Source organism: Lampetra planeri, chromosome 4 (assembly GCF_965212315.1).
Source record: "Lampetra planeri chromosome 4, kcLamPlan1.2.h2, whole genome shotgun sequence".
Lineage (NCBI taxonomy): Eukaryota > Metazoa > Chordata > Hyperoartia > Petromyzontiformes > Petromyzontidae > Lampetra > Lampetra planeri.
Genome location: NC_136110.1, coordinates 15,401,422 through 15,471,289, shown reverse-complemented (window position 1 = coordinate 15,471,289; position 69,868 = coordinate 15,401,422). Strand labels below are relative to the sequence as shown.

The 69,868-nt window shown below is 53.4% G+C and overlaps 1 protein-coding gene across 2 annotated transcripts; it reads right to left on the bottom strand.

Moving 5' to 3' along the window:
* Positions 1 to 39,567: 39,567 nt before the first annotated feature.
* Positions 39,568 to 53,373, bottom strand: LOC144717748 (C-X-C chemokine receptor type 3-like). 2 transcript variants are annotated; one of them, XM_078593370.1, is made up of 2 exons: positions 52,983 to 53,373; positions 39,568 to 41,593 (listed from the first exon to the last, which is right to left on the bottom strand). In XM_078593370.1, the coding sequence occupies exon 2, from the start codon at positions 41,583 to 41,585 to the stop codon at positions 40,305 to 40,307; it is 1,281 nt and encodes a 426-aa protein (XP_078449496.1). In that variant the 5' UTR covers positions 41,586 to 41,593; positions 52,983 to 53,373; the 3' UTR covers positions 39,568 to 40,304. The 2 variants fall into 2 exon arrangements, with proteins under 2 accessions (XP_078449496.1, XP_078449497.1); XM_078593371.1 differs by having other exon boundaries at positions 39,568 to 41,588.
* Positions 53,374 to 69,868: the final 16,495 nt, after the last annotated feature.

Genomic DNA, 69,868 nt, shown 5'->3' with positions numbered 1-69,868 from the left:
GATGAGTGGGCATGTTTACCCTTCCCCCCCACCCCCCCCGACATCGTCAACCAATCGCGGCGTTGCTCGGTGTTCGGTGTGCTGGGGTTTGCATGAGTGGGCATGTTTACACCCCACCTCTACCAATGGCGGCCCCGTTCGGTGGTCGGTGGGGGAGGTGCATGGGTGGGCTGCATTCCGATGCACGACAGACAAATAATCACTGGTGGGCAGTGTGGAAACTGTCGTTCCTACCTGTATAAAAGATAACTTGACTTGAGGTAGCCAGGCAGCCAGCCAGGTAGCCAGCCCCCTTAACTATCGGGCCCTCCCCCTCCCTCAGGCCCCTCCGCTGACCCCCCCTCCCTTAGGCCCCTCCCCTGACCACCACCCCCCCATATCCTTAGGCCCCTCCCCTGACCCCCCTTCCCTTAGACCCTCCCCTGACCACCCCCCCCCCCCCATATCCTTAGGAACCTCCCATGACCACCCCCCATATCCTTAGGCCCCTTCCCTGACCCCCTTCCCTGAGGCCTCTCCCCTGACCACCCCCCCATATCCTCAGGCCCCTCTCCTGACTCCCCCCTTCCTTAGGCCCCTCCCCTGACCCTCCTCTCTTAGGCACCTCCCCTCTCCGTACCCGGTAGTAGGTCTCCACCAATCAAAGAGCTGTAAATATTATATATATATTTATGCACGACAGACAGTCAGACAGACAAAACACGTTCCTTCGGAGTGGGCAGGTCGGAACTTGGTTGGACAGCGCGGCGTTAGGGGGGGGGGGCAGTTGGATGAGTGGGCATGTTTACCCTTCCCCCCCACCCTCCCCGACATCGTCAACCAATCTCGGCATAGCTCGGTGTTCGGTGGGGAGGTGCATGGGTGGGCGGAATTCCGTGTATGCATGACAGACAAACAGACAAATAATCCCTGGTGGGCAGTGTGGAACCTGTTGTTCCTACCTGTATAAAAGATAACTTGACTTGAGGTAGCCAGGCAGCCAGCCAGGTAGCCATCCCCCTAAACTATCGGCCCATCCCCCTTGCTTAGGCACTTGCCCTTACCCCCCCCTCCCTTAGGCCCCTCCCGTGACCCCCCCCCCTCCCTCAGGCCCCTCCGTGAGCGTGAGTGGTGAGGGAGTGGGGTGAGTCGTGAGGGTAAGTGGTGAGGGAGAGGGGTGAGTGGTGAAGGTGAGTGGTGAGGGTGAGTGGTGAGCGTGAGTGGTGAGGATGAGTGGTGAGTGGTGAGGGAGAGGGGTGAGGGAGAGGGTTGAGTGGTGAGGGTGAGTGTTGAGAGTGAGTGGTGAGGGTGAGTGTGAGTGGTGAGTAGTGAGGATGATTGGTGAGGGTGAGTGGTGAGCGTGAGTAGTGGGGGAGAGGGGTGAGTTGTGAGGGTAAGTGGTGAGGGAGAGGGGTGAGTGGTGAGTGGTGAGGGTGAGTGGTGAATGGTGAGGGAGAGGGGTGAGGGGTGAGTGGTGAGGGTGAGTGGTGAGAGTGAGTGGTGAGGGTGAGTGTGAGTGGTGAGTAGTGAGGATGATTGGTGAGGGTGAGTGGTGAGCGTGAGTGGTGGGGGAGAGGGGTGAGTGGTGAGGGTAAGTGGTGAGGGAGAGGGGTGATTGGTGAGTGTGAGTGGTGAGCGGTAAGGGTGAGTGGTGAGTGGTGAGGGAGAGGGGTGAGTGGTGCGTGATGAGTGGTGAGGGTGAGTGGTGAGAGTGAGTGGTGAGGGTGAGTGTGAGTGGTGAGGGGTCTGTGGTGAGTGTGAGTGGTGAAGGGTCTGTGGTGAGTGTGAGTGGTGAGTGATGAGTGATGAATGGTGAGGTGGTGAGTGGTGAGGTGGTGAGTGTGAGTGGTGAGTGTGAGTGGTGAGTGTGAGTGGTGAGGGTGAGTGGTGAGTAGTTAGGATGATTGGTGAGGGTGAGTGGTGAGCGTGAGTGGTGAGGGAGAGGGGTGAGTGGTGAGGGAGAGGGGTGAGTGGTGAGTGGTGAGTGTGAGTGGTGAGCATGAGTGGTGAGGGTGAGTGGTGAGGGGTCTGTGGTGAGTGTGAGTGATGAGGTGGTGAGTGGTGAGGTGGGGTGAGTGGTGAGTGGTCAGTATGAGTGGTGAGTGTGAGTGGTGAGGGTGAGTGGTGAGGGTGAGTGGTGAGCGGTGAGAGTGAGTGGTGAGAGGTCAGTGGGAGGGTGAGTGGTGAGGGTGAGTGTTGAGGGTAAGTGAGTGGTGAGGGTGAGTGGTGAGTGGTGAGGGTGAGTGGTGAGGGTGAGTGTGAGTAGTGAGGATGATTGGTGAGGGTGAGTGGTGAGCGTGAGTGGTGAGGGAGAGGGGCGAGTGGTGAGGGAAAGTGGTGAGTGGTGAGGGTGAGTGGTGAGTGGTGAGGGTGAGTGGTGAGGGGTCTGTGGTGAGTGTGAGTGGTGAGGGGTCTGTGGTGAGTGTGAGTGATGAGTGGTGAGGTGGTGAGTGTGAGTGGTGAGTGTGAGTGGTGAGGGTGAGTGGTGAGGGTCAGTGGTGAGCGGTGAGAGTGAGTGGTGAGAGGTGAGTGGTGAGGGTGAGTGGTGAGGGTGAGTGTTGAGGGTGAGTGAGTGGTGAGGTTGAGTGGTGAGCGTGAGTGGTGAGGGAGAGGGGTGAGTGGTGCATGGTGAGTGGTGAGGGTGAGTGGTGCAGGGGTCTGTCGTGAGTGTGAGTGGTGAGTGATGAGTGGTGAGGTGGTGAGTGGTGAGGTGGTGTGAGTGGTGAGTATTGAGTGTGAGTGGTGAGTGTGAGTGGTGAGGGTGAGTGGTTAGAAGTGAGAGTGACTGGTGAGGGTGAGTGGTGAGGGTGAGTGGTCAGGTTCAGTGGTGAGCGGTGAGAGTGAGTGGTGAGGGGTGAGTGGTGAGGGTGAGTGGTGAGGGTGAGTGTTGAGGGTGAGTGAGTGAGTGAGTGGTGAGCGGTGAGTGGTGAGGGTGAGTGGTGAGGGTGAGTGGTGAGTAGTGAGGATGATTGGTGAGGGTGAGTGGTGAGCGTGAGTGGTGAGGGAGAGGGGCGAGTAGTGATTGAAAGTGGTCAGGGACAGGGGTGAGTGGTGAGTGGTGAGGTTGAGTGGTGAGCGTGAGTGGTGAGGGTGAGTGGTGAGTGGTGAGGGAGAGGGGTGAGTGGTGAGTAGTGAGTGGTGAGGGAGAGGGGTAAGTGGTGAAGGTAAGTGGTGAGGGAGAGGGGTGAGTGGTGAGTGGTGAGGGTGAGTGGTGAGAGTGACTGGTGAGTGCTGAGGGTGAGTGAGAGTGGTGAGGGGTCTGTGGTGAGTGTGAGTGGTGAGGGGTCTGTGGTGAGTGTGAGTGGTGAGAGTGAGTGGTGAGAGTTGAGTGGTGGGGGTGAGTAGTAAGGGTGAGTGTTGAGGGTGAGTGAGTGGTGAGGGTGAGTGGTGAGCGTGAGTGGTGAAGGTGAGTGGTGAGGGTGAGTGGTGAGTAGTGAGGATGATTGGTGGGGGTGAGTGGTGAGGGTAAGTGGTGAGGGTGTGTGGTCAGTGGTGAGGGTGAGTGGTGAGGGTGAGTGGTGAAGGTGAGTGGTGAGCGTGAGTGGTGAGGGAAAGTTGTTAGTGGTGAGGGTGAGTGGTGAGGGAGAGGGGTGAGTGGTGAGTGGTGAGCGTGAGTGGTGAGAGTGAGTGGTGAGGGTGAGTGGTGAGTGGTGAGTAGTGAGGATGATTGGTGAGGGTGAGTGGTGAGCGTGAGTGGTGGGGGAGAGGGGTGAGTGATGAGGGTCAGTGGTGAAGGAGAGGGGTGAGTGGTGAGTGGTGAGTGTGAGTGGTGAGCGGTGAGGGTGAGTGGTGAGGGAGAGGGGTGAGTGGTGAGTGGTGAGTGTGAGTGGTGAGCGGTGAGGGTGAGTGGTGAGGGAGAGGGGTGAGTGGTGCGTGGTGAGTGGTCCGGGTGAGTTGTGAGAGTGAGTGGTGAGGGTGAGTGTGAGTGGTGAGGGGTCTGTGGTGAGTGTGAGTGGTGAGTGGTGCGTGGTGAGTGGTGAGGGTGAGTGGTGAATGGTCTGTGGTGAGTGTGATTGGTGAGTGATGGGTGATGAGTGGTGAGGTGGTGAGTTGTGAGGTGGTGTGAGTGGTGAGGGACAGGGGTGAGTGGTGAGTGGTGAGGGTGAGTGGTGATCGTGAGTGGTGAGGGTGAGTGGTGAGGGAGAGTGGTGAGTGGTGAGGGTGAGTGGTGAGTGGTGAGTGGTGAGGGTGAGTGGTGAGGGGTCTGTGGTGAGTGTGAGTGATGAGTGGTGAGGGTCAGTTGTGAGCAGTGAGAGTGAGTGGTGAGAGGTGAGTGGGAGGGTGAGTGGTGAGGGTGATTGTTGAGGGTGAGTTGTGAGTGGTGAGCGGTGAGTGGTGAGGGTGAGTGGTGAGGGTGAGTGGTGTGTGGTGAGTGTGAGTGGTGAGTGGTGATGGGTCTGTGGTGAGTGTGAGTGATGAGTGGTGAGGGTGAGTGGTGAGGGTCAGTTGTGAGCAGTGAGAGTGAGTGGTGAGAGGTGAGTGGGAGGGTGAGTGGTGAGGGTGATTGTTGAGGGTGAGTTGTGAGTGGTGAGCGGTGAGTGGTGAGGGTGAGTGGTGAGGGTGAGTGGTGAGTATTGAGGATGATTGGTGAGGGTGAGTGGTGAGCTTGAGTGGTGAGGGAGAGGGGCGAATGGTGAGGGAAAGTGGTGAGGGACAGGGGTGAGTGGTGAGTGGTGAGGGTGAGTGGTGAGCGTGAGTGGTGAGGGTGAGTGGTGAGGGAGAGTGGTGAGTGGTGAGGGTGAGTGGTGAGAGTGAGTGGTGAGGGTGAGTGGTGAGAGGTCTGTGGTGAGTGTAAGTGGTGAGTGGTGAGGGCTCTGTGGTGAGTGTGTGATGAGTGGTGAGGTGGTGAGTGGTGAGGTGGTGAGTGTGAGTGGTGAGTGTGAGTGGTGAGGGTGAGTGGTGAGGGTGAGTGGTGAGCGGTGAGAGTGAGTGGTGAGAGTGAGTGGTGAGGGTGAGTGGTGAGGGTGAGTGTTGAGGGTGAGTGAGTGGTGAGGGTGAGTGGTGAGCGTGAGTGGTGAGGGAGAGGGGTGAGTGGTGCATGGTGAGTGGTGAGGGTGAGTGGTGAGGGGTCTGTGGTGAGTGTGAGTGGTGAGTGATGAGTGGTGAGTGATGAGTGGTGAGGTGGTGAGTGGTGAGGTGGTGTGAGTGGTGAGTGGTGAGTGTGAGTGGTGAGTGTGAGTGGTGAGGGTGAGTGGTGAGCGGTGAGGGTGAGTGGTGAGGGTGAGTGGTGAGGGTGAGTGGTGAGGGTCAGTGGTGAGTGTGAGTGGTGAGTGTGAGTGGTGAGGGTGAGCGGTGAGAGTGAGTGGTGAGGGTGGGTGGTGAGAGGTGAGCGGTGAGGGTGAGTGGTGAGGGTGAGTGTTGAGGGTGTGTGAGTGGTGAGGGTGAGTGGTGAGTGGTGAGCGGTGAGTGGTGAGGGTGAGTGGTGAGCGTGAGTGGTGAGGAAGAGGGGGGAATGGTGAGGGAAAGTGGTGAGGGACAGGGGTGAGTGGTGAGTGGTGAGGGTGAGTGGTGAGCGTGAGTGGTGAGGGTGAGTGGTGAGGGTGAGTGTTGAGGGTGAGTGAATGGTGAGGGTCAGTGGTGAGCGTGAGTGGTGAGGGTGAGTGGTGAGGGAGAGGGGTGAGTGGTGCGTGGTGAGTGGTGAGGGTGAGTGGTGAGGGGTCTGTGGTGAGTGTGAGTGGTGAGTGATGAGTGGTGAGTGATGAGTGGTGAGGTGGTGAGTGGTGAGGTGGTGTGAGTGTGAGTGGTGAGTGTGAGTGGTGAGGGTGAGTGGTGAGCTGTGAGGGTGAGTGGTGAGGGTGATTGGTGAGGGTGAGTGGTGAGGGTCAGTGGTGAGTGTGAGTGGTGAGTGTGAGTGTTGAGGGTGAGCGGTGAGAGTGAGTGGTGAGGGTGGGTGGTGAGAGGTGAGCGGTGAGGGTGAGTGGTGAGGGTGAGTGTTGAGGGTGTGTGAGTGGTGAGGGTGAGTGGTGAGTGGTGAGCGGTGAGTGGTGAGGGTGAGTGGTGAGCGTGAGTGGTGAGGAAGAGGGGCGAATGGTGAGGGAAAGTGGTGAGGGACAGGGGTGAGTGGTGAGTGGTGAGGGTGAGTGGTGAGCGTGAGTGGTGAGGGTGAGTGGTGAGGGAGAGTGGTGAGTGGTGAGGGTGAGTGGTGAGTGGTGAGGGTGAGTGGTGAGGGGTCTGTGGTGAGTGTGAGTGGTGAGTGGTGAAGGGTCTGTGGTGAGTGTGAGTGATGAGTGGTGAGGTTGTGAGTGGTGAGGTGGTGACTGTGAGTGGTGAGTGTGAGTGGTGAGGGTGAGTGGTCAGGGTCAGTTGTGAGCAGTGTGAGTGAGTGGTGAGAGGTGAGTGGTGAGGGTGAGTGGTGAGGGTGAGTGTTGAGGGTGAGTGAGTGGTGAGGGTGAGTGGTGAGCGGTGAGAGTGAGTCGTGAGTGGTGAGGGTGAGTGGTGAGGGTGAGTGTTGAGGGTGAGTGAGTGGTGAGGGTGAGTGGTGAGCGTGAGTGGTGAGGGAGAGGGGTGAGTGGTGCGTGGTGAGTGGTGAGGGTGAGTGGTGAGGGGTCTGTGGTGAGTGTGAGTGGTGAGTGATGAGTGGTGAGTGATGAGTGGTGAGGTGGTGAGTGGTGAGGTGGTGTGAGTGGTGAGTGGTGAGTGTGAGTGGTGAGTGTGAGTGGTGAGGGTGAGTGGTGAGCGGTGAGAGTGAGTGGTGAGGGTGAGTGGTGAGGGTGAGTGGTGAGGGTCAGTGGTGAGTGTGAGTGGTGAGTGTGAGTGGTGAGGGTGAGCGGTGAGAGTGAGTGGTGAGGGTGGGTGGTGAGAGGTGAGCGGTGAGGGTGAGTGGTGAGTGGTGAGCGGTGAGTGGTGAGGGTGAGTGGTGAGCGTGAGTGGTGAGGAAGAGGGGCGAATGGTGAGGGAAAGTGGTGAGGGACAGGGGTGAGTGGTGAGTGGTGAGGGTGAGTGGTGATCGTGAGTGGTGAGGGTGAGTGGTGAGTGGTGAGGGTGAGTGGTGAGTGGTGAGGGTGAGAGGTGAGGGGTCTGTGGTGAGTGTGAGTGGTGATGGGTCTGTGGTGAGTGTGAGTGATGAGTGATGAGTGGTGAGGTTGTGAGTGGTGAGGTGGTGACTGTGAGTGGTGAGTGTGAGTGGTGAGGGTGAGTGGTGAGGGTCAGTTGTGAGCAGTGAGAGTGAGTGGTGAGAGGTGAGTGGTGAGGGTGAGTGGTGAGGGTGAGTGTTGAGGGTGAGTGAGTGGTGAGGGTGAGTGGTGAGCGTGAGTGGTGAGGGAGAGGGGTGAGTGGTGCGTGGTGAGTGGTGAGGGTGAGTGGTGAGGGGTCTGTAGTGAGTGTGAGTGGTGAGTGATGAGTGGTGAGGTGGTGAGTGGTGAGGTGGTGTGAGTGTTGAGTGGTGAGTGTGAGTGGTGAGGGTGAGTGGTGAGGGTGAGTGGTGAGGGTCATTGGTGAGTGTGAGTGGTGAGTGTGATTGGTGAGGGTGAGTGGTGAGCGGTGAGTGGTGAGGGTGAGTGGTGAGGGTGAGTGGTGAGGGTGAGTGGTGAGGGTCAGTGGTGAGTGTGAGTGGTGAGTGTGATTGGTGAGGGTGAGTGGTGAGCGGTGAGTGGTGAGGGTGAGTGGTGAGGGTGAGTGGTGAGTAGTGAGGATGATTGGTGAGGGTGAGTGGTGAGCGTGAGTGGTGAGGGAGAGGGTCGAGTAGTGAGGGAAAGTGGTGAGGGACAGGGGTGAGTGGTGAGGGTGAGTGGTGAGCGTGAGTGGTGAGTGTGAGTGTTGAGGGAGAGGGGTGAGTGGTGAGTGGTGAGGGTGAGTGGTGAGAGTGAGTGGTGAGTGCTAAGGGTGAGTGTGAGTGGTGAGGGGTCTGTGGTTAGTGTGAATGGTGAGGGGTCTGTGGTGAGTGTGAGTGATGAGTGGTGAGGTGGTGAGGTGGTGAGTGGTGAGGTGGTGAGTGTGAGTGGTGAGTGTGAGTGGTGAGGGTGAGTGGTGAGGGTCAGTGTTGAGGGTGAGTGGTGAGGATGAGTGGTGAGTAGTGAGGATGTTTGGTGAGGGTGAGTGGTGAGTAGTGAGTGGTGAGGGAGAGGGGTAAGTGGTGAAGGTAAGTGGTAAGGGAGAGGGGTGAGTGGTGAGTGGTGAGAGTGAGTGGTGAGAGTGAGTGGTGAGGGTGAGTGTGAATGGAGAAGGGTCTGTGGTGAGTGTGAGTGGTGAGTGGTGAGGGGTCTGTGGTGAGGTGGTGAGTGTGAGTGGTGAGAGGTGAGTGGTGAGGGTGAGTGTTGAGGGTGAGTGAGTGGTGAGGGTGAGTGGTGAGGGGTCTGTGGTGAGTGTGAGTGGTGAGTAGTGAGGGGTCTGTGGTGAGTGTGAGTGATGAGGTGGTGAGTGGTGAGGTGGTGAGTGTGAGTGGGGAGTGTGAGTGGTGAGGGTGAGTGGTGAGGGTCAGTGGTGAGAGTGAGTGGTGAGTGGTGCGGGTGAGTGGTGAGGGTGAGTGGTGAGTAGTGAGGATGATTGGTGAGGGTGAGTGGTGAGTGTGAGTGGTGAGGGAGAGGGGCGATTAGTGAGGAAAAGTGGTGAGGGACAGCGGTGAGTGGTGAGTGGTGAGGGTGAGTGGTGAGGTGGTGAGTGTGAGTGGTGAGTGTGAGTGGTGACTGTGAGTGGTGAGGGTGAGTGGTGAGGGTCAGTGGTGAGCGGTGAGAGTGAATGGTGAGATGTGAATGGTGAGGGTGAGTGGTGAGGGTGAGTGTTGAGGGTGAGTGAGTGGTGAGGGTGAGTGGTGAGCGTGAGTGGTGAGGGTGAGTGGTGAGGGTCAGTGGTGAGCGGTGAGAGTGAGTGGTGAGGGTGAGTGGTGAGCGTGAGTGGTGAGAGTGAGTGGTGAGGGTGAGTGGTGAGTAGTGAGGATGATTGGTGAGGGTGAGTGGTGAGGGGTCTGTGGTGAGTGTGAGTGGTGAGTGGTGAGGGGTCTGTGGTGAGTGTGAGTGATGAGTGATGAGTGGTAAGGTGGTGAGTGGTGAGGGTGAGTGGTGAGCGGTGAGAGTGAGTCGTGAGTGGTGAGGGTGAGTGGTGAGGGTGAGTGTTGAGGGTGAGTGAGTGGTGAGGGTGAGTGGTGAGCGTGAGTGGTGAGGGAGAGGGGTGAGTGGTGCGTGGTGAGTGGTGAGGGTGAGTGGTGAGGGGTCTGTGGTGAGTGTGAGTGGTGAGTGATGAGTGGTGAGTGATGAGTGGTGAGGTGGTGAGTGGTGAGGTGGTGTGAGTGGTGAGTGGTGAGTGTGAGTGGTGAGTGTGAGTGGTGAGGGTGAGTGGTGAGCGGTGAGAGTGAGTGGTGAGGGTGAGTGGTGAGGGTGAGTGGTGAGGGTCAGTGGTGAGTGTGAGTGGTGAGTGTGAGTGGTGAGGGTGAGCGGTGAGAGTGAGTGGTGAGGGTGGGTGGTGAGAGGTGAGCGGTGAGGGTGAGTGGTGAGGGTGAGTGTTGAGGGTGTGTGAGTGGTGAGGGTGAGTGGTGAGTGGTGAGCGGTGAGTGGTGAGGGTGAGTGGTGAGCGTGAGTGGTGAGGAAGAGGGGCGAATGGTGAGGGAAAGTGGTGAGGGACAGGGGTGAGTGGTGAGTGGTGAGGGTGAGTGGTGATCGTGAGTGGTGAGGGTGAGTGGTGAGGGAGAGTGGTGAGTGGTGAGGGTGAGTGGTGAGTGGTGAGTGGTGAGGGTGAGTGGTGAGGGGTCTGTGGTGAGTGTGAGTGGTGAGTGGTGATGGGTCTGTGGTGAGTGTGAGTGATGAGTGATGAGTGGTGAGGTTGTGAGTGGTGAGGTGGTGACTGTGAGTGGTGAGTGTGAGTGGTGAGGGTGAGTGGTGAGGGTCAGTTGTGAGCAGTGAGAGTGAGTGGTGAGAGGTGAGTGGTGAGGGTGAGTGGTGAGGGTGAGTGTTGAGGGTGAGTGAGTGGTGAGGGTGAGTGGTGAGCGTGAGTGGTGAGGGAGAGGGGTGAGTGGTGCGTGGTGAGTGGTGAGGGTGAGTGGTGAGGGGTCTGTAGTGAGTGTGAGTGGTGAGTGTGATTGGTGAGGGTGAGTGGTGAGCGGTGAGTGGTGAGGGTGAGTGGTGAGGGTGAGTGGTGAGGGTCAGTGGTGAGTGTGAGTGGTGAGTGTGATTGGTGAGGGTGAGTGGTGAGCGGTGAGTGGTGAGGGTGAGTGGTGAGGGTGAGTGGTGAGTAGTGAGGATGATTGGTGAGGGTGAGTGGTGAGCGTGAGTGGTGAGGGAGAGGGTCGAGTAGTGAGGGAAAGTGGTGAGGGACAGGGGTGAGTGGTGAGGGTGAGTGGTGAGCGTGAGTGGTGAGTGTGAGTGGTGAGGGAGAGGGGTGAGTGGTGAGTGGTGAGGGTGAGTGGTGAGAGTGAGTGGTGAGTGCTAAGGGTGAGTGTGAGTGGTGAGGGGTCTGTGGTTAGTGTGAGTGTTGAGGGGTCTGTGGTGAGTGTGAGTGATGAGTGGTGAGGTGGTGAGGTGGTGAGTGGTGAGGTGGTGAGTGTGAGTGGTGAGTGTGAGTGGTGAGGGTGAGTGGTGAGGGTCAGTGTTGAGGGTGAGTGGTGAGGATGAGTGGTGAGTAGTGAGGATGTTTGGTGAGGGTGAGTGGTGAGTAGTGAGTGGTGAGGGAGAGTGGTAAGTGGTGAAGGTAAGTGGTAAGGGAGAGGGGTGAGTGGTGAGTGGTGAGAGTGAGTGGTGAGAGTGAGTGGTGAGGGTGAGTGTGAATGGAGAAGGGTCTGTGGTGAGTGTGAGTGGTGAGTGGTGAGGGGTCTGTGGTGAGGTGGTGAGTGTGAGTGGTGAGAGGTGAGTGGTGAGGGTGAGTGTTGAGGGTGAGTGAGTGGTGAGGGTGAGTGGTGAGCGTGAGTGGCGAAAGTGAGTGGTGAGTAGTGAGGATGATTGGTGAGGGTGAGTGGTGAGGGGTCTGTGGTGAGTGTGAGTGGTGAGTAGTGAGGGGTCTGTGGTGAGTGTGAGTGATGAGGTGGTGAGTGGTGAGGTGGTGAGTGTGAGTGGGGAGTGTGAGTGGTGAGGGTGAGTGGTGAGGGTCAGTGGTGAGTGGTGAGAGTGAGTGGTGAATGGTGAGGGTGAGTGGTGAGGGTGAGTGGTGAGTAGTGAGGATGATTGGTGAGGGTGAGTGGTGAGTGTGAGTGGTGAGGGAGAGGGGCGATTAGTGAGGAAAAGTGGTGAGGGACAGCGGTGAGTGGTGAGTGGTGAGGGTGAGTGGTGAGGTGGTGAGTGTGAGTGGTGAGTGTGAGTGGTGAGTGTGAGTGGTGAGGGTGAGTGGTGAGGGTCAGTGGTGAGCGGTGAGAGTGCATGGTGAGATGTGAATGGTGAGGGTGAGTGGTGAGGGTGAGTGTTGAGGGTGAGTGAGTGGTGAGGGTGAGTGGTGAGCGTGAGTGGTGAGGGTGAGTGGTGAGGGTCAGTGGTGAGCGGTGAGAGTGAGTGGTGAGGGTGAGTGGTGAGCGTGAGTGGTGAGAGTGAGTGGTGAGGGTGAGTGGTGAGTAGTGAGGATGATTGGTGAGGGTGAGTGGTGAGGGGTCTGTGGTGAGTGTGAGTGGTGAGTGGTGAGGGGTCTGTGGTGAGTGTGAGTGATGAGTGATGAGTGGTGAGGTGGTGAGTGGTGAGGTGGTGAGTGTGAGTGGTGAGTGCGAGTAGTGAGGGTGAGTGGTGAGGGTCAGTGGTGAGCAGTGAGAGTGAGTGGTGAGAGGTGAGTGGTGAGGGTGAGTGGTGAGGGTGAGTGTTGAGGGTGAGTGAGTGGTGAGGGTGAGTGGTGAGCGTGAGTGGTAAGGGTCTGTGGTGAGTGTGAGTGATGAGTGGTGAGGTGGTGAGTGGTGAGGTGGTGTGAGTGTTGAGTGCTGAGGGTGAGTGGTGATTAGTGAGGATGATTGGTGAGGGTAAGTGGTGAGGGGTCTGTGGTCAGTGTGAGTGGTGAGTGGTGAGGGGTCTGTGGTGAGTGTGAGTGATGAGGTGGTGAGTGGTGAGGTGGTGAGTGTGAGTGGGGAGTGTGAGTGGTGAGGGTGAGTGGTGAGGGTCAGTGGTGAGTGGTGAGAGTGAGTGGTGAGTGGTGAGGGTGAGTGGTGAGGGTGAGTGGTGAGCGGTGAGAGTGAGTGGTGAGAGGTGAGTGGTGAGGGTGAGTGGTGAGGGTGAGTGTTGAGGGTGAGTGATTGGTGACGGTGAGTGGTGAGCGTGAGTGTTGAGGGTGAGTGGTGAGGTTGAGTGGTGAGTAGTGAGCATGATTAGTGAGGACGAGCGTGAGTGGCGAGTGTGAGTGGTAAGTGTGAGTGTTGAGCGGTGAGAGTGAGCGGTGAGGGTGAGTGGTGAGGGTGAGTGGTGAGGGTCAGTGGTGAGCGGTGAGAGTGAGTGGTGAGAGGTGAGTGGTGAGGGTGAGTGGTGAGGGTGAGTGTTGAGGGTGAGTGAGTGGTGAGGGTGAGTGGTGAGCGTGAGTGGTGAGGGTGAGTGGTGAGGGTGAGTGGTGAGTAGTGAGGATGTTTGGTGAGGGTGAGTGGTGAGTAGTGAGTGGTGAGTGAGAGGGGTAAGTGGTGAAGGTAAGTGGTGAGGGATAGGGGTGAGTGGTGAGTGGTGAGAGTGAGTGGTGAGAGTGAGTGGTGAGTGGTGAGGGTGAGTGTGAATGGAGAAGGGTCTGTGGTGAGTGTGAGTGGTGAGGGGTCTGTGGTGAGGTGGTGAGTGTGAGTGGTGAGTGGTGAGTGGTGAGGGTGAGTGGTGAGGGTGAGTGTTGAGGGTGAGTGAGTAGTGAGGGTGAGTGGTTAGCGTGAGTGGCGAAAGTGAGTGGTGAGTAGTGAGGATGATTGGTGAGGGTGAGTGGTGAGGGGTCTGTGGTGAGTGTGAGTGGTGAGTGGTGAGGGGTCTGTGGTGAGAGTGAGTGATGAGTGGTGAGGTGGTGAGTGGTGAGGTGGTGAGTGTGAGTGGTGAGTGTGAGTGGTGAGTGTGAGTGGTGAGGGTGAGTGGTGAGGGTCAGTGGTGAGCGGTGAGGGTGAGTGGTGATAGGTGAGTGGTGAGGGTGAGTGGTGAGGGTGAGTGTTGAGGGTGAGTGAGTGGTGAGGGTGAGTGGTGAGCGTGAGTGGTGAGAGTGGTGATGGTGAGTGGTGAGTAGTGAGGATGATTGGTGAGGGTGAGTAGTGAGGGGTCTGTGGTGAGTGTGAGTGGTGAGTGGTGAGGGGTCTGTGGTGAGTGTGAGTGATGAGGTGGTGAGTGGTGAGGTGGTGAGTGTGAGTGGGGAGTGTGAGTGGTGAGGGTGAGTGGTGAGGGTCAGTGGTGAGTGGTGAGAGTGAGTGGTGAGTGGTGAGGGTGAGTGGTGAGGGTGAGTGGTGAGTAGTGAGGATGATTGGTGAGGGTGAGTGGTGAGTATGAGTGGTGAGGGAGAGGGGCGATTAGTGAGGAAAAGTGGTGAGGGACAGCGGTGAGTGGTGAGTGGTGAGGGTGAGTGGTGAGGTGGTGAGTGTGAGTGGTGAGTGTGAGTGGTGAGTGTGAGTTGTGAGGGTGAGTGGTGAGGGTCAGTGGTGAGCGGTGAGAGTGAATGGTGAGAGGTGAATGGTGAGGGTGAGTGGTGAGGGTGAGTGTTGAGGGTGAGTGAGTGGTGAGGGTGAGTGGTGAGCGTGAGTGGTGAGGGTGAGTGGTGAGGGTCAGTGGTGAGCGGTGAGAGTGAGTGGTGAGGGTGAGTGGTGAGCGTGAGTGGTGAGAGTGAATGGTGAGGGTGAGTGGTGAGTAGTGAGGATGATTGGTGAGGGTGAGTGGTGAGGGGTCTGTGGTGAGTGTGAGTGATGAGTGATGAGTGGTGAGGTTGTGAGTGATGAGGTGGTGACTGTGAGTGGTGAGTGTGAGTGGTGAGGGTGAGTGGTGAGGGTCAGTTGTGAGCAGTGAGAGTGAGTGGTGAGAGGTGAGTGGTGAGGGTGAGTGGTGAGGGTGAGTGTTGAGGGTGAGTGAGTGGTGAGGGTGAGTGGTGAGCGTGAGTGGTGAGGGAGAGGGGTGAGTGGTGCGTGGTGAGTGGTGAGGGTGAGTGGTGAGGGGTCTGTAGTGAGTGTGAGTGGTGAGTGATGAGTGGTGAGGTGGTGAGTGGTGAGGTGGTGTGAGTGTTGAGTGGTGAGTGTGAGTGGTGAGGGTGAGTGGTGAGGGTGAGTGGTGAGGGTCAGTGGTGAGTGTGAGTGGTGAGTGTGATTGGTGAGGGTGAGTGGTGAGCGGTGAGTGGTGAGGGTGAGTGGTGAGGGTGAGTGGTGAGGGTCAGTGGTGAGTGTGAGTGGTGAGTGTGATTGGTGAGGGTGAGTGGTGAGCGGTGAGTGGTGAGGGTGAGTGGTGAGGGTGAGTGGTGAGTAGTGAGGATGATTGGTGAGGGTGAGTGGTGAGCGTGAGTGGTGAGGGAGAGGGTCGAGTAGTGAGGGAAAGTGGTGAGGGACAGGGGTGAGTGGTGAGGGTGAGTGGTGAGCGTGAGTGGTGAGTGTGAGTGGTGAGGGAGAGGGGTGAGTGGTGAGTGGTGAGGGTGAGTGGTGAGAGTGAGTGGTGAGTGCTAAGGGTGAGTGTGAGTGGTGAGGGGTCTGTGGTTAGTGTGAGTGGTGAGGGGTCTGTGCTGAGTGTGAGTGATGAGTGGTGAGGTGGTGAGGTGGTGAGTGGTGAGTGTGAGTGGTGAGTGTGAGTGGTGAGGGTGAGTGGTGAAGGTCAGTGTTGAGGGTGAGTGGTGAGGATGAGTGGTGAGTAGTGAGGATGTTTGGTGAGGGTGAGTGGTGAGTAGTGAGTGGTGAGGGAGAGGGGTAAGTGGTGAAGGTAAGTGGTAAGGGAGAGGGGTGAGTGGTGAGTGGTGAGAGTGAGTGGTGAGAGTGAGTGGTGAGTGGTGAGGGTGAGTGTGAATGGAGAAGGGTCTGTGGTGAGTGTGAGTGGTGAGTGGTGAGGGGTCTGTGGTGAGGTGGTGAGTGTGAGTGGTGAGAGGTGAGTGGTGAGGGTGAGTGTTGAGGGTGAGTGAGTGGTGAGGGTGAGTGGTGAGCGTGAGTGGCGAAAGTGAGTGGTGAGTAGTGAGGATGATTGGTGAGGGTGAGTGGTGAGGGGTCTGTGGTGAGTGTGAGTGGTGAGTAGTGAGGGGTCTGTGGTGAGTGTGAGTGATGAGGTGGTGAGTGGTGAGGTGGTGAGTGTGAGTGGGGAGTGTGAGTGGTGAGGGTGAGTGGTGAGGGTCAGTGGTGAGTGGTGAGAGTGAGTGGTGAGTGGTGAGGGTGAGTGGTGAGGGTGAGTGGTGAGTAGTGAGGATGATTGGTGAGGGTGAGTGGTGAGTGTGAGTGGTGAGGGAGAGGGGCGATTAGTGAGGAAAAGTGGTGAGGGACAGCGGTGAGTGGTGAGTGGTGAGGGTGAGTGGTGAGGTGGTGAGTGTGAGTGGTGAGTGTGAGTGGTGAGTGTGAGTGGTGAGGGTGAGTGGTGAGGGTCAGTGGTGAGCGGTGAGAGTGAATGGTGAGATGTGAATGGTGAGGGTGAGTGGTGAGGGTGAGTGTTGAGGGTGAATGAGTGGTGAGGGTGAGTGAGTGGTGAGGGTGAGTGGTGAGGGTGAGTGGTGAGGGTCAGTGGTGAGCGGTGAGAGTGAGTGGTGAGGGTGAGTGGTGAGCGTGAGTGGTGAGAGTGAGTGGTGAGGGTTAGTGGTGAGTAGTGAGGATGATTGGTGAGGGTGAGTGGTGAGGGGTCTGTGGTGAGTGTGAGTGATGAGTGATGAGTGGTGAGGTGGTGAGTGGTGAGGTGGTGAGTGTGAGTGGTGAGTGCGAGTAGTGAGGGTGAGTGGTGAGGGTCAGTGGTGAGCAGTGAGAGTGAGTGGTGAGAGGTGAGTGGTGAGGGTGAGTGGTGAGGGTGAGTGTTGAGGGTGAGTGAGTGGTGAGGGTGAGTGGTGAGCGTGAGTGGTAAGGGTCTGTGGTGAGTGTGAGTGATGAGTGGTGAGGTGGTGAGTGGTGAGGTGGTGTGAGTGTTGAGTGCTGAGGGTGAGTGGTGATTAGTGAGGATGATTGGTGAGGGTAAGTGGTGAGGGGTCTGTGGTCAGTGTGAGTGGTGAGTGGTGAGGGGTCTGTGGTGAGTGTGAGTGATGAGGTGGTGAGTGGTGAGGTGGTGAGTGTGAGTGGGGAGTGTGAGTGGTGAGGGTGAGTGGTGAGGGTCAGTGGTGAGTGGTGAGAGTGAGTGGTGAGTGGTGAGGGTGAGTGGTGAGTAGTGAGGATGATTGGTGAGGGTGAGTGGTGAGTGTGAGTGGTGAGGGAGAGGGGCGATTAGTGAGGAAAAGTGGTGAGGGACAGCGGTTAGTGGTGAGTGGTGAGGGTGAGTGGTGAGGTGGTGAGTGTGAGTGGTGAGTGTGAGTGGTGAGTGTGAGTGGTGAGGGTGAGTGGTGAGGGTCAGTGGTGAGCGGTGAGAGTGAATGGTGAGATGTGAATGGTGAGGGTGAGTGGTGAGGGTGAGTGTTGAGGGTGAATGAGTGGTGAGGGTGAGTGAGTGGTGAGGGTGAGTGGTGAGGGTGAGTGGTGAGGGTCAGTGGTGAGCGGTGAGAGTGAGTGGTGAGGGTGAGTGGTGAGCGTGAGTGGTGAGAGTGAGTGGTGAGGGTGAGTGGTGAGTAGTGAGGATGATTGGTGAGGGTGAGTGGTGAGGGGTCTGTGGTGAGTGTGAGTGATGAGTGATGAGTGGTGAGGTGGTAAGTGGTGAGGTGGTGAGTGTGAGTGGTGAGTGCGAGTAGTGAGTGTGAGTGGTGAGTGTGAGTGGTGAGGGTGAGTGGTGAGGGTCAGTGGTGAGCGGTGAGAGTGAATGGTGAGATGTGAATGGTGAGGGTGAGTGGTGAGGGTGAGTGTTGAGGGTGAATGAGTGGTGAGGGTGAGTGAGTGGTGAGGGTGAGTGGTGAGGGTGAGTGGTGAGGGTCAGTGGTGAGCGGTGAGAGTGAGTGGTGAGGGTGAGTGGTGAGCGTGAGTGGTGAGAGTGAGTGGTGAGGGTGAGTGGTGAGTAGTGAGGATGATTGGTGAGGGTGAGTGGTGAGGGGTCTGTGGTGAGTGTGAGTGATGAGTGATGAGTGGTGAGGTGGTGAGTGGTGAGGTGGTGAGTGTGAGTGGTGAGTGCGAGTAGTGAGGGTGAGTGGTGAGGGTCAGTGGTGAGCAGTGAGAGTGAGTGGTGAGAGGTGAGTGGTGAGGGTGAGTGGTGAGGGTGAGTGTTGAGGGTGAGTGAGTGGTGAGGGTGAGTGGTGAGCGTGAGTGGTAAGGGTCTGTGGTGAGTGTGAGTGATGAGTGGTGAGGTGGTGAGTGGTGAGGTGGTGTGAGTGTTGAGTGCTGAGGGTGAGTGGTGATTAGTGAGGATGATTGGTGAGGGTAAGTGGTGAGGGGTCTGTGGTCAGTGTGAGTGGTGAGTGGTGAGGGGTCTGTGGTGAGTGTGAGTGATGAGGTGGTGAGTGGTGAGGTGGTGAGTGTGAGTGGGGAGTGTGAGTGGTGAGGGTGAGTGGTGAGGGTCAGTGGTGAGTGGTGAGAGTGAGTGGTGAGTGGTGAGGGTGAGTGGTGAGGGTGAGTGGTGAGTAGTGAGGATGATTGGTGAGGGTGAGTGGTGAGTGTGAGTGGTGAGGGAGAGGGGCGATTAGTGAGGAAAAGTGGTGAGGGACAGCGGTGAGTGGTGAGTGGTGAGGGTGAGTGGTGAGGTGGTGAGTGTGAGTGGTGAGTGTGAGTGGTGAGTGTGAGTGGTGAGGGTGAGTGGTGAGGGTCAGTGGTGAGCGGTGAGAGTGAATGGTGAGATGTGAATGGTGAGGGTGAGTGGTGAGGGTGAGTGTTGAGGGTGAATGAGTGGTGAGGGTGAGTGAGTGGTGAGGGTGAGTGGTGAGGGTGAGTGGTGAGGGTCAGTGGTGAGCGGTGAGAGTGAGTGGTGAGGGTGAGTGGTGAGCGTGAGTGGTGAGAGTGAGTGGTGAGGGTGAGTGGTGAGTAGTGAGGATGATTGGTGAGGGTGAGTGGTGAGGGGTCTGTGGTGAGTGTGAGTGATGAGTGATGAGTGGTGAGGTGGTGAGTGGTGAGGTGGTGAGTGTGAGTGGTGAGTGCGAGTAGTGAGGGTGAGTGGTGAGGGTCAGTGGTGAGCAGTGAGAGTGAGTGGTGAGAGGTGAGTGGTGAGGGTGAGTGGTGAGGGTGAGTGTTGAGGGTGAGTGAGTGGTGAGGGTGAGTGGTGAGCGTGAGTGGTAAGGGTCTGTGGTGAGTGTGAGTGATGAGTGGTGAGGTGGTGAGTGGTGAGGTGGTGTGAGTGTTGAGTGCTGAGGGTGAGTGGTGATTAGTGAGGATGATTGGTGAGGGTAAGTGGTGAGGGGTCTGTGGTCAGTGTGAGTGGTGAGTGGTGAGGGGTCTGTGGTGAGTGTGAGTGATGAGGTGGTGAGTGGTGAGGTGGTGAGTGTGAGTGGGGAGTGTGAGTGGTGAGGGTGAGTGGTGAGGGTCAGTGGTGAGTGGTGAGAGTGAGTGGTGAGTGGTGAGGGTGAGTGGTGAGGGTGAGTGGTGAGTAGTGAGGATGATTGGTGAGGGTGAGTGGTGAGTGTGAGTGGTGAGGGAGAGGGGCGATTAGTGAGGAAAAGTGGTGAGGGACAGCGGTGAGTGGTGAGTGGTGAGGGTGAGTGGTGAGGTGGTGAGTGTGAGTGGTGAGTGTGAGTGGTGAGTGTGAGTGGTGAGGGTGAGTGGTGAGGGTCAGTGGTGAGCGGTGAGAGTGAATGGTGAGATGTGAATGGTGAGGGTGAGTGGTGAGGGTGAGTGTTGAGGGTGAATGAGTGGTGAGGGTGAGTGAGTGGTGAGGGTGAGTGGTGAGGGTGAGTGGTGAGGGTCAGTGGTGAGCGGTGAGAGTGAGTGGTGAGGGTGAGTGGTGAGCGTGAGTGGTGAGAGTGAGTGGTGAGGGTGAGTGGTGAGTAGTGAGGATGATTGGTGAGGGTGAGTGGTGAGGGGTCTGTGGTGAGTGTGAGTGATGAGTGATGAGTGGTGAGGTGGTGAGTGGTGAGGTGGTGAGTGTGAGTGGTGAGTGCGAGTAGTGAGGGTGAGTGGTGAGGGTCAGTGGTGAGCAGTGAGAGTGAGTGGTGAGAGGTGAGTGGTGAGGGTGAGTGGTGAGGGTGAGTGTTGAGGGTGAGTGAGTGGTGAGGGTGAGTGGTGAGCGTGAGTGGTAAGGGTCTGTGGTGAGTGTGAGTGATGAGTGGTGAGGTGGTGAGTGGTGAGGTGGTGTGAGTGTTGAGTGCTGAGGGTGAGTGGTGATTAGTGAGGATGATTGGTGAGGGTAAGTGGTGAGGGGTCTGTGGTCAGTGTGAGTGGTGAGTGGTGAGGGGTCTGTGGTGAGTGTGAGTGATGAGGTGGTGAGTGGTGAGGTGGTGAGTGTGAGTGGGGAGTGTGAGTGGTGAGGGTGAGTGGTGAGGGTCAGTGGTGAGTGGTGAGAGTGAGTGGTGAGTGGTGAGGGTGAGTGGTGAGGGTGAGTGGTGAGCAGTGAGAGTGAGTGGTGAGAGGTGAGTGGTGAGGGTAAGTGGTGAGGGTGAGTGTTGAGGGTGAGTGATTGGTGACGGTGAGTGGTGAGCGTGAGTGGTGAGGGTGAGTGGTGAGGTTGAGTGGTGAGTAGTGAGCATGATTAGTGAGGGCGAGCGTGAGTGGCGAGTGTGAGTGGTAAGTGTGAGTGTTGAGCGGTGAGAGTGAGCGGTGAGGGTGAGTGGTGAGGGTGAGTGGTGAGGGTCAGTGGTGAGCGGTGAGAGTGAGTGGTGAGAGGTGAGTGGTGAGGGTGAGTGGTGAGGGTGAGTGTTGAGGGTGAGTGAGTGGTGAGGGTGAGTGGTGAGCGTGAGTGGTGAGGGTGAGTGGTGAGGGTGAGTGGTGAGTAGTGAGGATGTTTGGTGAGGGTGAGTGGTGAGTAGTGAGTGGTGAGTGAGAGGGGTAAGTGGTGAAGGTAAGTGGTGAGGGATAGGGGTGAGTGGTGAGTGGTGAGAGTGAGTGGTGAGAGTGAGTGGTAAGTGGTGAGGGTGAGTGTGAATGGAGAAGGGTCTGTGGTGAGTGTGAGTGGTGAGGGGTCTGTGGTGAGGTGGTGAGTGTGAGTGGTGAGTGGTGAGGGTGAGTGGTGAGGGTGAGTGTTGAGGGTGAGTGAGTAGTGAGGGTGAGTGGTTAGCGTGAGTGGCGAAAGTGAGTGGTGAGTAGTGAGGATGATTGGTGAGGGTGAGTGGTGAGGGGTCTGTGGTGAGTGTGAGTGGTGAGTGGTGAGGGGTCTGTGGTGAGAGTGAGTGATGAGTGGTGAGGTGGTGAGTGGTGAGGTGGTGAGTGTGAGTGGTGAGTGTGAGTGGTGAGGGTGAGTGGTGAGGGTCAGTGGTGAGCGGTGAGGGTGAGTGGTGATAGGTGAGTGGTGAGGGTGAGTGGTGAGGGTGAGTGTTGAGGGTGAGTGAGTGGTGAGGGTGAGTGGTGAGCGTGAGTGGTGAGAGTGGTGATGGTGAGTGGTGAGTAGTGAGGATTATTGGTGAGGGTGAGTAGTGAGGGGTCTGTGGTGAGTGTGAGTGGTGAGGGGTCTGTGGTGAGTGTGAGTGATGAGGTGGTGAGTGGTGAGGTGGTGAGTGTGAGTGGGGAGTGTGAGTGGTGAGGGTGAGTGGTGAGGGTCAGTGGTGAGTGGTGAGAGTGAGTGGTGAGTGGTGAGGGTGAGTGGTGAGGGTGAGTGGTGAGTAGTGAGGATGATTGGTGAGGGTGAGTGGTGAGTATGAGTGGTGAGGGAGAGGGGCGATTAGTGAGGAAAAGTGGTGAGGGACAGCGGTGAGTGGTGAGTGGTGAGGGTGAGTGTTGAGGGTGAGTGAGTGGTGAGGGTGAGTGGTGAGCGTGAGTGGTGAGGGTGAGTGGTGAGGGTCAGTGGTGAGCGGTGAGAGTGAGTGGTGAGCGTGAGTGGTGAGCGTGAGTGGTGAGAGTGAATGGTGAGGGTGAGTGGTGAGTAGTGAGGATGATTGGTGAGGGTAAGTGGTGAGGGGTCTGTGGTGAGTGTGAGTGATGAGTGATGAGTGGTGAGGTGGTGAGTGGTGAGGTGGTGAGTGTGAGTGGTGAGTGCGAGTAGTGAGGGTGAGTGGTGAGGGTCAGTGGTGAGCGTGAGTGGTGAGGCAGAGGGGTGAGTGGTGCGTGGTGAGTGGTGAGGGTGAGTGGTAAGGGTCTGTGGTGAGTGTGAGTGATGAGTGGTGAGGTGGTGAGTGGTGAGGTGGTGTGAGTGTTGAGTGTGAGTGGTGAGGGTGAGTGGTGAGCGGTGAGAGTGAGTGGTGGGGGTGAGTGGTGAGGGTGAGTGGTGAGGGTCAGCGGTGAGCGGTGAGTGTGAGTGGTGAGAAGTGAGGGTGAGTGGTGAGGGTGAGTGTTGACGGTGAGTGAGTGGTGAGGGTGAGTGGTGAGCAGTGAGTGGTGAGGGTGAGTGGTGAATAGTGAGGATGATTGTTGAGGATGAGTGGTGAGCGTGAGTGGTGAGGGAGAGGGGCGAGTAGTGAGGGAAAGTGGTGAGGGACAGGGGTGAGTGGTGAGTGGTGAGGGTGAGTGGTGAGCGTGAGTGGTGAGGGTGAGTGGTGAGTGGTGAGGGAGAGGGATGAGTGGTGAGTGGTGAGGGTGAGCGGAGAGAGTGAGTGGTGAGGGGTCTGTGGTGAGTGTGATTGGTGAGTGATGAGTGGTGAGTGGTGAGGTGGTGATTGTGAGTGGTGAGTGTGAGTGGTGAGTGTGAGTGGTGAGGGTGAGTGGTGAGGGTCAGTGGTGAGCGGTGAGAGTGAGTGGTGAGAGGTGAGTGGTGAGGGTGAGTGGTGAAGGTGAGTGTTGAGGGTGAGTGAGTGGTGAGGGTGAGTGGTGAGCGTGAGTGGTGAGGGTGAGTGGTGAGGGTGAGTGGTGAGTAGTGAGGATGATTGCTGAGGGTGAGTGGTGAGTGGTGAGTGTGAGTGGTGAGCGGTGAGAGTGAGTGGTGAGGGTGAGTGGTGAGGGTGAGTGGTGAGGGTCAGTGGTGAGCGGTGAGAGTGAGATGTGAGAGGTGAGTGGTGAGGGTGAGTGGTGAGGGTGAGTGTTGAGGGTGAGTGAGTGGTGAGGGTCAGTGGTGAGCGTGAGTGGTGAGGGTGAGTGGTGAGGGAGAGGGGTGAGTGGTGCGTGGTGAGTGGTGAGGGTGAGTGGTAAGGGTCTGTGGTGAGTGTGAGTGGTGAGTGATGAGTGGTGAGTGAGTGGTGAGCGGTGAGGGTGAGTGGTGAGGGTGAGCGTGAGTGGTGAAGGTGAGTGGTGAGGGTGAGTGGTGAGTAGTGAGGATGATTGGTGAGGGTGAGGGTGAGTGGTGAGGGTGAGTGGTGAGGGTGAGTGGTGAGTAGTGAGGATGATTGGTGAGGGTGAGGGTGAGTGGTGAGTGTGAGTGGTGAGCGGTGAGAGTGAGCGGTGAGGGTGAGTGGTGAGGGTGAGTGGTGAGGGTGAGTGGTGAGCGGTGAGAGTGAGTGGTGAAAGGTGAGGGTGAGTGGTGAGGGTGAGTGGTGATTGTTGAGGGTGAGTGAGTGGTGAGGGTGAGTGGTGAGTGGTGAGCGGTGAGTGGTGAGGGTGAGTGGTGAGTGCTGAGGGTGAGTGTGAGTGGTGAGGTGTCTGTGGTGAGTGTGAGTGGTGAGGGGTCTGTGGTGAGTGTGAGTGGTGAGTGATGAGTGGTGAGGTGGTGAGGTGGTGAGTGGTGAGGTGGTGAGTGTGAGTGGTGAGGGTGAGTGGCGAGGGTCACCCCCCATTCTGTATCTTCTCCTTAGCTCCTCCCACCCCTCTGTTATTTATATAGCGTCTTGTTTCACTGCAGATTTCTTGCCCAGTTCAGCAGTTGTTTCTAACTGTTGTGTCCCACCTGATGACGGGCGCTTGTGTTGCGCTCGAAACGTCGTGAGTTTATTTTTTTATTTTTATTTTATTTGTATTTTTTCATCTACGTGACTTTACCGAAAGAACCAAAGAATATGGATTTTTGCAGTCACGAAAACTTCAAATCTAGAATAACAATTAGTGTTATTATAACAATTCTATATTTATTTAAAGTTGCGCATTTTGATGTGACGTCACATTTCTCACCCCCCCCCCCCCCTTGTCACACATCGTCACAAATGTCTGACCCCCGCCCCCCCCCCCCCAGGTGCGTGACGTCATTTATAGACGGCCCCTAAGGTATGTACTGGTGTACGAAGTGCACAACCATGAGCAGTTCCCAACAAGTCACAATCACGTTGTTCAGCAGGTGATAAAACACGGCTGCCATACGCGATAACTACTTCTCGCCCATTCTGAATATGTGAGAGCACTCCCCTGATACCGACGTTACTAGCATCAGTATCCAAGATGAAAGTAGCGGACAAATCTGGATAAGCCAAGGGTGACGTGTCTGTGAGATGTGAGCGCAGCTTTTGAAAACCTGCCTCTTCCACTGGGCCCCATCGTAACCGCTGGTTCTTGGCTGTCAAGGCGTGCAAGGGCATTGCGATAGTTGCGAACTTAGGCACAAACCGACAGTAATAGGACACAAAGCCAATGAACCTGCCGACCTCTGAAAGCGATGTGGGAGTGGGCCAGTCCTTTACACTGGCTGTTTTTGCCGGGTCAGTTGCCACACCTGACAAACTGACCATATGGCCCAAATAATAGACTGATGGCTGAACTAGGTGACATTTAGGTGGCTTCACCTTGAAATGAGCGTCCCGGACCTGACCGAATACCTGACATCCAACACAGATGCTCCTCAAAGGAACAGCCAAAGACAATGACGTACAATTAGATAAAAACATAGGTCCCATTGGAGGCCTGCTAAAACCATTTCCATCAGGTGCTGCAAAGTATCTGGTGCCATTCAGAGGCTCATAGGCAAACAATTAAATTGGTACAGTCTTTGCAGAGCTCTAAATGCCGTTTTTGACAAGTGACCCGGGATCAAGTGGCATTTGCCAGAACCCCGACAACAAATTTAAGGTACTAAAATATTTTACCCCTGCTAATGCGTCTGGTGAGTCATCGATGTGTGGTAATAGATGGGCATCTGCCAATTTAAATTTGTTGAGATGACAGAAATCAACACAAAATCGCAGAGAACCATCATATTTCTTTACAAGAACCACTGGAGCGCCCCATGGGCTTGTGGAGGGTATTATTATATCTGCTCGTAACATTTCAACCACCGCTTGCTGGACACATGCCTTTTCTGACGGACTCATTCTGTATGAGTTTTGGCTAATGGGTGCTGCATCCCCCAATCTCTATGTGGGGTTCCATCAGGGAGGTGCATCCTAAATCGTAGGGCACTTTGCTAAATATGTCACGAAACTCCCCTAACAGAGCTCTCATTTGTTGTACCTGTCCCTCTGATAGCTTCAGATTTTGCATGGATATGGAGTCCATCCATGACTCGTCCACCTGCCACGAAACTATCCCGATTCTTCCTACCATTTGGGAACAGCCCTTACTTGCGCGTGGTGGACATAGGACTGAAATGAGCAAGGATCATCCCTACCTGCACAGTTGTGGCTACGTCAGATATATTTAGGACTTGAACAATCGCTGGTTACTCCAGAGGACCGTATCCGCAGCTGCTAGTGAGTGACAATCCATCACTGTGACTGCTGGTGTGACTAATATGGCTGAGTCTGCGTGAGGGGTCACCAGGGAGATGCGGTAGCATAGTGGAATTAACATTTATGTCGCCGGGGGAATAGTCACTGACTCGCTAACGATGGCCGGCACGAAGGGCACGTATTTCATATTGCTATCCAGTCGTAAAAAATACAACCATCCCCCAGAATGCGTTTCTACGCACTCCTTATTGGTAAGAATTTTGACCGACATCCTGTTCAGGAAATCTGTCCCCAGCAAGCAGGGTATCATGAGTGTGCTGGAAATCAGCACTGGTCCTGACACCGACAACTGTCCTATGCAAATTGTAGCATTCATCTTCCCTATAATGCCAATGCTTCTGCCGTTCACAGCTATATATTTTGCTTGTACCGGGTATAATGCACGACATTTGTATGGAAGCGTGTCAAATATTTTCATAGATATAATGGTCGCAATACCTCTGTCAATAAAAATGTGCACACTAACCCCTTCCATGGAACCCACCAACACCAATTTTCCGGCTGTGGCAGCCACCAGGCGCCTGGTTAACTTACGCCATTTTGTGACCAAGTCGGGCCACTGGCTCGTCAGCCGCTCAACATCCTGAGATGATGGAGGTGATGGAGAGGAGTGCGAGCCAGATGGTGGTTGTGAGGGATGGAGTGGGCGTGATATAAAATTAGCTGCCTGGGTGTCCGGGTTGTCATCACTCGCCTGCGCATTGTTGCTTGAGCCCGCAGGATGTGGATCACGTGTGGGCGTCCCAGGAGTGTTGGGATCGTTCTGACTCCCTCGCATGATGTGCCCCAGTTGACTGCAGCGATGACAGATCACCGCAGTACGAGTGCGGTGAGATGTCCTCGCGTCCCTGGGTTTCCACCAAAGTGTCCACTGCAGCATCTCCTGATGTGCTGCTGACAATTCACGTATGGCAGCCACCATCCCCCCCATGGCTGAGTCCGACGCAGGGCCACTTGCTTTCCCTCGCACTTCATGTGTGGTTGTCGCCCCGTGTCAATCTTCCAGTGGAACTTCTGATACCCAGGCCACGGTGTGCAATGGTCCTGATATTTCTTCATGTGAATGGCTGCATTTCACTATCCATGAAGAGGTTCTTGTTTCTAGTTCCGCGACTGACAACACTATATCTCTCCGCCACTATTGAGTCCAGCGCCAAGTCGTCCAGACATGGGAAGGTCCCTTGAGTTAGAGCCAGCAGTGCACTCCTGTAAGCCAAAGAAGACTCAGTTGCACCACGTGGGCGATTCTGGAATCATTGCTTGGCCCCAGATGGTGGGTCAAATATTTCTGCCATTTCCCTGTAGGCTTCTTGAAGCGTAATTTTCCTTGACACTGGGATAGCCGAATACACCATCAAGGCCTGGTCATTAAGCGCTGTAGGCAAAGCCTTCGGTGCTTCACTCTGCTGAGACGGGACATTGTACGGATCCAACCGATACCACCAGTTGAAAACGACTTACCTCGTCCGAAGTCCTTTTCATAAAGTTGAGCTATACAGCTCAACTTCATGATTTATTCCCAGACTAGCAGGAAGTACCCGGTGTTGCCCAGGGGAAAAATACATTTCAAAACTTATCTTTAAAACATAACATACATACACAAATACGAAGCTATTGTGAAAGTCCGGCGATCCGTTTGTCTGTCCATTGGTCCGTCAACAAAATTATAAGAGGCTTGCAGAAGTCTAAAAAGTGATAGAAAGTGGGGGGCAAATAGTTGATCTCAAAGGTTTTGAAAATTGTCGAACCCCCCACCCTCAAAAAATATATTTACCCTTGCATAGGAATATATACCTACACACCATACATACAATAGTGAGTAGTATCTAGTGGCTCTCTAGTAGTATCTGACTCTACAATAGTATCGGGCTCTAAAGTAGTTTCTACTGACTCCATAGTATCTACTGACTCTATAGTAGTATCTACTGACTCTATAGTAGTATCTACTGACTCTGCAGTTGTATTTATTGACTGTCCATAGTAGTATCTACTGGCCCTACAGTAGTATCTACCGACTCTATAGTCGTAACTTATAACTCTATAGTAGTGTCTGTTGACTCTATAGTAGTGTAATAAAGGTCGTTGAGGTGACTTCTGGAATCCGGTCTTCAACTTGCATTACAGCTTTCCTTCACGCTGCTGACAGGCACCCCGCGTCGTTCGTCTCCACCCCTATTTAATACCCGGGTCACGTGGTATGTTTCCACCAATCCTGGTTAGCCTCCATGGAATATTCCAGGCTCCCTCGTAGGCTCCCGGAACCACCCCCCTGACTCATCTCCCAATTGGCTGTGGCCAAAGCCAGCAGAACCAATCCTCCTTACAGCTGTCACCTTTCCATTACATCAGGCCACGCCCCTAGGCTTCCCCCTATTGGTTATAAACCAGGACCGGCAGAGCCAATCATCATGACGAGTTGTGATACGTCAGTGAGCCGGATATATCCTCACATTACATCACACCACCCCCCCCCCCCCCCCGGTGTAAAAAGTCAGCCGTCTCGGCTGGGATAAGGGTGACAGGCCGAATCCCATTAGAATAAATCTTAGGGCGTATATGATGCATTAACAAGGTAATGGGGAAGTAGGCGTCAACGCGCCGAGGAATTCAAAACATTTAACAACAGACATACATTAGGGCGCCCCTGTAGAGCGGTAACAACAGGGTGACAGACCGCAAGGCAATCAATATTAGCGAAATGGGAGAGATTTCGACCACGTGCGCGACACAGGACCCTCTCCTTCCTTCGTGCATGGTTGCCTCACCGACTGTTCAGCAGGAGGTGGTTGCTGTGGAGAAAAAAAAGAAGAATGTTGGGTTTCAGTAGTATCTGTGACAGGTCCCGTTGGAGGAGGGACGTCCGGGGTCTCGTCGTCCCTCAAAACCTGTTCATCTGCGGGGGGTATAACACAGCCCCGCTGGGGATCAACGGGCGAGGCAAGTGGCACATTCAGCACGCCAGACCCTGGCAGGTCAACAAGTGGAGATGAAGGGCCAGCACGCGGGTCAACGTAGGGCTTAAGTTGCGACGAATGGACATACCAACGACATTGGCCGTACTGGATGCAAACACTCTGGGGATTCCGAATGTCCACCAGCCTCACAGGCCCCCGCCAAGGCTTGTGCAGTTTAGGGGACGTACCCACTGGCACCTGAGGGCAATGGAGCCATGCCAAATCGCCCACCGACCAGGGCATGTCAGTTCGCGATCGACGCGCATACCTCTCGTTCCTTGCCTGCGTACAGGCCGTCGCACATCTGGCGGCCTCTCGCGCCTCCATCAACCATGTAAGCGAGTCCCGTACATGATCAGGCAAAGAAGCGGACGGTTGTTTTCCCGCTGCACCCAGTTGAACATCAATCGGGGGTACATTCTCACGGCCATACATCAGGAAAAATGGCGAATATCCTGTAGACGCGTGCGGAACCATGCGGTATGCCGCCAGGACGCGCGGTATGTGCAAGTCCCAATCGGTTTGTTTTTCACTCACCGTGTGACAAAGCATGGCCGAAAGGGTGCGGTTAAATCGTTCCACCATGCCATCCATTTGCGGATGGTAAGGGGAATTGCGGATTTTCTTTGCACCCAGCGCAGAGCATACATCCTTGAGCAATTTGGAGGAGAAGTTACGTCCTTGATCCGTGAGCAGCCCTTTGGGTGCTCCTTTATCCATGACATATCCATTCAAGAAAGCCTCGGTGATGGACGAGGCCGTTTGGTCAGGCAAGGGCCAGGCCATAGGCCAGCGAGAAAAATATTCGACCCCGACCAAAAGTATTTGTTTCCCCTAGCCGATGGAGGGAACGGGCCGAGGATGTCCAGAGCAACTAGCTCATTAATACGGGACACCTCAATCGAATGTAGTGGTGGGACATAATTTTTACGAGGTGGTTTCCTCTTTGCACAATCATGGCATGATCGGATAAAGTTAGTGACATCTGCTGTCATGCGGGGCCAAAATAAATCCTGCTGCATTGCGGCCAACGTCTTCTGCACGCCGAGGAGCATTAGCTTGTCGGCGTGCAGAGTGCGGAGCAGGTCGTGGCGAAGGGATGTCAGCACAACCAGGCGTGAACGGTCAGACAATCCATCCGTACTCATCAGTAATCCCGCCTGGCCCCGGAACATCTGCCATTTCCATCCCGCCAAATGAGATCTCGGTCTCTGCTCAGTTCCCGCAGCGGAACCTGAGAGGCATCAGCCTCCTGCTCGCGTAGCCACACCGAGTGCGGCAAATGCAGCGTACCGTCGGCATCTGCTCGCGTAGCCACACCGAGCGCAGGGAGGAGTCGGGGGCAACCTGGAGAGAGCGTCCGCGTTGCCATGGCGAGTGCCCTTGCGGTACGTGATATTCAAGGAAACTCCTGCAATGATTCTAACCACCGAGCCAATTGACCCGATGGTTGTTCCAATTTCAAAGAATATTGCAAGGCCGCGTGGTCAGTGCGCACGAAGAATTTCCTTCCATACAGGTACGGCCGGTACTGGTGAACAAAATGTACTATTGCTAACAGTTCCCATCGCGTCACGTAATATCGCGTCTCGGCAGGGGACAGAACCCTGCTGCCGTATGCCACCACTCACTCGACCACATCTTTCCGTTGCGACAAAACGGCTCCTATGCCGATATTGCTAGCATCCGTGTCAAGGATGAACGGCTGGGAAAAATCTGGGTAGTCGAGCGTCGGCGCGGTGGCCAGGAGATCCCGAAGAGATTGAAAAGAGCGCTCATCCTCCGGGCCCCATTTGAATCTCTGATTTTTCCCCGTCAGAACAAGCAGTGGCTTAGCCAGTGTCGCAAAGTTCTTAACAAAACGGCGATAGTAGGATGCGAATCCAATAAACCGCCGTACGTCGCCCACCGAAGTGGGCGTGGGCCACTCTTGGACACACGCCGTTTTCTGAGGGTCCGTGGACACACCGTCAGAGCTGACGATGTGACCCAAGTATCGGACGGACCGTTGCAAAGGGTGGCACTTCTTTGGTTTAAATTTTAGGTCCGCCGAGCGCATCCTCTGAAAGACAGTCTCCAGTCGTTGGAGGTGTTCTTCGAACGTGCGGCTGAATACAATGATATCGTCCAAATATATGAGGCACGTTTGCCACTGCAGCCCCGCTAGCACCAGTTCCATCAGGCATTGGAACGTCGCCGGTGCTGCATTTAAGCCCATAGGTAAGCGGTTGAACTTAAAGAGGCCTTGTGGCGTACGGAAGGCCGTTTTTGGTTTGGACTCGTCATCGAGGGGAAGCTGCCAAAACCCAGACGACAGGTCGAGGGTGGAGAAAAAATTTGCCCCTGACAAAGGATCCAGTGAGTCGTCCATCCGTGGCAAGTGGTATGCGTTTGCCATGGATATCTTATTCAATCGGTGGAAATGAACACAAAACCTCGTCCCACCATCTTTTTTCTTAACCAGCACCACCGGCGCGCCCCAAGGACTGTTGGACGGCGAAATTATGTCGGCCGCCAACATGTCGTCCACTGCGCCACGCACGTGTTCCCTTTCAGCAGGGCACATGCGATGCGGGTGCACACAAATTGGTCCCGCCACACCGGTGTCGATATGGTGCGATTAGAGCGAGGTATGGCCCAGAACCAAATCGTTTTTACTGAAAACGTCAGTGTACTCCGATAATAACGAATGCAAGGCGCTCCGCTGCGTGGCCGACAAAGATGTATTTTTCCCGCACAAATCTGCGATCCATTGATCGTCTGAACGATCATATCGTGGCCCGCCAGCGGCCATTTTTGTGGGTGGTTCACCCTCAAAGCTGGTGAAATCGGTAGTGGCGTGAGCCAATACCGAGCCAGCCGAGACGACGACCCGGTCCGGGCCCCCATTTAACACTTGTATAAACGGGGCCTGACCAGGCTGAACGATAGTTTGAGCCGCTACTAGGGAAAAGGATTTTGCCACAGAATTCGACGGGGACAACAGCATACCCGTCGCACCGTCCGCAGTATCAAAACGCTTTCGGTAACGCAACGGAATAAGCATTTGCGAGCCCGACGGCACCTCCACCGTGGCAGCAACAATCGCGTTAACAACGTTACCTGAGGGCGAACGGCCCAGCAGGGACGGCAGGAACGACATCCTACGGCCCCCTGGCATTTCCAAGCAACCTTGTCCGACGAGTATTTTAACTGGCATGCGGCGCAAGAAATCGGTGCCCAATAGGCATGGGACGGCCAGTGAACGTGAGATCAAAACTGGTCCGACCGCGGTGATATTCCCGATAGCAATGCGCACATCAACTCGCCCCAAAATACCCATGCTACTCCCATTAGCAGCAATGCATGCGTCATTAGCCGGTCGGATCCGTGACGTAGGAATGGACAGGAGATGAAAAATAACATCGGAAATTATGGTGGCAGACGCGCCAGTGTCTACCAAAATATGAACATCGACGCCATCGATGGTACCCCGTACCATCGAGGACCCCGACGCGGCTGCCACCACCCTACGGGCCAATTTTTTCCATTGTGTCGCAGAGTGCGGCATCGACACAGGTACACCACAATTACCGTCCGGAGTGCAAACATGTGTGCGAGTGGATGGGTGATGTGACAAGACCTGCCGGGTATCTGATGTGTACCGACTTGCCCGAGGGTACCGTGGATCCACGTCCGGTGGAGGAGATGGAAGCCAGCCCGACGGGAGCTGAAAAGGCAGAGGTCGGCAGCGGCAATCCCGGGCGAAATGGCCTCGTCGGCCGCACTTAAAACACGTGGCCGCCGTCGCCCGGCAGTCGCTCGTCCCGGTCTCTGCACGTGGTCGTCCGGCCCCATCACGCTGCTCAAGCGGCCAGCGTTTCGGGACCCAGCGAGGAACAGCCGCCATCACCTCGTCGTCGCTGGAGTCATTTAAGCCGTGGACGACCCGACGTGGAGACCACCGCAACGGTGGACCGTCTATTTCGGGATTCCCCGTCCATGCCGCCATCTGATCCCAGCGTTTTAGGTTGAACTTGGCATCCAAGCAGCGTGCCGCCCATCGCGACGTAAGCGGTTCGTGGACGCACACTGGCAACGAGATGTTAAGTTCCTGGGCCAGCTCAATCATTCTGGAAAGGATGAGAGGATCCAGGAGATCAGCTGATGAGTCGTGGTAGGAAGCCATGGCAAGCTCTAACAGCGCCCCTCGGTACACCAAGGGCGATTCCTCTGGTCCTCGACGACGTGACATAAATTTCCTTGTAGCCGCCGTCGGCGGTTCGTAAAACTCTGCCATTTCCGTGAAAGCGTCACGCAGCGTCTTCTTTTTGCTCGCCGGGATGGATCGGAAGACCGCCAAGGAGACATCATCTAGCAGCGTAGGCAGCGCCTCCAGCGCCTCCGCCTCCGTCCATCGCACCGACCGAAAGGCTGACTCGAACCGCCAGGTGAACGCACTCCAATCGCCCCCGGCGACAAATTCCTTGATTTGAGGAAGGCGATGCCCGCGGTGAAAGTTGGAAGCCTCGAACGTCTGCAATCCCGCTCCCCGCGCATTTCGCGGCTCCCCCAAGATGGCGTCCGGCTTCCGCGTGGTGACAACCCCGCCCAAGATGGCGTCCGGCGGCTCCGTTGCAGCAGCCCCGCCCAAGATGGCGGCCTCTCCCTCGCGGCAGGAGCAATGGCGGACATCGATTCCCGCTGAAAATCCTGCTCATCGGCCCTTGGTTGAATTCCACGCGGCCAACCAAGAGCCGCTGAAGATGCGACCGCCGTCACCAGATTCAGCAAAATCGCACGGAGCGATTCAATCTGCTCCGCCAGTCGATGCCATCCCTCGTCCGCAGTCAAAGACGTCGTTTCGCCGACCTGTCGGCGATGAGCGGGGTCGAGAAGAACAGCAGCCGGAGGCAGAGGACCCGCAGCTCCAAGCAGCTCGTCCTCATCCGCCTCAACCTCTTCCTCCGACGGAGGGTCCAGTGGGTTCCTCTTCTTGAGGTGCTTGGACATTTTAAGGGAATCGTCCAAACGGTCTCAAGAGATACTTCTGACACCAATGTAATAAAGGTCATTGAGGCAACTTCTGGAATCCGGTCTTTTATTCAACTTGCATTCCAGCTTTCCTTCACGCTGCTGACAGACAGCGTGAGAGGGATAGATAGAGAGAGACGCACTGCCACGTGGCAACCCGGAGCCCCGCTCACGCGTGGCTCCTTCCTCCGTTCGTTCCCGTTCTCAGCCTGTGTCGTTCGTCTCCACCCCTATTTAATACCCGGGTCACGTGGTACGATTCCACCAATCCTGGTTAGCCTCCATGGAATATTCCAGGCTCCCTCGTAGGCTCCCGGAACCATCCCCCTGACTCATCTCCCCATTGGCTGTGGCCAAAGCTAGCAGAACCAATCCTCTCCTTACAGCTGTCACCTTTCCATTACGTCAGGGCGATGCCCCTAGGCTTCCCCCCATCTTACCTATAAACGTCACTTTTTGTCTGTCTGTCTGTCTGTCTGTCCGTCTGCGTACGCTCGCTTTGGAGGGATTTGGTGCTCGGGCCGTGGGGTTTAGGAAGAAAATTTTTTGCAGGTGGGCACGCCCCCGGCCCCGCGGTGACCGTAGGCATTTCAGATTTTTCGTCCGTCGCCTTTACATCGGTCCGATTATCGATTTCGTGTGATTTCTCTTTATTTATGTATTTACTCTTTATTTATTTATTTACTATTACTATTACTATTGCCGACCGGCGCTGACCACGGCGGTTGCCCCTGGCAACGGGTAGCGACGCCTTCGCTGTGGGGTGGACGCCATTTTTAATTCCCGTTAAAAATATGCACACGCATTAACACGCGACGCTGAGGTAAATACATCAAAGTTTCACTTCCCCCCCACTCCAATGTGTGCACTTACTATTATAGGGTCGGTAGATAATAAAATTATAGCGATTATACAGTATTTTTGTAGCGCGGGGGGGGGGGTGGGGGTAGCGGCCCAGCCCCTAGCCTCAGCCGGGTGGGCCATCTAGGCGAGGCCGGAGGCTCTGCACGGTACTAGGCCTCGACACCCTACACGTGTCAGGAGAAGACTTTTTGTGCTATAAACTCGATATACCCAGCGTTGCCCGGGGGGAAAATACATTTAAAATCTTCTGAAAACTTTAAAACAGTACATACCAATGAAAATACAACTGTGTAATTACTTTTAAACCCGACGCGCCAAGAATCGATTTTCTGAATCGCGCAGAGGAATCGATGGTTGTAGATTCATTTAGAATCGCCCTGTTCCCCTTTAAAATAAGTTGATTATAGAGTCGATATAAACTGCTACGAATGGGAAATATCCGGCGTTGACCGGGGCAAAAATATTATTAAAAACTCCTGAAAACTTTCAAACATAACATACCAATGGAAATAAAACTCTGTAATTAAACATGTAGCCCAAGCGCGAAAAGAAGCGATTCTTTGCTATCGTTGCGAATGAATCAAGGGTTGTAGATTACTTTAAAATCGCCCTATTCCCTTTTTAACAAACTGCGTGTCGCAGACACACACATTCACACATTTTGCTTTTACATTTAACATACAAAAGGTCAGCATGTACTGCTGTCATCATAGACACAAATATATACACCCTCACCACTCTCCCTCACCACTCTCCCTCACTCTCCCTTTGTGATGATGGTGAGTGGTGAGGGTGAGGGTTAGTGGTGAGGGTGAGTGATGAGGGTTAGTGGTGAGGGTGAGTGGTTAGGGTTTATGGTGATGGTGAGTGGTGAGGATGAGTGGTGAGGGTGAGTGGTGAGGGTGAGTGGTGAATGGTGAGTGGTGAGGGTAAGTGGTTAGGGGTGAGTGGTGGGGATGAGTGGTGAGGGTGAGTGGTGAGGGGCAGTGGTGAAGGTGAGTGGTGAAGGTGAGTAGTAAGTAGTGAGGATGAGTGGTGAGTGGTGAGGGTGATTAGTGAGTAGTGAGGGTGAGTCGTGAGGGTGAGTGGTGAGGGTGAGTGGTGAATGGTGAGTGGTGAGGGTAAGTGGTTAGGGGTGAGTGGTGGGGATAAGTGGTGAGGGTGAGTGGTGAGGGGCAGTGGTGAAGGTGAGTGGTGAAGGTGAGTAGTAAGTAGTGAGGATGAGTGGTGAGTGGTGAGGGTGATTAGTGAGTAGTGAGGGTGAGGGTGATTAGTGTGTAGTGAGGGTGAGTGGAGAGGGAGAGAGTGAGTGGTGAGCGTGAGTGGTGAGGGTGAGTGGTGGTGGTGAGGGTGAGTGGTAAGCGTGAGTGGTGAGGCAGAGGGTGAGTGGTGAGGGTGAGTGGTGAGTGGTGAGGCTGAATGGTCAGGGTGAATGGTGAGAGTGAGTGGTGAGTGGTGAGGCTCAATGGTCAGGGTGAATGGTGAGAGTGAGTGGTGAGGGTTAGTGGTGAGGGTGTTTGGTGATTGGTGATTGGTGAGTGGTGATGGTGAGTGGTGAGGGTGAGTGGTGAGGGAGATTGGTGAGGGAGATTGGTGAGTTGTGAGGGTGAATGGTGAGGGTGAGTAGTGAGTGGGAGTGGTGAGTGGTGAGGATGAGTGGTGAGGGTGAGTTGTGAGTGGTGAAAGGTATTGTCAAAGCCCACCGGGCTTTGACAATACCTTAGTATCTGTGTATATATGTAAGGTTATTAAGAAATATATTTTTCACCCGGGCAACGCCGGGTACTTCTGCTAGTTGGCTATAAACCAGGACCGGCAGAGCCAATCATCATGACGAGTTGTGATACGTCAGTGAGCCAGATATATCCTCACATTACAGTAGTATCCACTGACTATAGTAGTAACTACTAACTCTATAGCAGTATCTACTGACTCTATCGTAGTATCTATTTCCTCTATAGCAGTATCTACTGACTTTATAGTCATTACTACTGACTCTGCAGCAGTATATACTGACTGTAGTGGAATCTACTGACTAGTATTATCTACTGACTATAGTAGTATCTACCGTTTCTACGGTAGTATCTACCGACTATATTAGTATCTATCGACTCTATCGAAGTAACTACTGACTCTGCAGTAGTATCTAATGACTATAGTAGTACCTACTGAATGTATAGTATCTATTCACTCAATAGTATCTACTGACTTTCGCAGTAACTACTAACTCCATAGTAATATCTGTAGACTCTATAGCAGTATCTTCAGACTCTATCGCAGTATCTGCTGACTATAGCAATCTTTGGAAGGACGTTGATCAACCAGGTATAGTGATAACTGTTGTGTTGGCCGACTCTCTGAGTTGCATTACATTTCTAAGTTTGCTAAGTTCTCTATCACCTTGTTCCTGCTGTAAATTTCATCCCCACCCTCTCGCCCGTTATGGCAGCCCCTCCCCCCTCCCCTCCCTCCCCCCCTCGGATTAGCCGAGGTCACCCCACCCTCTCGACATTTACTTGCAAATTCCATCCCTAGTCCCGTCCACTTACCCTTGGGCTATACCCACCACAAACGTATATAACCTTTGGTTGCAGTAGCTCTCTCGCTACATTTCCTATTGCCTCATCAGTCCGCCTGCTGTATTGTTTCACCTGAAGACGATGGCTTGTGTTGATATCGAAACGTCGTGATATATTCGTTCTTTATCTATCTACGTGACTTTACCAAAAAAACCAAAGAGTATGAATTCCTGCAGTCACGAAAGCTTCAAATCAAGATTATATAATAGTACTAACTTCACAGCATGTAGTGGTGAGGCCTAGTCTCGTGCATCTACGGACTATAGTAGTATCTACCAATCCTATAGTAGTAAGTGCACACATTGGAGTGGGGGGGGGGGGGAGAACATCACACTTTGAAGAATTTACCTCAGCATCGTGTGTATTTTCTGCATTTTTAACGCGAATGAGAATTCCCCCCCCCCTACCGATCGCGTGTGTGTGTTGTTAGGGCAACCACGGGTCAGCTTTCTAGCGCATGCGCAGATGCGTAGTAATATAATAATTAATAGTATTAAATTGTTAATTTAACTATTTTAAACTTGATGGATGTGAAATAGGAATAGCGCTGGCTATCGCGTAGTATCTGGATACATTTTTTAAACATAAACCCCACAGTTTGCGAGTTAAATCCATCGCAATTTGCGTACACAGACAGACGGACAGACACACAAACGGACAAAAAATGACTTATATAGGTAAGGTAATGTGCAAACACATACAGACCATACTTATAGAGGCTTCATTCCAGAATGCGTCCCGAGCTCTTACTCGGGCCCCTTACATATCCTCTACCCCCTTTCCAGCAAGTTCTCCTCTTTTCCTCCAATCCCCTTTTCCAATGGTTATCAACCATTCCTTATTAATTATTTTAATCTTCGTGCGTATTCCCTTTGCACCAATTTGATTTTAATGTTTCGATGCCTTCCAATCAAATTTGTGCGTCATGTCACTGACCAAGTCAGTTGTCAGTGGCTCTGCTAATTTTAAACTTGGCCTGCCTGTGAAGTCCTTAAATACTTCCGGCAGACTACCCCACACATAGACATAGGGTTGGCTGCCAGGCATTGGGGTATGAACCAGTCAAGATCAGTTTCCGAATATTAAAGCAACTCAAATCAGAACTCTACGCAAAAATGAACTTGCATATTGACCCCATGGTGCAGTGAGTGTTAGATCACCCATCGAGGGGTGGGGTTGCGTGGGATCATAGATCCCCCGCAGCCCCCCCCCCCCCCCCCCCCCCCGTTGGTAGCGCCGAGGGGTTGAGCCAGTACATGGCTCAACCTTGAAGCGCGACTTCCTTGAGCCAATACATGGGTCGACCTTGAAGCATGACTTCTTTGACCCGGGATGTTGGAATACGACCAAATAGTACTTGAGAGGTGTGTGATTTCATGGGCACTTAAAGGTTTCTGACCTCGCCCTATCACCGCTTGCTTGATGGGATGGTTGCACGGTGGCATGAGACCTGACGTTAATGTTGTATCAATGGGTGTGTGTAGAACCAGTCTGATCGCCACGTTTGTTGTGCATCTGTCGCATGTGAAACCGTTTTTTCTCCACCGGGCGGGATCCCTTCATCCCCACTACCCAAGGGCCGGGTGGCTGATGTGTCCGACGAGCTGGGGCGTGCGTCTGCGGAGGTCGTGCCTCAGGAGTTTTCAGGTTTTCCGCCCACAGGATCCCAGCACCTGGTACCCTTGGAGTTTCCGGTTGCGCCGACCGGATGTGGATTGGGGAGAGTGGAGCAGCCGTCACCCGGGTGTTGGGAGGTGTACATTGTCTAGGGGTTGTTGGTCATGTGTTTGCGGAAATATTGTTTTGGGTGCTTCTCAGTTGATGTACATACTGTCTGGGCGACGGTTGCTGCTTTGTTGCTTTTTGGAAGGCATTCTTTTTTTGGTTGTTGGTTCTTGTTGCTGTTGTTATGGTTAAAACACAGCCGGGACGGCTGTGTTTTATCAAGGAGGGGGGGGGGGGTGATGTTGCTATGGTGTTTAGCGCCAGCTAGTCACAAGAGTGTAAATGGATGTCTTGAGTCTCTCTCTGGCACAAGAGTGGATATGGCATGGAAGCGGGCCCGAGGGGGCATAGTTCTGGTGAGGGTAGGAGAGAGAGTGAGGACGTGATACTCTGTGTGAACCCGAGATGGCATGTGGCCAGGGCAGGGTAGCAAGGGGGCCCAAAAAGGGGCTCAATGGACACGTGATATGGGCCAGAGCGTTCTAGTAGGATCTAGAAGGGGGTGTGGCCGAGGGCGGAGCCAGGCCTTGCTCAGGAGCATAAAGGGGCAGTCCCGAGAAGGTTTTGGGCTCTCTGTTGGAATGGAACCCGCCGGTGCTACGTCTCTTCCTCGGTCTTCGATGTTACGCTCGGCATCGTGGGTCAGGCAGTATGTGACTGACTGACCCGGTTATGTAGTCAAGTTAACTGTGTAGTTATCACCTCTATGTAGAACCCGTTGTAACGTTTAAGTAGTAGCCCTGTTGGGGTGTTGTAATAAACGTGTTGCCTCCAACTCCAGTGTGTGCCTCCATATAACACACTACAAATGGAACCAGAACCAGTCCACCTGACCTGTATTCCACAGAGGTCCAGACGGTACCGGTCCAGCTCCTGATATAGGAGTGGCACCCTCTCCTCGGCAGTGAGCATGTGAACATTCAATGTACTCTTTGGGTCTTTCGGTAAAGTCACGTAGATAAAAAAAGTTAAAAATCACGACGTTTCTATCTCAACACAAGCAATTATCTTCAGGTGAAAAAATACAGCAGGCAAACTGCTGAGGCAGGAGAAAATACAGCAGTTCGCCTGCTGTATTTTTCACCTGAAGACGATTGCTTGTGTTGCGATCGCAACGTCGTGTTTTTTTTCTATGACTTTACCAAAAGACTCAAAGAGTATGAATTCCTGCAGTCACAAGTGAAGATTTAACATTCAATGTGGCCATCTGCAGTGACTTCCAGCTGTTTCTGGAGGAACCCTGGGGGGGGGGGGGGGTTGGTCAGGAGATGAGCTTCATGAGCATAAGAGACAATATAGGCGTTTTTTCCAATGGCATGGCTCATATCACACTAGTGATGTGAGCCATGCCACTCACATACAAAGATCCCCCATACTGTATAACCTTAACAGACTTTGGGGCAAGTGCTGTTAGCAATCACTGATGAAGGCCAGTACAGCACATGAGGAGGCAGATGGCCAGCATCATGTCTGGGTGCTTCTCCCTAGTGCCAATGTTTAGACACTACCAGGTACTTATTTGAGACTGAGTCGATGTAGGGGAGACCCAGGATTCGTGCACTGGTGAGCGGAAATTGAACTTGGGTCGCTAGGTCCGTAGCGCAGCAAGCTTACAGAAATACCACTGTTCCCCACATACAAAACACACTCGTACATCCTAACACTAACCCTAACACTCATACATATAAATACAGATTTTAAACTCTCTTTTCATTAAAAAGGTTTAAAAAAAAAAGACTAACCGTATCCTAATGCTGTGCTACGACTGCATATCTCCCACGGGTGATCTCGTCACCATGTCACACTACTGCATTGTAGCACTGCACAGATAAAATGTGTAAGTGACGAGAAAACCCATCATCACAGAAAAATAGTGCAGGCTGGAAAAATCAAACAACACGCAGAAACGTGCACACAAAGCACTCGGACTCTGTGCATTATGTACAAATCATCAGAAGTTCTTTAATCATTTGCATCATGGTCGACTTGTAATGTCACCACCAAAATAACGAGCAAATGTGACCGACTGCCAAGCTGCAGTAATACAGAGATAGACAACTGTGGACTGGTCCATGTAAGCACCATGTAAACACAGCACGACTCATCGCTGTAAAACAGTGAGCCTTGCCAATGTGTCATCTCTGCCAACGAGCAACGCATGATGGGAAACTGCCATAATGGAGAAGTATTTAAATTAGCCGTGGCATTTGGTTTGAGGCGGTGCAGCCAACACTGAATGAGAGAGGGATGGGAGCCATTCCATTGGAGCTGCTCACAAAGATCATGCATGGAACCTCCCTTATCCGGCCACTTACCCAGCGGGGAGGACAGCTGAATGTATTTAGAATCATAACACAACACTTGTATAATCTGGACATTGCTTTCAAAGCACTTCAGCAGATTATATTATTACAATTTGTGGTTAAACATTCCACCTAGGTGTTGTTGGTAGTGGATTTACCAGAGGCAGCAACAGTAAAACCAACGGTGGGGAATTACAACTACCTGGTGCTGACACGCCGGTTCTAGAAAGAGCTGTGATGTACGTGAAACTCCAGCTTGATGGCCAACGAGGGTGTCATATACACACGTACATCACACTACTTATATCTATTCTACAAAGATAATATAATTGGCAGCATGATCCATTGCACTTGATAGGACAACACCAGAATTAGAAATAAACCCAAGAGTGAGTGGAGACACCAGAAAAAATGTGGCTACTTTCTGCGTGCAACCCAGGGCTGTGTGCAAGGCAATAAGGTAGGTCTTGTAATGTGTCTATGGGAACACCAGCATTTTCCAGCTGTGGATGTTCTTGTGAGCGAGCTTCCCCAGAGTTTGTGGGCATCGATTGGGTTCCTGTGCTGGCCTCCCCAGCAGCCTGGCGAGCTGTCCCACTGCCAGTCAGCAACGAGCAGAGCGTCGATCGCACGTCCCCCAGCATGCGATACAAATCTTCGCGAAAACGGACACCCACAAAGGCGTAGAGCAGCGGGTTGAGGCAGCAGTGCGTGAAGGCAAGCGTCTCCGTTGTCTGCCTGGCGTAGTGCAGCGCCTCGTGCGTGCGGCAGCCGAGCCACGTTCCACGCAGGTCAGCGAGCGCGACCACCAACAGCACCGTGTTGTAGGGCAGCCAACACAGGAAGAAAAGCAGCACCAGGGCCACGATGACACGCACTGCCTTGCGCCTTGAGCCGCGGCTCTTGGTGTGTGCCAGAGTGACGGCAATGCGGACGTAGCAGGCGAGCATGATGGCGAACGGCAGGAGGAAACACGCCGCCGTTTGAAAGACGGCGAGCGCCGCCTTCCGCACATGCCCGCCGGGGCCCGCGTGGAGGCTCTGACAAACTGTGCGCGGTGCGGAGTCGGGGGTGTCCGCTTGAAGCTGCGCACGGCTGGAGAGCACATCCAGGAGGCTGAGCAGCGTCGCCGCGGACCACGCACCGGCGCAGGCGACCCACGCGCGCCGGCGCCGCCACCGCACCCCACGACAGCGCGTGGCGCGCACCACGACAAGGTAGCGGTCTACACTGAGGCACGTGAGCACGAAGACACCGCAGTAGAAGGAGACGCTGTAGAGTGCCGTGGCCAACTTGCATGCCCACTCACCAAACGGCCACTCGCGGGCAGCGTGGCGCGCCCAGAGCGGCAGCGTGGCGACCAGCAAGAGGTCAGCGGCAGCCAGGTTGAGCAGGAAGACTTGCGTCGTGTCCCATGTGCCGCTGCCATAGCCGCGACGCTGCCGTCGAACCAGTACCAGAAACGCCAACCCATTGCCCACAAGGCCCAGGATGAACACGATCGAGTAGAGCACGGGCAGCAGGGTCTGGCCCAGCCGCTGGGCGCCATCCGAGCACAGCGCGCCGCTGTCATCCTCGTAGTCGTCGGTGGGGCCCCACACGGAGCTTGAGTCGAGCGGGTTGGCCGTCGTGAAGCCTGAGTCTACATCCATGGCCTGTGCTGCGAGGGACCGAGACCAAGAAGATGGCAGAGCAGACTGTGTGAGAGGATTCTCACCCCCCTACAGTGACTCATGCTTGCGGGTTTGAGGGGAGCAGCGGCGTGGTTAGCAAATTGCAATTATGACAAGCCAAGTTGCCATGTTATGATGCTCATCTGTGGCAATCTGCAAATAACAATAAAAAATCATGGTCTTCTTCCCATCGGGGCCGTCCATAAATGACGTCACACACCTAGGGAGGGGAGGGGGGTCAGACATTTGTGACGATGTGTGACGAGGGGGGGGGAGGGGGGGGTTGAGAAATGTGACGTCACATCAAAATGCGCAACTTTAAATAAATATAAAGAATATAATTGTTATAACAACACTCATTTTGATTAATTTTCATTATTAACTATTTGAATATTTAAATATACTGAGGTCACTTATTTATTCCATGAAGGAGCATTTTGCTTATCGGAGAATGGAGAAGCATACATTTTGTAATTTTTTTAATGATTGTTATTAAACATTTTGATTTTAATGATTCTTCCAGGGCTTTTCATTCTGTGGAATGAATATGTGATTGTTAATAATTGTACTCTCCATTTTGCTTCGTTCTACTACAAAGTTTCAAGTACTTTTTTATAGTTATAATTACATTAAATATTTTACAATGATAAGAGACTTTCAATATAATATTCTGAACATCTGCAGTTTTAGTTAGACGTTAAATATTTTCAAGTGAATTTTATGCTAAATTTCAGCTTCCCTTTTAATACGTGTTTTCTCCTACAACATCAGAGTGCAGCGCCACATTAAATACGCACTATAATGACAATAGTTAAAAGTGATTTGAAGCATGTTTTATTTTCAAAATGGAAATATAGCTTTGTGACGTCATATTTGAGGGGGGTCTGACTTTTTATGACGCCGTGTGACGAGAGGGGTAGGGGGGTCAAAAATCTGCCAAAATCGCGTGACGTCATTTATGGATAGCCCCATATCCGTCTGCACACAAAATAAACGTATTTTGTACACAACAGCCACATGGCCTTTTTGGAGTGCATCATTTCAGCAGCAGTCAAAACAAGCAAACTGGACCGGTTTCAACATTCATTGTCGTATTACCTATTTTATATTTTTTGTGTAATTTATATTCTCTATGACGATAATTACGATCTGCTATTAGCATATCAACTGAATAGATAGCAATACTACGGAGAAAATAATATCAGTGTTCTCATGAATGAAGTAATCAGACAAATCTTGAGACTGCCTCTGCTTGCTCCCAAACCCAACCCGGCTCAACTCCTCTCGCCACCCTCTATCTCTGCGGTCATCTGTGCCTGCTGCAGTGAACGTAAGCATGTGGCAGGAAGTGAGCGCGCCCGCCTCCTTGTGGCTGTGGTGCCGTGGCACGAATGTGTAAACCCCAACCCCTTTCTGGGAAACTTCAAAGCGAACGCGTTAATGTTGAACTTAATTTGCACCATACGTAGCCAACCGTGCTAATCGGAGGAGCGAGGAAATAATAACAGTACATGCCAGTGCCATATTAAGCCGGTAGACGCAAAGGCTAAAGGGTAAAGTCATAAATAAACACAGGGTGCACCCACCCCCTTTTACAGCATTCATCAGCCATTGTCCATCCACAGCTGGATGAATTCCTCATGCCATTGCTATCCTTCACGGTCTTGTGATGCCACAATACACCTCACTCCCACATATGAGTTGATCTCATCGGTCCATCTCTGCAGTGGTCGTCGCCCTTTCCCCTCTGAGAGCATAATTACATTGTTAATTCTCAGAAAAGTGTAAATATGTCATTGCTTTTAAACGGCATAAGGCATCACTATTTTCCCTAAAATGTTTTTTTACTACGATAATGAATATGCCGTTGAACGAACCCGAACACAATTCCTTTGTCGAGATCCAGCCAGAGTGGTAGAGCCAGTCCGTTCTTCTATTCTTTAGTATGATGGCAATATGTTCAGGAGCCAATGTCTCTCCATGAGAGAGCTTCAGGAAAGAGTTTGTGTAGTTTTTCTATTCTTCCATTGAAGGAGTTGTTGTATATGTCGGTGTATGAAATTTTGATAAAAAATAATAAAACGTATAACTATGCGTAATGCACATTAATTATGATAATGTATCTAATTATATTCATAAATTATGATAATCACGGAGATAATGTATGCGAATGTTTGAATTTATGTTAATGTATGCAGTTATGATAATTATGGCTTAGCTTCGTTATCCAGAGTTGTATCAATCAGGATAAAACGATTATCTTTGATTAAACATTTATTGAGTATCTTAGTGTGTTTATATTATGTTAGGTCTCCAAATTCATATCTCAACGCAGGATACAGTTCTTATAAATAAGAGTTATGCATGGACTTGGAAAGAAACACTCAAACGCTTTTGTTAAGCAATTTTAATTCTAAACCAAAATATGACACTCTAATATGCAAAGGCGAAAGCATACGTCAATAGATTAATGAGCAAGATTATGCAATTAACGAAAATGAATGACTAAAACACTTCTTATTCATGTAACTCGACGGCAGCAACTGCTTTGCACAATCAGTTGATATTGAACGCACCACCTTGAAATGGCAACCCTTTTTGAAACACAAAGATATCTTTTTGAAAGTCTTATTCGTGTGCGTGTTGTGTGTGCGTTGTCCCCTTATAAAATAAAAAAATTTTTAGAGCCGGGAGTTGTGTCGGAGCTTGTGGGGTGGGGGAGGGGGATACAACCAGCGGCCAGAGAGGTTTCCTCTCGCTTGGGCATGGCAGCAGCGAGCCCGTCGCCGGCTTTCTCTCTCCGCAGCTAGATTGAGCGGCGTTGGCACGATGTTCCTTGAAGAAACTTGGTTGCTTGGTGCTTGATGGCGCCCGGGGCGTGGTGCTGCTCGTGCACTCTCTCTCTCCACTGCTAGATGAGTGGCGTCGGCACGACGCTCGCAGTCGTGGGCGCGATGATTCCATCGTCGGAAGCGCGCAGCTCATCCGCAAGATGACGAGTCGGCATGACGCTCGGTGACGCCCGGGTCGTGCTGCTAGTGCGCTCTCTCTCTCCACTGCTAGATGAGTGGCGTCGGCACGACGCTCGCCGCCGTGGTGCGCGATGATTCCGTCGTCGGATAGCGCGCTGCTCCGCCACCGCTGGACGTCTTCTCTGTTCTCAGCGGGTGCTGGTCGATATGTGTGTATTAAACACACGGCGCATTCGATGGCGCTCTCCTCTTCCTCATTTTCTCCGTGCTCTCTCGCTGATCGCTGCCAGCTTCACACGGACACCCGCCCTTACTTCAGGGCTGCGTTGGCTCAGACTCTGGACGACGCGGCTGTGCACGCTCACCGGCTTGGAGCGCTCTGGCGATGAATGATGCTCTCGTTCGTTGCTGGGTTGACGTTGGGTTGACGTTGGGTGTCTTCGCTGGCTCGAGAATGATAACTGGAATTTCGCAAGCTTCACTCGCACTTAACCACACCTCGCCACTTCGTTCTGCGAGAAGCGACACTGGCCATCGGTATCGGTGTTTGCTCCATCACGACGGCACCGCCAGCCAGGGCATGGCTGAAACCCAGCCTCGACCCAGGCTGAACTCAGACTTCTGCGACTCTGACGACCCCTCCTCCTCCCATCTTTCCTCGAGGCACTATGCGCCCCAGCTCCCTTGCGAGCCTCCCTCACAACGCCGCGTCGCAAGCCGAGAGCAAGACTGAGCGCGACTGGAACCAGACTGCCCTCAGACTTCTGTGCGTTTGTGTTTAAAACTCAAAAACGTGAACCCCTCCCCTCTGTGCATCTCTTGCGAGAGAAGCAACAACAAAAAAACAGACACCCTCGGAATGTCAGGTCATAAACCCTTTTCGCGACCCTCTAACTCCCTTGCTCCCCCTGCGTGGGTCATCCCGAGGCCAGACCCCTCTCCGGATTTGATGGCTGGCCTGTTTGTGCCGAACCGTTGGAAGACAAAGGTGGCGGGGAGGTCCTGACGTTTGCTGTTTTTGATGGCATACCACGTTTACCAGATGCCTGGTGTGGAATGTGACGAGTAGTGAGTTGTTTTCATTATTTAATTAAAATATATATATATTTTTTGGCCGAATTATTCTTAATATACATTTTTGTAAAAAGGGGCATAAATACAACAGAGTGCACAATACAGTGGCTTACTATATGGTCCATGGTTTTGGTTGCATTGCCATTACTGTGGCTTTTCTTGATTTGTATTTATTTATTAAGGAGATATGCATATCGGCCTGATGATGTTCTAATGTGATTGATTGTTCTACCAGTGATTGATTGTTACACCAATGTTCCACTCTGTTAGCCAGCTTTCTTCTGGATCTGGGTGACATTCTGAGATGTTACAGCATGATTGCAGAAGGGGGATCGGATGAGGTACATTTTTTAGGTTGATGGATAGATGATTGTAGTTTGCAAGAAAACATCCAAACTCCTTTGAAGTTTGCATGTCTGTGCAGAACAGGGAGCCAGGGGACTGGTGTCAGGTTCAGTTTCCTGGTTATGAAGCGCATTACGTTTTCTAAATTTGCATCTGGCAGTGTTGTGTATGAGCTCCTGGATCAGGCTGGAGTGCAGTGACTCTGTCACTGAGTAGATCATCAGTGAGAGGGTGGCAGGTTGCAGCGCATCAGCTGAGGTGTCCCAGGTCCTTCCTGTTTCTGTAGCAGGGCGATTTTTTTTTTCTTTTAACACATCGTTTTAATGTGTGAAGGTGAGGCTTCTATCCATGATAGCCCCTAGATACCTTGAAGTGTGGTCATATCACACTGGGCTACCACACAGAGACACAGCAAGAGTGGCATTTTCTGCATGATTCTACAGGTGGTGTTTCCAGAGACGGTAATGTGCCTCCAATAATAACGAGCTGAGCTGTGCAGAAACGGCTATGTCGTCTGCACATGAAGTTGGGAGATTTATGTACATGGCAGGTCACTTGTGTAAAATTGTGCTAGTACCAAGCATTGATGGAGGTCATTGTTCATGGATGGAAGACCAGATGCTTCTTGCGGTGGCCCACCTGTTACGTGATGTTGTTGTGGCCTTAATTACAATGAATGCCGTAATCTAGGTGAAATGGATGTTACTAATTTGAATCCAGATGTGATCAGTCTCTGTGGTTACTGGCAAGGATCATGGACTCCCAGCTACACGCAGGAGGAAATAACAGGAGAGATGTGGTCGTCCTTGCACATGAAGATTAGATTTGCCTGTTTCATTTTCTGGAACCAGGGATTTAGCAACAACACAACATGTATTCCCCCCTTCCCCCAGTTTTTTGCAACTCATTCGTGTTGCTTGTTGTGAACATATGAGTCTAATAAACAAATTGACTCATCAATGATGTTAATGTGGGTGATGAATGGCAGACTTGGGGCCATGGCTCGTGGAACTGCAGCACCTGCTTCTGCAGCTGGCGAGTCTCATATGCTTGGGGCCACAACCGAAGCATCTTGCGACTTTAAAGTAGCCAACAATTTCCTTTTTAAACAATTTTTAAAATATCTCATGATTAGCACCATATAGCGTCGTTCATACCAAATCTCAATCGCTGAGGAACCACAGACAAGCTGGAAGGCTTCCAGGCGATGAGTCTGTGCCAACTATTGCTCTGCCATTCTCGAAACATTAAAATGTTTTCAGCCAATTAGTGAGAGGAAACCAGAGCACCTAGAGAAACCCCACGAATGCGAGGGTGTAACATTGTCCCATATAGAAGGGACAGATTATATAATTTCGCATTTTTCTGTATTGTATTCTGCTGGCAAGCCAAGGTACAGTGCTTCAATGCCCATGTAAGTAATTGTTGCACCATTTGTATTTTGTGCAATCTTCCAACCCTTTCCTTCACAGTGCTGGATGACAGGCATGCAATAACCACTACCTGGGATGTGCAGAGGCCAACGAGCGCAGCACATAAATGATGCCGTACGGCCATGAGCTTCATAGCACGCTCAGAGAATCTCCCAAAGTCCACACAGTACGAGGTTCTGCTGGTTGGCACCCAGGCTCAGGGGAAAAACATTGTGGGAAGATCAGGTGCGGCAGTTGTAGACTCCAGGATTCAGTTTTGTACTCATCTAAAAAGCTTCGGCACCATACTCGACCAGCATATGTTGCGTGATTACTACGTGCAAAATATATCCAGCTCTTGCCATTTTCATATTAGTGCTCTACAATACATTCAGCAACTATTGATTCGTGACATACAGTAGGGAAAAAAGTATTTTATCCCCTGCTGATTTTGTACGCTTGCCCACTGACAAAGAAATTATCAGTCTATAATTATCATGGTAGGTTTATTTGAACAGTGAGAGACAGAATAACAACAACAAAATCCAGAAAAACGCATGTCAAAAATGTTATAAATTGATTTGCATTTTAATGAGGGAAATAAGTATTTGACCCCCTCTGAATCAGAAAGATTTCTGGCTCCCAGGTGTCTTTTATACAGGTAACGAGCTGAGATTAGGAGCACACTCTTAAAGGGACTGCTCCTAATCTCAATCAGATTCCAAACTCTCCACCATGGCCAAGACCAAAGAGCTCTCCAAGGATGTCAGGGACAAGATTGTAGATCTACACAAGGCTGGAATGGGCTACAAGACCATCGCCAAGCAGCTTGGTGAGAAGGTGACAACAGTTGATGTGATTATTCACAAATGGAAGAAATACAAAAGAACTGGCAATCTTCCTCGGCCTGGGGCTCCATGCAAGATCTCACCTCGTGGAGTTGCAATGATCATGAGAACGGTGAGGAATCAGCCCAGAACTACACGGGAGGATCTTGTCAATGATCTCAAGGCAGCTTGGACCATAGTCACCAAGAAAACAGTTGGTAACACACTACGCCGTGAAGGACTGAAATCCTGCAGCGCCCGCAAGGTCCCCCTGCTCAAGAAAGCACATATACATGCCCGTCTGAAGTTTGCCAATGAACATCTGAATGATTCAGAGGACAACTGGCTGAAAGTGTTGTGGTCAGATGAGACCAAAATGGAGCTCTTTGGCATCAACTCAACTCGCCGTGTTTGGAGGAGGAAGAATGCTGCTTATGGCCCCAAGAACACTATCCCCACCGTCAAACATGGAGGTGGAAACATTATGCGTTGGGGGTGTTTTTCTGCTAAGAGGACAGGACAACTTCACCGCATCAAAGGGACGATGGACGGGGCCATGTACCGTCAAATCTTGGGTGAGAACCTCCTTCCCTCAGCCAGGGCATTGAAAATGGGTCGTGGATGGGTATTCCAGCATGACAATGACGCAAAACACACGGCCAAGGCAACAAAGGAGTGGCTCAAGAAGAATCACATTAAGGTCCTGGAGTGGCCTAGCCAGTCTCCAGACCTTAATCCCACAGAAAATCTGTGGAGGGAGCTGAAGGTTCGAGTTGCCAAACATCAGCCTCGAAACCTTAATGACTTGGAGAAGATCTGCAAAGAGGAGTGGGACAAAATCCCTCCTGAGATGTATGCAAACCTGGTGGCCAACTACAAGAAACGTCTGACCTCTGTGATTGCCAACAAGGGTTTTGCCACCAAGTACTAAGTCATGTTTTGCAGAGGGGTCAAATACTTATTTCCCTCATTAAAATGCAAATTAATTTATAACATTTTGACATGCGTTTTTCTGGATTTTGTTGTTGTTATTCTGTCTCTCACTGTTCAAATAAACCTACCATTAAAATTATAGACTGATCATTTATTTGTCAGTGGGCAAACGTACAAAATCAGCAGGGGATCAAATACGTGTTTCCCTCACTGTAACCAACACGGTGGAATGTAGCATAGTATTGACAAGCCTCAATTATTGCAACTCACTACTCTACGGGACGTCTGGCAAACACATTACCATGCTGAAGCATGTACAAAATTATCTGGCACGTGTCATGACGGGTACTGCAAGATCCGACCATGTCCGTTCAGTGCTCGCCGAGCTGCATTTGCTTCCAGTTGCCAAACGAATACATTATCAGGTCGCACTCAATACACAAGCTGCTTGCCACAAGTGAACCCACAATACTTTGCTGATCTCGGAAAGGAACATAAACCATCACAACTTCTGGTCATCCTCGCATCAGCTTTTAGCTATCCATCGAACAAAGACGGTCACCACATCGTACATTTTCAAATGCACTTCTGCGGCTGTCTGGAATTCTCTTTCTTTTGATATTAGGAAGCCACTGGAGCTATGCACTTTTAAATATAGATTACAACTAATTTCTTTAGAACTTCTTTTCATGTTTAACTTGTTTTCCTTTCCCTGCACCTTTGATTAGCACGGTGGCTACCTTATGAAAGAAATTCAACATATCTACGAGTGGGAGTCACCTGGCTGGGCAGAACACTTCTCATATGGTCATAATGTGCAAAATCCTGGCTCTTTCTCTCACAATACAGATGTAGTGGTGGTGTTGACGTGCGCCGACTGTGACAGTGATGGATCACGGGGCGGCGCGGGGTGCGGGGTTGGGCACGCGTTGTGGGCGTGGTGTGGACGCGCGCGCCGGGAGTGACAGATGACGGGGCGGCGCGGCGTGGGTGGTGAGGCACGCTGAGATGTGGGAAAACAGGATCGTAGCCAGCGCCGAGTGATTGGTCGAATAAGATGGGTGCTTGCAGCGACGTCCGCAGGTGGGGTATAAAGGGAGACGCGCGAGAGCACTCGGGGAGAGTTACCCAGTTGAAGACCAGAAGACGGAGCTGAAGACCTAGTGCCCCGAGACCCCTAGTCCCGCCGTCCTTGTGGGGACCGGGGCCCTGTGTGGCTCGGAGGCGAGGCTGTGGGACCCGGGGTCCGACGCCCACGTGGGTCGGGCTGGGGACCCACAGTCAAGACGGATACCTCGGGCAGGGAGTGTCCCGAGTAGCTCAGGGGCGTTAGTCGCCGAGTAGCTAAGTGGGTGTTTGTCACCCGAGATACTAAGTGGGTGTTTGTCACCCGAGATACTAAGCGGGTATTTGTCACCCGAGATACTAAGTGGGTGTTTGTCACCCGAGATACAAAGTAGGTGTTAGTCACCTGTGAACGAGTTTGGTAAAATAAAGAGTGTGTTACCCGTGAAGTCGTCTCCCGCCGAGTTACTACATTACACAAACATAAATGGAAATGGTGGATTATGACAAACCTAACATTGGTACTGGATTTTCTTAAGCTATTCGTTACGCATGGTTGCACTTGATTTTCTGCACAGTTGCAATTTACATTTCTCAGCCAGTGTTAGCCACTGATGGCGTGAAGGGTTTCTTTTTTAATTCTTGTTGCTCCATGCCACCTGCACCGTTCCCGTTCCATTATAATGTGCACTGATGCCTACTTTATTGAGGGCTATATTCGCCCGTAAAATAACGATTGATTGATTGATTGAGAGCAGGCATTTCGAATCGCATTGCTTTTCCAAATAATGTGATGGAAGCACGTTATACACATGTTCTTGAGAATATCATGCAATTAAGGATCGTAGATTATTTTAAAATATGCAATTTTTCTCAGTCGGTGTTACCCTACATCAGTAAGAAATTCAGAACATCTTGTGAATGTGATTAAATATATTAAAGATTAGAAGTTTTCGTGACTGCAAGGATCCATGCTCTTTGGTTCTTTCGGTAAAGTCACGTAGCTAAAAATAAAAGTAAAAATAAACAAATTAAATCACGACGTTTCGATTGCAACACAAGCAATCATCATTATTTTTATTTAACTTTTTTTTAACCTACGTGACTTTACCGAAAGAACCAAAGAGTAAAGATATTAAACTTAACTCTAATAATATTCTGGTGAGCTTTGATGTAATTTCTTTATTTACTAAGGTTCCAGATAACAAGTCACTTAAATTACTCTACACTAGCAAATAAGACAGGTTTACTCAAATATATTGCAAAACTAGCTGACCATTGTCTAAATAACACTTATTTCTCATGGAGAGGTGATTTCTTTAGACAAAAGGAAGGAGCAGCAATGGGCTCTATTTTACTGCGACAGCGAATCTGGACATGGAAAACTTTTAAGCAAGAGCACTTGTTTCAAGTACATTAAACCATCTATTTATTTTAGATATGTAGATGACACTTTGGTTGTCTGGTTACAAGGTAAAGATACACTTAATTAATTTCTAAATCATCTCAATTCACAAAACCTGCCAATTTAGTTCACCATGGAAATGGAGGTGAATAACAAACTCCCTTTCCTGGATATTTTGCTCGAGCGTCGCCTAAATGGTAAAATAATACATTGTTTACCGAAAGGGAACGCACACTATCTGATTGCAGATTCGCATCATCACCCCGCACAGAAATCCTCTCGCATCAAGAGGCTCATACATCGGGCTAAAACAGTCGTCAGATGGTGAAAAGTCTGAGGAGAGAGATTAAACATGTCAAATAAGCGCTACGATTGAATGGCTGTACAGTAATAATGCTCAAATTAACAGCATTGAATGCCAAACCAAGATCGAACAGCAAGACTGCTGAAAGCAGTCAGGTTATTAAAACAATCAAAATAGCATATATCACGGGAGTAACTGCCAAATTAGCTCGAGTTTTGGAAAAGTAAGCTTTGGCATAGTACACAAAATTCAATAACGAGTATCTTGTACTAAAGATTAAATTCCTAAGTTATCAACAGTAGGTGTGTATCAGATTAATTGCTTATGTGGCAGATGCTATATTGGACAGACGGGATGTAACATTAGCATAAGACTAAAAGAACACCAAAGATAACGTTGAAGTGTTGTGTAAAACTAATTACTGGCCAAGACCCAATTCGAGAATCCAGTGAAACTGAGAGAAATACAAATAATTTTAACCGCTCAGACAGCTTGAGGCTTAGTGCGGCCTGGAAGCGTATTATTAAGTAACACATCTTACAATTACAATTTCCTATAGAGGAAAGACATACTAATTCACTGATTACTAATATATTATATAATTACAATACCCCCCCCCCCCCTCCTGATCTCTGCACCTGATTGGGTTCAGTGAGGACGTCGTCTGCTCTATTTAAGACCGGAAGCAGGTGGATTACTTCACTATTCAGGCAAATCGCCCGATGCTGGATGTAATTACCAGCGAAACGTCGTACTCAAATTATAAATGTTGTGGCTTTACTCTCCAACACACCGGTGAGTTGAAGTAACTAATTGGCGTATTGTTTACGTGACAAACTCCTTACTAATTGGCTGTGTCGGGTGGTGCAGGGTTAAAACACATTTATACTTACCTGATCGAACCCAAAAACCTTTATAATGACCAAAAACATATTATGAATCATAACAGTTATGGTAGTAATGTAATAAGTAACCCTTGAAACGCAACAGGTGATTGGTTGAATTGCTCATTACAGTTATACGTCCCCCCAGGGCTCACCTTGCAAAGAAAATCTCCAAGCGGCGGACAGGTGAGCGAGCGAGGAGGCTGGGAAAGCGCAGAGTGAGGCACTCCCCGAGCTCGCTGCCCCGAGTGTGCAGTGACTCACGTCGGCTGCTGTAGAGAAATGTTTATCACAAGGAAGGGGAGGAGGGGGAGAGGTGAAAAGGAAGGAGCAGGGAGTTGCGGGTGGGTGAGTGTTGTGCTGTCGGGGTCAGTTATCTTGCCTTGCCACCTTCACTCCCAGTAGCAGCTGGTGCCTGTACTCGGAAAGTATGAGCTAAAAAAATAGTGTGGGGAAAATGGTTGAGTTAACCACACATCTAAGTCAGGGGCGTGGTGCCAATTCTTTCCAAACTCGGATCATGTTGATTTTCACGATTGCAAAAGCCAACGAGTTTCTCTCGATGCATTGTATAAATGACACATACGCCCCTGTTACTTGTGTAGAGCCGTTGTAGCCGTTGTAGACGGCCTGATTTAGACTTGCCGCGGGTGGCAAACAAACACAATGGGCGTGGCTACGTCGGTACGCGGAGCAGGTGCTCGCAGCGACGTCCTCGCCGTACGCTGGGATTCCCCACAGCCCCTCCCCTCGGGGGGAGATGGCTATTTAAGGCGGTGAGCCGAAGGGCTCTGGGTCTAGTGTTAAGCTGTAACCAGTGAAGAAAGAAGACCAGCTAGACCGGCCCTGGAACTCCCTGGGATCGCTGTCCTTTTAAGGACCGACCAGGCAAGCCAGCGGCGTGGCCCCCAGAGCCCAGAACCGACGCTCTTCTAAGAGCCGGGTCTGGGTATTCGGGGTGCCGTAACCTAGGTGTAAGCTAGCTGTGAGCTAGGCTGTTGTGTTCCGTAGCTAGACGGGTGAAGGGGCCGATACCCCTTCAGTTACTGTAAGCTTCCGAGTTACGTGCTGGTGTTAATAAATAAGCGTGTGCCTCAAACTACGTGTCAAGTCTCTCTGGAACCATACTACACTTGTGTAGAGGTGTTACGGGAGAGCAAACAAACACACCCGGGCGTGGTTATGCCCGTACGCGAAGAGATGCTTACATCCACGTCCGCACCATTTAGCCTGGGGGGGCTAATACGGCGCTGGGATCCCCCACGGCCCCACCCCTCGGTGGGGGAGTTGCTATATAAGGCGGTGAGCCAGAGAGCTCGGGGTTCAGTGTTCAGCTTAAACCAGCGAAGCAAGAAGACAGGCTAGATAGCCCCTGGGACTCCCCTGGATCGCTGTCCTTCTCAGGACTGACCAGGGCAAGCCAGTGGCGTGGCCCCGAGAGCCCAGAGCCGATGTTCTTCTAAGAGCTGGTCTGGGGACACAGGGTGCCGTAATCCCAGCTTAACCAGAGCTGGGTCAGCTAGCCTCCCCTAGCTCTGAAGTGGACGACCTAGGAGTAGGCTAGCCGGGACAGAGATTGTGGGATTTCCCTGTTAGACGGGTGAAGGGGCCGATACCCCTTCGAGTGTTGTATATCTCGGCCTGTAATATGCAACTGTGGTCAATAAATAAGTGTGCCTCCGACTACGTCGTCCAAGTCTCCTTGAACCTACTACAACTGGCGTCAGAAGTGGTCTTCTAAGGATGGATACGAGACGGACGGCTCGTACCAGGGAACCGGGGGAGGTGGACACCTCGGCCAACTCAGAGCCTGAGATTGCTGAAGGCGAATCCGAACAACCTGGGCCGAGTCCACCCACACCGCAACAGCAGGACGGGTGGGGACCGTCGGCTGATGGACTGCGGCTGGCTCACTCCCGCCTGGCGGAGCTACTCTACGCGGCAGCCGCCATGTTGGAGGAAATCACTCGCCTGGGGGCTGGAGGAGCTGCACGCGACGCCAGTTCCCGCCATTTCAATGGGGCTGGAAGTCGGATTTGCCGCCATCAGTACAGTGGGTGCTGAGGGCGGGCCCGGGCTACGTCAGGTGACCGACATTCGCCAACCAGAAGCCACCACGTTGTCAATAGCGGCCAGCGCGTCACCAGCAGTACGACTGCCGATAGCGCCCGCCCTTCCCGCCGGCGGGAATGACGGGGCGCGATCTACGGCTGCGGAGGCCACGTTCCAGCAGCGATTACCGCCCCTCAAAGAGTTTGTGGGGGAAGACGGTGATTGGGGAGCCTTCCGAAGACGGTTCCTCGCTCACCAAGAAATGTCACAATGGACGGATGACGAAGCACTACGCGCGCTACCAGCGATGCTCGACAGTGACGCCCTTGCTACCCTCACCTCGGCGCCAAGAACGGCGCACGCCACACTGAAAATGGCGTTTCAACTCCTGTCCGCAGTCTACGGACCACCTTCTGACTGCAGACAGCTGTTTTACGATCACCAGCGGGGCGCCAAGGAATCGCCCCTGGCATACCGCACAGCTCTCCTGGCCCTGGCGAAGGCGGCTTTCTCGCGGATGGACGAGGAAGGGGTGGATGCCATGGTGGCAGAGAAGATATTGCTGTTGGCGGACGATTTGGACATTGTCGTCTTGGCGCAAGACGACAAGGAGATGTGTTCCCTGCGGGCCACGCGGCACATCCACACAAACTTGCTGTCCCAGCGTCGCAAGGCCAGCAAGGTGGCGGCCAGGCATACTGTGGCTGCAACCACCCTCCCATCGGAAGAGGTCTGCGCTGTGGGTCGCCCGACAAAGTGGAGATCTGGGGGACGACCAGCTCTGGACGGACCGAGCCACCAGGATCAGCCCAAGCCGTCTGGGGCGCTCACGCGCTGCTACAACTGTGGCCTCTGGGGCCATGTGGCGTCGGGATGCCGGGCTCCTCGACAGTGCGGTGCGACGCCTCGGCCGGACGACGCGCCTCTACCCAAGCCTCACCAGCAAACTCCGGCGAGTCGTGGCACCCCACATGTTTGGCCTACGCACACACCTGTGACACACTCACGCATTGCAATGAACGGGAGTCAAAAATCGCCTGTCGTTGCGTCGAAATGTGCCACGATGGGGAGGGCATTCCAACCGGGCCAGTGGTCTGAGTTGGCCCATCGCGTTGTTGCCGCGTCGGCGGGGTCGTCGGTCGTTGTGGGGCATATTGATGGGGTTGAGGTGCGGGTCTTAGTTGATACGGGAGCATCGGCAACTATTGTGTCCGATTTAATTAATAACATTCTCCCCGTTCAAAGCCGTCCTTTGCTCCCCGTTGATGTTCCATGCTATGCTGCTAACGGGGGCTCACTGGGCATTATCGGACAGATCCGCGCGCAAATTTGTATTGGGGACATCAAATTATCCAGCCCGGTATTGGTCTCCTCCTCGCTGACGGTTCCGTGCCTGTTGGGGACGGATTTCTTGGCCAAAATGCCAATTCGAATCTTGATCGACCAGGGTTGCATCGAACTCCCGTCGGGCCGACGTATGATGTTCTTGTCCTCCCCCGCTACTGTCCGTACGGCATTTGCGACGGTACAGGCGCTGGTTGCGAGGACGGTACGCGTACCGCCGGGAGCTCAGATGCTCGTGCCTCTTAGGCTGCGTCGACCATTTGCTAAGGGGATTGGGGATCGAGGTGTTCTGTTGGGACCATCTAGGGCCGGGGTCAATGGACCTGATTTGATAGCGGCTCAGACCATTGTGAAAGGGGACGGGGACCCCTTCATCGCGGTCCTCAATGTGGGGTTGCGAACGGCTGTGGTTCCTCAAGGGACCGTGCTTGCGCACGCGACGCCGGTACCCTGTGAGGAACTGGTCATTGGTAAGGTGAGCACCGCTCCTCCGTCGCAACCGCATTCGGACCGTGATGAGGGGTGGCTGGATGCGCTTTGTGCGGGATCATCGGACCTGTCCGACTCACAGCGTGAGAGGCTACGAATCCTCCTGCGCGAGTTTTCCGACGTTTTTAGTCAACACAAATATGATATTGGTTGTACTAAACTGCTGCGACACCATATTGACACAGGTGACAGCGCGCCAATCCGCCAAAATCCTTTTTGGTTGAGTCCCGCTGAAAAGGATCATGTCAAATTGGCCGTAGACGACATGCTAGCTGCGGATATTATATCCCCTTCTACCAGCCCTTGGGTGCGCCGATCGTCTTAGTAAAGAAACACGATGGCTCATTGCGGTTTTGTGTCGATTTTCGTCGGCTGAACAAGATTTCCGTTGCCGACGTATACCTGCTCCCTCGGATGGATGAATCGCTTGATGCCCTGGCAGGGGCGCGGTTCTTCTCCACGTTGGATTTACTGTCAGGGTTCTGGCAGCTCCCTCTGGATGATGAATCTAAACCTAAAACTGCTTTCCGTACGCCGCATGGCCTTTTCCAATTTAACCGCTTGCCGATGGGGCTCCATTCAGCGCCGGCAACTTTTCAGCGATTAATGGAATTGGTCCTGGCTGGGTTGCAATGGGATTCATGTTTGATTTACTTAGACGATGTCACCGTCTTTAATAAAACATTCGACGAACACCTCCAGAGGTTGCGTGCTGTTTTCCTCAAAATGCGGGCTGCTAATTTGAAATTCAAGCCCCAGAAGTGTAATTTGCTCCGCGAATCAGTGCGGTATTTGGGTCACATTTTCGGACGGTCAGGTATTGCCACAGATCCCGCCAAAACGCAATATGTCAGCTCCTGGCCGACTCACACCTCGGTGGGGGAGGTCAGGAGTTTCATTGTATTCGCGTCATATTACCGACGTTTTGTCGCTGATTTCGCAACGATTGCAAAACCCTTACATGCCTTGACATTAAAAGGGGTCAAGTTTCACTGGGAACAGGAGGAGGAGGCTGCTTTTCACTCCCTCCGGGACGCCCTAGTGGGGGCTCGCCATTGAGTTATCCAGACTTTTCAAAACCCTTCTTGCTCGATACAGACGCAAGCAACACGGGCATTGGGGGCGTGCTTTCGCAGGTTGTTGGAGGCGTAGAGCATGTGGTAGCGTACGGCAGTCGGGTTTTGTCTCCGGCGGAACAAAGGTACTGTGTTACCCATCGGGAACTATTGGCAATCGTTTACTTCATTCAGCAATATTGCCCATATCTGTACGGTCGCCATTTCACCGTCCGCACAGATCATGCAGCGCTGCAGTACGCCTTGTGGATTCAACAGCCATCGGGGACAATTGTCTAGATGGTTGGAGATTCTCCAAAATTTTTATTTTGAGACTACATATCGTAAGGGCGTTCGCCACACGAACACAGACGCCCTGTCGCGTTTGCCGCCCACCTCCGAGTGCGCTTGCCTCCTGGGTTCGGGGCGTTGCAGACCTCCGAATGTGATCTCTGATTCGGTCCTTGCGGCCACCGCTGATGCGCCTTCAATTGCGGGTCCTATTGAGCAAGGAGGGAGGGATTCTTTGCTGGGATTGTCTGTTGCGGAGTGGGGGCGCCTCCAAATGGAGGACACCTCCCACCTCGCTTTGTGCCATCGCATCGGGGGAGCTGGTTGGGGGGTGGAAAATGTCGACTCGTGGGGGTTATTCCAGGGTCTTTTGATGCACTGGGACAGGAGATCCCTCCGCCACCGGCTGGTGGTGCCTTCCGCATTGAGGGGTAGAGTGGTGTGGGCTGCGCACGAGCGACTCCTTCACCTGGGGACTCACAAAACCCTTGCCATGCTCCAGCTGGATTTTTCTTGGCCGGGCATGGTAAGGGACGTGGATGATCTTTTAGGGTCGTGTACTCCGTGCGCGCAACGGAAGCCACCAGCGAGGGGGTCCAACCCACCATTGCAGTCTATCAAAGTTTCCCGGGTTAACGAGCTCGTCGTGCTTGATATTCTGGGCCCATTCCCCGCTACACCTAGGGGAAATAAATACCCTATTGACCGGGGTGGAATATTTTACGTGATGGCCTATGGCCTGGCCCCTCGCCAACCAGTCGGCAGCAGCCATCGCGAAGGCCTTTGTCCAGGGCTACGTCCTCGACAAAGGTGCTCCGGAGCGGCTGCTGACCGACCAGGGTAAAAAAATTTCGGGTAAACTTCTTCACGAAGTGTGCGAGCTCCTGGGTAAGAAAAAAATTCGTACCTCCCCATATCATCCGCAAACTGAAGGGATGGTGGAGCGTCTGTATCGGACTATCACGTCCATGCTGTCCCAACAGGTGTCTGAATCCCAGACCGATTGGGACCTTCATATTCCGGGGGTTTTGGCGGCCTACAGAATGGCTCCTCATGCGGCGACCGGATTTTCGCCCTTCTTCCTAATGTACGATCGTGAGGCTAACCCACCTGTCGCGACTCAGCTTCAGATCTCCACGCTGCATGCTAAATCCAAATTGACCGACCATGTCAAATTCAACATCGCTAAATTGACAGAGGCGCGGGAGGCGGCAAACAAACACACCGGGCGTGGTTATGCCCGTACGTGAAGAGATGCTTACATCCACGTCCGCACCATTTAGCCTGGGGGGCTAATACGGCGCTGGGATCCCCCACGGCCCCACCCCTCGGTGGGGGAGTTGCTATATAAGGCGGTGAGCCGGAGGGCTCGGGGTTCAGTGTTCAGCTTAAACCAGCGAAGCAAGAAGACTGGCTAGATAGGCCCTGGGACTCCCCTGGATCGCTGTCCTTCTCAAGACCGACCAGGGCAAGCCAGTGGCGTGGCCCCGAGAGCCCAGAGCTGATGTTCCTCTAAGAGCCGGTCTGGGGACTCAGGGTGCCGTAATCCCAGCTTAACCAGAGCTGGGTCAGCTAGCCTCCCCTAGCTCTGAAGTGGAGGACCTAGGAGTAGGCTAGCCGGGACAGAGATTGTGGGATCTCCCTGTTAGACGGGTGAAGGGGCCGATACCCCTTCGAGTGTTGTATATCTCGGCCTGTAATATACAACTGTGATCAATAAATAAGTGTGCCTCCGACTACGTCGTCCAAGTCTCCTTGAACCTACTACACTTGCACAGCAACTGAATAATTATTGTAATCAGCACCGTCCTTCATTTCACCGATTGATCGAGACATTTTTACGTTCGCTCCTGCGTGCATCAACTGCGATATTTACGATCCTCGTTCAGTTTTAAAGACATTTCTCTCCAACTCCTCAGACTGTCTCAGTCACGTCATATTTGTTCACATGTGGTGCACTCAAGTCTCTTTCCTCATCCAGTTCCAGCGAATTAACAACTCGTCATTCAATAAAAACACATCTCTCCCTGTTCACAGCTGCGCTCCTCCCAAGCCATCGTAATCAACGTCCCCCTGTTCCTTGCAATTCAGTTTACATGTTTAAGGAATCCAAATTGTAGTCACCGGCGTCATGGCCAATACAAGGAAAAGTGACGAGTTTAAGAAGTTGTATTAACGTCATCACAGTTAAATAAAATGTGTCAATAAATATAAAAGAACAATAAAGATAAATGTGGAAAAAAAACATGGGTTCGAATTTTAAAACATTGAAAAATAAAACTTATTAATTAGCGTAGGAGATGATAAGAACGCAGTTAGACGTTGTGAATGGGGTCTAAAATAAGTAATCTGGTCAACACGCCCAGAATTTTGGAGTCGTCAACCCACGTGACCGCACACGGCTCTCGCACGGCACTACTTAAACAAGCAAATAAAAAATTTGACAATCTACAGTTCGATTTCCCTTTTCACATTAAATTCTCAACCTATCACTCTGACCCATTTCAAAAATCAAAAGTTGCACTAAATCTTGTCTTGGTTATTCATAAATAATTCACACGACCTAGTATGTCACGGTTGTATGATTCGCAACACTGTATTGTGATTTTTTCATTATCCCACACTCGCAGCTTTGTATAGCACCCATCTCCCTACAATTATTCACACGAGAAGTCATTCTCTGTGAGTGTTCGTAGCAAAAACTATTCCACAGCTTCCACGTGTCGTATGCAGAGGACAAATATATGAAAGCAGCCGCCGTTTTCAGTTTTTGCTGAAAGCCAGATTCTATGTGCGATGTCAAGGCGAGAACCTGGTCACAACAGCTTCGTTGTGGCCTAGAACCTGCTGGCTCAGGTGGTATGGTGGCTTCCAAGAGAGGAGAGTCGAGCTAACAGTACTCAAGCCATCCAGTAGCTGGTAGGCTGTACAAAGAAGCAGAGGTGGGACAAAGTCATTGTTATGCAAGTCCAAGTCGAGTCGCAAGTCATCAAATTCATGACTCGAGTCTGACTCGAGTCCAAGTCACATGACTCGAGTCCACATCTCATAGGTGGGACAAAGTCATTGTTATGCAAGTCCAAGTCGAGTCGCAAGTCATCAAATTCATGACTCGAGTCTGACTCGAGTCCAAGTCACATGACTCGAGTCCACACCTCTGCAAAGAAGAGAGATTGGCCTGTAGCTGTTCGGTTTCCTGGCGTGAGAGCAATGACTTTTGCTTTTCTGCAAAGTCTTGGTTAGTTTAACACGTAGGCTTTCACGACCAATATCATCCATAAGAGAGTTTTTTGGGTTAGATTGCATAAAAATATAAATGTGTCGTTAAAACCTGCCACCACCCGACACAGCCAACTAGTAAATGTTGTGGCTTGGCTCTCCAACACACCGGTGTGCTGTACTAGTGACGAATTGGCATGTTTCTCTTTACGTGACAACCCTTACTAGTTGGCTGTGTTGGGTGGTGGCGGGTTTGAACGACAAATTTATATATTTACGCGATCTAACCCAAAAACCTCCTATGAAAGTGTAAAGGAGAGCCGACACAAGTTTGCAGGGGTTTAGTCTTTTAATCCTTTTCTTCCATCCACACCTGTCCCCAGCCGTCCCAATCTCGTTCCCGCCAAAGGCCCCCTCTTCCCGCCCGTTCTCCCCTTATATCTACTCGATCACCCCTCCCACTAACCCTCCTATTGGTGGGAATCCTTCCCCTGACACCCCTACATCACCCACCCCCCCCCTCCCCGGAGAAAAAAAAACCGTCCTCGGTTCTGTCTCCCCCATGGACCATTTAAGTCTCCCCATGCCTCCCACCACTGACAGTGATGACAGCCCTTAACCCCCCCACAACCATACAATGCAATATAACACAACAAAATCAATTGCGCGGCCTGCCCAGGTCTCCAGCCAGCGTCCCGTAACAGCCCGGACATCCACAGGCAGCAGATGACCGTGGCGCCCCCTCCTTCGAAGGCCCTCTTGTTGCGGTCCTTGGTTCGGTGGTGCCGGTGTCGCCTTGTCTTTTCGGCCCCCGCTCGTGCCGCCGCTCCGTCAGGCCTCATATGGGGTGCTGTAGGTGACAAGGGAACACAGGGCACCGAACCCCCTGCCGGTCGGCGCGTGGTGGTCGGCGACCTTGGCCTGGGTAGGGATGATGATGATGATGATGTTGGCAGTGATGTTGGTGGTGATGTTGGTGAAGATGACGGTGGAGAGATGTATGGCTTAAGGCGGGTGGGGTGTACAAACCATCGTCTCTTACCCAGTTGGACCTGGACGCACTGCGGTCGGAGTGCTTTAATGACCTCGACCGGCCCTTTCCAGGGTCGGTGCAGCTTTGGTGAGAGGCCAACCGGCACCTGAGGACAGTTTAGCCATGCCTGGTCCCCGACTTTAAAGGGCTTGGCTGTCACTGTGCTCTCCCGTATCCGTACATTACTCTCTTGGCTCGTGGCCAATGCGGCCTCGGCTGCTTGGCGGGCCTCTCTCAAATAAATTAGGGAGGTCTTTAGTGCCTTCGGCCATTCGTGAGCTCTTGCGGGAATGTCCGTCAGCTGCATTTCAATAGGCAGAACGGGATCCCGTTTGTACATCAGGAAAAACGGCGAGAACCCCGTTGCCACGTGCAGGGCCACCCTGTACGCCGCTAAGACCGATGGAATGTGGAGGTCCCAGTCGGAATGGTTTTCGTCCACCACTTGGGACAGCATGGCCGCTATGGTGCGGTTAAGCCGCTCTACCATCCCATCGGTCTGGGGATGATACGGAGATGTTCGGACCTTTTTAGTGCCTAGGATAGAGCAGACGTCCTTCAATAGCCGTGAGGAGAAATTCCTGCTCTGATCCGTGAGCAACCGCTCCAGTGCCCCCTTATCAAGGACATAGCCTCCCACGAAGGCATCTGCGATGGTCTGTGCCGTTTGGTCCGGGAGGGCCCACGCCATTGGCCACCTCGTGCAGTACTCGACTCCGACCAACAGGTATTTATTTCCCCGTGGCGTGACCGGCAGTGGTCCCAGGATGTCCAACGCAACCAATTCGTTGACCCTGGTCACCGTGATGGGCTGTAGGGGCGCCCGGCTTACCCGGGGTGGCGGCTTTCGCCGCGCACATTCGACGCAGGTAGTGACCCATCGATGCACGTCAGCGGTCATACCTGCCAAAAGTACTGACCCTGTAATGTGTACAGTGTCTTCCTCCCCGCCAGGTGCAGCAGCTGGCGGCCGTGTACATCCATAACCAATTGTTGGCGCAGCGACTCCGGAACTACCAGGCATCGCCGGCGCCCTGTCGGGTCCCATCGCATGAGGAGGTCTCCTCCCCTGCCTCTGCTGAGGCGCGTAGCGTTCGCAGTGGGGCTTCCTCCAGCTGTAGCTGTCTCCAATCGTCCAAGGTCAGCCCCAGGTCGTGGTCGGTCAGCTGGACCTCACCCTGTGTGCCCTCCGCCGTGCATACGGGAGCAATGACCGTCCCCTCCGGCCTCGCTTCCTTGCAGCATGCCCCACCTGTGGTGCATGCACAAGGGCCCTGGGGCGCCAGTCGGGACAATGCGTCTGCGTTGGCGTGTCTGGTCCCTTTGCGATGCACCACTTGGTACCTGTACTCCTGCAGGCGCTCTATCCATCTGGCCAGCTGGCCCGAAGGCTGGTCGATGCGGAGTGAATACTGCAAGGCCGCGTGGTCAGTGCGGACAGTAAATTTGTGACCATACAGGTAGGGTCGGAATTTCTGCACGAAGTGAACGACTGCCAGGAGTTCCCTACATGTGACGCAGTAGCGCTGCTCCGCTGATGAAAGCACGCGACTACTGTAGGCGATAACCACCTCCCGACCCTGCTGGACTTGCGACAAAACACTGCCGATGCCCACATCGCTGGCGTCCGTGTCCAGGATAAAGGGGAGGCCAAAATCCAGAAAGGCCAATGGTGGTGCATCTGTCAGACATGAGCGCAGCTGCTGGAATGCCTATTCCTCCAGAGGGTCCCAATAAAACCTCTGGTTCTTCGCCATCAACACGTGCAAGGGCTTGGCAATGGTTGCGAAGTTGGGTACAAACCAACGGTAGTAAGAAACAAAACCCACAAACCGGCGTATCTCTGGAACCGTTGTGGGAACAGCCCAGGCCCTCACGCAGGCCGTCTTTTCCGGGTCTGTAGCCACTCCAGACTCACTGACGACGTGGCCCAAGTAGCGTACCGAGGACTGCATAAGGTGGCACTTCGACGGCTTGAGCTTCAAATTCGCGTTCCGGAACCGCAGGAATACCTGACGTAATCGGTCAATGTGTTCCTCGAATGATCGGCTGAAGACAATTATGTCATCCAGGTAGATGAGGCACGTTTCCCATAGGAGGCCTGCTAAGGCCAACGCCATTATGCGTTGGAACGTCGCCGGCGCAGTCTGGAGGCCCATAGGCAGGCAGTTGAACTCAAACAGGACCTGTGGTGTCCGAAACGCTGTTTTAGGCCGGGAGTCCGCGTCTAGTGGGACCTGCCAGAACCCGGACAATAAATCCAGCGTACTGAAAAATTTGCTCCCGCCAGTGCATCCAATGAGTCGTCGATACGTGGTAGGGGATATGCGTCGGCCAGCGTGACAGCATTGAGGCGTCGGAAGTCCACACAGAATCTCAGTGGCCCGTTTGACTTCTTGACTAGGACCACTGGTGCCCCCCAGGGACTCGGATGGAGAAATTATGTCGGCCCGCAGCATCTCCTGCACCGCTTGTTGAATGTGCCCTTTTTCCATTGGGCTCATTCTATATGTGTTTTGGCGCAGGCGTGCGGCGTCTCCCGTGTTGATGTGGTGCTGCGACAGATTTGTGCGCCCTAGATCGAACGGTCCCCGGCTGAACACGTCCGAGAACTCATGCAATAACGAGTGCAGCTGGTGTTTCTGGTCGGGCGGCAATCCCGGCTCCGGCCCGCCAGCTGGTCCATCCACGATTTGGCCCCTCTGTCCTCGGACTGGCTGATGCTGCCTACAAGCTCGGGCTTCGTCCCGGGGGCTCCTAGTGACAAGGGACTAACATGGGCCAGAACTGTTCCCTCCTGCACCGTTGCTGTTCTATCGGAGGTGTTCAGCACCTGAATGAACAGATGCTGGTTCCTCTGGACAATAGTTACGGCTCCCACCAGCGCATGGCGATCCGTGGCAGCTGACGCCGGAGACACCAGGATGGGTGAATCCGGTCGGGCTGTCACGAGGGGGGACCGATATCGCAGCGGAATCAGCATCTGGGCTGCCGGGGGAATGGAGACAGACTTACTGACCAGAGCTTGCACATAGGATACACCCCGGCCGACCCCCTCTGCCTTTAGGAAATGGAGATGCGTTCCCTGGACTTCCACCCGCCCATTGGCCAGATCGATTTTCATTGGCATCCGCCTCAGAAAGTCCGTCCCCAACAGGCAGGGTACGGGTAATGTTGCGGAGACAAGGATGGGTCCTGCTACCGAAAGCTTCCCAATCTGTATCGGGGCTTCAACCTGGCCCAGAAAGCCCATGCTGCCTCCATTTGCTGCAATGAACATCGTCTTGACGGGGACTAGAGGTCGGTTTTTATCCGGCAGCATCTCGTGCATGGTGCTCGAGATGATCGTGGCTGATGCCCCCGTGTCAACCAAGATACGTGCCGACATTTCACCTACCAGGACCGAGGTTCCTGACGTGGCCGCTACCACCCGCCTTGCCAGCTTCCTCCATTGTGTGGCTGAGTCCGGCCACTGACCAGGCGGCGTCTCGTTATCCTGCGGTGCATGGTGAGATGATTGGGGAGGGATGTGAATGGACCGAAGATGGGGTTCCCCCCTTTGGAGTGCGTCACAGCAGGGTGAACGTGCCCTTGTTACATAGTGTGGGCTTCACCCTGGGTTGCGGGCTGGGCTCTCTATGTGGTGCAATTTGTCCCCCCTTGGTGACGTAGGATGGGCCCCCCTTGTGGTGTGGGGGGGGGGGCCCCCATTGTAGGGGGCGGTGGGGATTGGGGGGTGGGCCTTCCCGTGAGCCCCTCACTTCTCCCCTCGCCTTCCTTTGTCACGGGGGCGTGGTCCCCCTGGTCCCGTCTCGCTCCGCCGCAAAGCGGTGGTGAGGCGGGCCGTGGAACTGCTCCAGGGAGCAATGTCAATTTTGTGTGCTGCCTCAGCCCAGGGGCCGTTGCCCCTGGCAGCTCGCCGGCGTTGCAGGTAACTAGTGACGTCACTTCCGGTCGTGACGTCACGTCCGCCCGCGAAACCACGCCTGCCCGCGACGGCACGTCCGGCCGCGACATCACTTCGGTTCGCGACGTCACTTCCGCCCGCGACGTCACTTCTGCCCGCGACCTCACTTCCGCCCACGACGCCACTTCCGCCCGCGACGCCACTTCCGCCCGCGACGCCACTTCCACCCGCGACGCCACTTCCGCCCGCGCCGCCACGTCCAGTCGCGCCGCCATGTCCGGTCGCGACGTCCCTCCCGGCCTCGGCGCGATCCCCGGCGTGGTCCCCGGCCCCGGCGCGATTCCCGGCGCGGTCCCCGGCCCCGGCGCAATTCGCGGCGCGATCCACGACACCACTTTCGGCCGCGACGTCACTTCTGGATGCAACGTCACGCCCGCCCGCGATGCCACTTCCGCCCACGACGCCACTTCCACCCGCGACGCAACTTCCGCCCGCGACGTCACGTCCAGTCGCGCCGCCATGTCCGGTTGCGACATCCCTCCCGGCCTCGGCGTGATCCCCGGCGCGGTCCTCGGCCCCGGCGCGATTCCCGGTGCGGTCCCCGGCCCCGGCGCAATTCCCGGCGCGATCCACGACACCACTTTCGGCCGCAACGTCACTTCCGGATGCAACGTCACGTCTGTTCGCGACGCCACTTTTGGTCGCGACGCCATATCTGGTCGCGACGCGATCACCGGCCCCGGCGCTATCCCCGGCGCGATCCCCTTGCCCCGACCAGGACAGTGGGGACCGGGGAACGACACCGATGGCGCCCACCCCGAGGAGACTCCCGGTGAGTTCGCGGCGTCGGGGTTGTAATTGCTCGGCCCGACTGAGAGGCCGGGCGGGACGGCGTCACTCGCCTGGATCCTGTCGGCGTTCGGCCCCGGCAGGTTCCAGGTGGCGTTGGTGGCCTCCGGCTCCGTGCGGCACCCCTCTCGACCACAACGGTGGCAGACCCACGGGGCATTCCGTCGGGGTGGCTCGGCGCGATGTTGTAGAGGCGGATGTCAGCAACCCGACGGCTGGTCGCGCCCCTGGTCCCTCTGCTCCGCCAGTCCCCGGATCGCCGCGTACACCTCCCGCAGCGATGGCTCCGGCTCAGATGTCGGGGGTCCGTTCCCAGCTGCCCCACAGGCAGACTGTGGCGACGGTGCAGGTTCGGCGGTTGGTGCCGCTGGACCCAGTAGCGCCACGGCAACTGCTCGGCTTCTCCCCCCCGCCGCGCCAGCTACCCGGCCCACGGGTGGCGCCTGGCCCATGACCTGCTTGTGGGCTTGGATGGTCCGGGCAGCCCACAGCGAGGTGCGTTCCTCCGGCGTCACCACGGGCATTACAACGCCGGCGCGGCAAGCGTAGGCGATGAGGTGCTCGACCACGAGGTCCTCGAGCGCTTGTTCAGCCAGGCGAGGGAAAGCCCTCCTCGCCAACACGAGCAGCGCACCCCTGTAGGCTAAAGGGGATTCTCTAGCCCCTCGCTGGTGGTCCTGGAACCGTTTAAAGGCTCCTTCTGCCGGGCAATAGATCTCCCCCAAAGCCTCGTAGGCCGCCTGTAGCGTGGTCTTGCTGTGCGAGGGAAGGGAGGTGTAAGAGGAGAGTGCCTCTTCGCCCAGAACGGATGGCAAAGCTCGTAGTGCCTCTTCGTCTGTCCACTCGAGAGCGTGGAAGGCAGCCTCGAATCGGCTGACAAACCCCTCCCAATCTTCTTCCTCGGCCACGAACTTGTCGACGGGCCCCAGCCGACTCGGCCGTCCTGCCACCTGCTCTCCGTGTTGGGTGTTTAGCCCTGGGGGTTTTGGCGGGAGCGGCGGCGGCTGGCGTGACGAGGTTGGTTGCGGCTCCTGCCCGGCCGGCTGGTCGGCCTCCGGGTCCCGTGGCCTCTCCTCCCATAGTACGCGTGGGGGTGGGGGTCCCGGTGCTAGCGGGCCCCCCATAGGGAGCCTCTGCAGTAGCTCCTTTAGTGCCCTCTCCACGCGGGCCATGTGGTCCTCCATGGGGTCCTCCAGGCGATCCAGGCCCCCTGCTGCTGCTTCTGGTAGCAGGCCCCCTTGTTGCCCGGGATGGGAAGGATCCGGCCCCTGCTTCCTCTTCTCTTGGCTCTTTTCCGCGGGGATTCTTCTTCGTAGCCATTGTAAATCCCACCGCTGCCACCAGATGTAAAGGAGAGCCGACACAAGATTGCAGGGGTTTCGTCTTTTAATCCTTTTCTCCCATCCACACCTGTCCCCAGCTGTCCCAATCTCGTTCCCGCCAAAGGCCCCCTCTTCACGCCCGTTCTCCCCTTATATCTACTCGATCACCCCTCCCACTAACCCTCCTATTGGTGGGAATTCTTCCCCTGACACCCCTACAAAAGTCTTGGTTTATTGCTGGTGGTGATTATTTTTGCTAAAAGTTTTGCCTTTACTGCCAAGGTGTTTTAGGAATTCTGGGTCGTGCGGGTTTACCTGCCTTTATTACCACCAGTGCGGCATCTATTTCTTCTGGAAGTACAGCTGCAGACAGAGGAGAGTTTTTGTCACAGGTGGAGAATGTTTCTTTTGTGGCTTATTTTGCTGTGCGTTCTTGGTTGACTTCCGATTTTTTTGCATTGCCGAGAAGCTGTGCTGCTATCCCATTGGCAGTTGCCTTGGGAGTCCGATGTTCTGAGAGTGCCACTTCACCGAGCTTCTGCAATAACCCTCATGCCCTGCTGCTGGAGTGTGTGAAGTCAAAATACTCCATAGATGCTGCCCACCTTGCTTGTCTGGCAGAATCTAGCGACTGCAGAAGGGCTGTTGCGATCTCTGGCTCACCAGTGCTTTGATGTTCTCAGAGAAGGTTTTCCCTTTCCGCAGTCCAGCTGGCCATCTAGGACCTCCGATCACCCCGCGGAATCGCATCTTTAGCGGCTTTCGTCACAAGCATAATGAACTGCTCAAACTTTTCAGGATTCGTGGAGATGTGGTGGACGTTCTTTCCACTGCATCCGTACAACCAGGCCAATTTGCCCTTCTGAAGTTCCAGCGGGGTCTTGGTGTCATGATGATTACTGGGATTTGGTGGCCAACATGGATGACCACGGGCTTGTGCTGGCTGTGCGGGAAGCGAGGTAGGACTTTGCGCATGGTGGGCAAAGGCTTACCATCCTTATCTGTAACAAAGCACAGGTATGTGTTGTATCCGTATTCCACCATGCAGAATGGAATGTGCCTGGTTGCTTGGTGTCAAAAATTAGGAAAAGCTCTTGTGCAGATGCCCATTCAAGGATTTGTTTGCCTGCCAGGGTAGCCCCACATTGTGATGGCTGTTGAAGTCTCCTATATAGATTGCGGGATGTTGCACCGCTGGCAATTGTGATAGGTGCCAGGTTGTTCTTGGTGGTTTGTTCACATTGTATACGACCAGACCAGCGATTATTGTTCCAATTGTGAAGTCCTTGTCTGTCTGAATAACTCCTGTTGTGTCTTTGGTGTGATGCGCGACGTAAGTAGCCAGACCGTGTCTAGCGTGGCCCTTGGAAGCATAGAGGATGTACCCTGTGATGTTCAATCGTATGGAGCTGATTTCCTCCACGTGTCACTTGGATAGTTAGGATGTCGATGTTTTTTTGCTGAAGGATCTTTGCGAGGA

Excerpts from the sequence above, each read along its gene's own strand:
- LOC144717748 (XM_078593370.1), bottom strand. The coding sequence starts at position 41,585 with ATGGATGTAGACTCAGGCTTCACGACGGCCAACCCGCTCGACTCAAGC.